Source organism: Pistacia vera, unplaced genomic scaffold, assembly GCF_008641045.1.
Source record: "Pistacia vera cultivar Batoury unplaced genomic scaffold, PisVer_v2 Contig585, whole genome shotgun sequence".
Lineage (NCBI taxonomy): Eukaryota > Viridiplantae > Streptophyta > Magnoliopsida > Sapindales > Anacardiaceae > Pistacia > Pistacia vera.
Genome location: NW_022196429.1, coordinates 1 through 58,905, shown reverse-complemented (window position 1 = coordinate 58,905; position 58,905 = coordinate 1). Strand labels below are relative to the sequence as shown.

General features: G+C 39.5%; 1 protein-coding gene and 2 pseudogenes across 1 annotated transcript; 1 reads left to right on the top strand and 2 right to left on the bottom strand.

Annotated features, from left to right (window-relative positions):
* Positions 1 to 2,823: 2,823 nt before the first annotated feature.
* Positions 2,824 to 3,450, bottom strand: LOC116109621 (annotated as a pseudogene).
* A 1,162-nt stretch (positions 3,451 to 4,612) lies between these two features.
* Positions 4,613 to 24,390, bottom strand: LOC116109620 (annotated as a pseudogene).
* Positions 24,391 to 29,339: 4,949 nt separating this feature from the next.
* On the top strand, positions 29,340 to 32,315 carry LOC116109619 (homeobox protein knotted-1-like 6). Its single transcript, XM_031395849.1, has 2 exons — positions 29,340 to 29,517; positions 32,110 to 32,315. Exons 1-2 carry the CDS (start codon positions 29,340 to 29,342, stop codon positions 32,313 to 32,315), a joined length of 384 nt encoding a protein of 127 aa, XP_031251709.1.
* Positions 32,316 to 58,905: the final 26,590 nt, after the last annotated feature.

Here is a 58,905-nt window from a genome sequence, read left to right as displayed (position 1 = left end):
GGTATTGAAGTGGTGTGTTTTTTAGCAGAGCCGTATGGTGTTTCTGGCCAACTTTCGATTGAGCCGAGTGGAGAAAACACGTTAAATGGAGATGATTATGACAACGCTCCTACGAGTGTTGTGCTTCCTCAAGGTGAAGAGCAAGCTCCGGCTGGGGGCATGAACATAGCTTTTCACGCAGGAAGGGTGTCAATGAACCCGAATGCAAAGTTGAGCCAAAGCGACTCCAGTGATGGCGATTCTAATAGTGAAAGTGGAACTAAAAGTGACTATAGGATTTAGTTAGCTGGACTGGGGGAGATTTCATCGACTAGTGGTGATCGCAAGGACAAGGGCGAGCTGAGCTGCCCTGGAGGTGGTATGTTGAATGACAATCCACCTTCGAGACTTGTTTCGGGTGAGATACCTAAGTCAATAGAAGTTAGAGTCTCGACTCAGCATAAGAGGGTAGATTGGTTGGTGCTAGGTTGGATAAGCATATATGAGCAATCTTTAATTGAAGGTTTTAGGTTCCCAATACTGAGATTGGTGTGGGAGGTGTTGAACCATTGCATGATTGCCCCGAGTTAATTAATGCCAAACGGGTGGAGATTATTGTTGTCTTTGGAGTTTTTATGCATTAAGTTGAAGATAGGGTTCGAAGTGGTGGACTTGCTTTTTACTTATTACATTAAAGAGCATGATAAAGAGAGGGACGATACCTGTTTATGCTCGACACAGCCATAAACACTTAGTGATGGGGCTAAAGACCTATGATAAGAAATGGAAGGATTTGTACTTCTTTGTAAAAGGAAAGCTTGTTTTTTAGGAGAGCAAAGCCAAGGAGATCCCCTTCTTCTGGTAGGCAACGAGTGAGTAACCTCAAAATCTTTAGCTTTAGATAGAGTACTGAATCTCATTGTTTCTTTTTTTGCAGACTTTTTGTATAATCACACATTGTTGGGGTTGCTTGCTGAAGAGAGGACTTGTTGGCTATTGGTGTCTTCATCCATAACAATTGTTGGCTATTGGCGTCTTCATCCATACAGTGGACCCAAGTTGAAGGGATCGCCACTTCTGCTGGGATAATAGCTTGCGAACCATAGGCCAAGGAAAAAGGAGCTTCTCTTGTGGATGTCTACACCATGGTGTGGTAGGACCATAACACCTCAAGGAGCTTATCTACCCAAGCTCCTTTTGCCTTTTGCAGTCTCTTCTTCAATGTTTGAAGGATGGTTTTGTTTTAAGACTCAACTTGTTCGTTTGCTTGGGGATATCATAGCATGGAGAAGCTAACTTGATCCCCCCAATTCTACTGAAGTCTTGGAAGCCAAAGTTGATAAATTGGGAGCCGTTGTCAGTAATAATTTCTTTTGGTAGGCCATACCGAAAAATCACATTCTTCCCCACGAAGCTTTTTACTTCACGATCCCTGATTTGGGTGAAGGCTTCCACTTCTATCCACTTAGTGAAGTAGTCAATAACCATGAGCATGTACACCTATTAGCCCGATGCAGTGGGTAGTTTGCCTACGATGTCCATTCCCTATTTCATGAAAGGCCAAGGCGTGAGGATGGAGCTGAGCCGTTTAGGAGGTAGATGTGACACTTTGGCGAAGCGTGGCAATTGTTGCAATTCTTGGCGTATTTAGCTGAGTCGGAGCACATGGTCGACCAATAGTAGCCAATAGTCAATGCTCAATTATGGTATCAGCTCCTAAAGCAAGAGATGATTGCCATTGGATGGGAGGAATTTAAAGAAGGGCTCTACTCGCGTTTTGGTCCTAATCAATTCCTTGATTTTTTTGGAGAGCTTACTAAGTTACAACAACAAGGTTCAGTACGAGAATTCCATATGCAATTTGAGAAATTATTAGTGAAAGCAGGTTCCTTGTCGCAAGGTAGATAGGTTAGTTGCTTCATAAGTGGTTTAAAGGATTCCATTTAAGCTGTTGTGATAGCAAATCGACCTTTGACATTGTCCTCAACCATTGGGTTAACCAGGCTTTATGAAGCTAGGAACGAAGCTCGTGATCTCATCTCATCCAAAGTTTCATCCACAAATTATGAAGCTCAAAGTGGTCCAGCAACAATGTCAATCAAGAGATTAACAATGGAAGAAATAGATGAAAGAAGGAAAAAGGGACTATGCTTCAAATGTAATGAAAAATTTGGTCCCAGACATCGTTGCAAAAAGTTGTTCATGATTCAAGCTTGTTTCAAGGACAGTGATGCAGACGAAGAGATGGAAATTACTGGTGGAAGTCCTGAATTTCCATGGCTACCTTAGTTGAATTAAACCCTTTAGGACAAGGTTGCTTTCAAGCGGAAGGGAATGTTGGAAAATGATAGAGTTACCGAAAAGTGCACACCGAATTTATGCACTGAATAACGTGGCAAAATCTTGACCGTTTATTAATATTAACTTATAATGAATAAATGGTCAGGATTTTGTCACGTCATTCGGTGCACAAATTCGGTACACACTCGTCGGTAACTGTAGTATTACTCGGGAATGTTATGTTGTTAAAAAATAAATATATTTTTAATTAAATTATCTGTTTTTTAATGAGTTATAGTTGAATAAGTCAAATAAGGATAATATTTGATTGTGGTAGAGTGATTATCTCATATTTTTTGGCATTAGTCTCCTGCTATTTTTATATTTTGTTAATTGTAATATAAGGGAGATGAAGTAATAAATAGGGTGTGCGGTTTTTTGGGCAAAAGGTGTTGCCTCGCGGTCTTGGTTTCCTATTAAACCAACAATTAATTTATTTTTCCAACTAGCTCTACTCTACACTATAGTACTTCTGAGAAGAAAAACCAGTTCGTACCATATTTGCTACACTTTTTTCTCTTCCACCTTAACAGACTTGTACATAAGATCTTCAGTAGGCACAATCGCTAAAGTAGATAAAAAATTTTCCTAGAAATATTAGGATTTGAGGTATGGGCCATCTGCGTTTTACTTTGTCCGAAATTTTACACGTGGGTGCAACCAAAATTGCTCCATCAAAACCTTGAGGATCAGTGAAATGGATCAAAAGACAAATAGCACCACCCATTGATTCTCCATATAAAAAATGAGGTAACACATTAAAGGAAGGACCTTGTTTAACAGAGTTAAAGAAAGACAAACAATCTTGAACAACAAGATCAACATGTGGTACGTAAGCCCTTATACCTTGGAGATCTGCCATGGCTTTCAATGTCAAGAACAAAACAAGCAAAACCCATCTGGGCAAGAAAGATTGTTGTGGCTTGAAAAGTCCAGCTCATGTCATTGCCGTATCCACGGACCATACAGAGGAGGCCGCGTGGAGGGGTGTTGGTGGGTATCCATGATCAGGTAAAGAGAGATAAGCCTCTTGGTGAAGTATGAGCTTGTTGATTTGATTCCTTGTTGATGGTAATATTCTTCCCCGGCAGTGCTGCCCCCGTAGTGGGAAAGCGCTTGGAAATCCTCCATTAATGGCGAGTGAGCGAGAGAATTGGGTTTTGCTCTCCGAGCGTTCGATGGAATGGGATTATGAACGTGATTGAGTTTCACTTTGGTAGAACACTTCAACCAAAAACTTATTATTTTTATTTTTTTTTTTTGTGTTTCAATTGAATTAGAATTGAAGATGGAAAAGAAAAGTTAAGCATATTTTATTAGGATTTTTTTTTCTTGGCAAGATTTGTTCGATGATAGTGGCAAGAGTTTGGATTTTCCTATTTCTTTTGTTTCAATAGATACTTTTAGGGTTTAATTTTGTTTTAGTTGCTTAATTGTTTGGTCACGCAATTATGCTGATCAATTATGCTGAGTTTTTAATTAGGGTAGGTTTTTGTTCTGGGTGGTTTTGGTTATTTTGGGTGCATTTTGTGCTTTTTAGGAATTAAAATTGGAGGAAGCGGTAAATTTGAAGAATTTAAATGTTTTGAGTTAAATAAAATATAATTGGATTTGAAATTAAATTATGAATATTAAAACAAATATATATTTTGATAGAATTGAATAAGATAATAGGATAGGATATGCTGAAAATAATGAAACAAATAGAGGTCTTGTCATCCAGCCACAAGTCAAGTGGTCTTGCCATCTCAATTATAGTTTATAGGAGATTATTGGATCTATTAGGTTTTGAAGTTTTTCTTTTAACATCCTCCAACATCTCAATATTTCTTTGCATCGAAAAGTCTTTATTAAGAAGTCTATCGCCTCATTTCTTCATGCATATTTTGTTTTCTTGTGAATTGTGGTTTAGATTTTGTTATAAAGATTTCATGATTTTCCTTATGTAAATTTAATGTATGAACACATATGATTACGAGTTTTAAATCTCTTATATAAATCAGGTTTTAATTTCTTATACGATTTTGCATAAAGCAACTATGTATTACCTTTCTAATGGGAGAATATAATATACTCTATAGCTAGTAATTCTTTGAGAAATATATGACAAAATCCACTAACTAACTTTTGTAAACATATATACATAGAAGGATATCATGTAAAATCCGAAAATTCTAATTTTAATTCATATAAATATATACACAAAATAATTGATATACTTTAATAAGTACAAGGTAGTCTTGGATAGTGCTGTCAAACTCCTCTGCTTCTTGATGTCCCACCCAACCGTAAATCATCTAGTACCTGCAAAACAGTAGAATAATGAAGTGAGCACTAATTGCTCAGTAAGTAAACCAAACTACACTACTGTTTTTCCTCCATTACTCATGTTCTGATTCTCTTTTTCTCACTTTTATCTTTGCTAATATTCTTCATTCTTTTTTTATATTCTGTGTTCTTTTATGATATTCTGCATTCTTTTCTAATATTCTGATTTGCTACTTACCAACGTGCAAAGATAATGAATAAAATTGTACATCATCGAGCACATAAGAAATACTGAATCATGCAAGTAGCATAACACATATGCACAATAATAAACTTTCCTGAGAAAATAAGTTTTTTTTTTTCTGTTTTCTGTCTCTTATGCTGTATCTCTTTCTTTTCTTCTCTGTTTCTCTTTCTCTTCTTTCTTCTATTCTGGTTTTTTTGATCAAACTAGGTTGAGGCATGGATTTGGAACCCTGGCCAAGTGAGTGTATACTGGGTACAGTCCTTATCTATGTGCACTACTGACGGACCGTACCAATGTTGTATCCCTCTGTTGAGGCCGCTCACTGATGGCGGCATGCATGTAGGTATGATTTGTTGGGTGCAATCCTCATCCATATACACTACTGATGGACTGTACAAATATTGTATCTCTCTGTTGATGCTGCTCACTAATGGCGGCGTGCATGTGGGTATCTCTGTCACTCACAGGTTCCCTATCGCAACAACCTTATAACATACCATACTATAGAAAGAGATACTATACACATCTCTAAATAAATTTCCAAGCTATGGAAATTCTACATTTGCATTCTTTAGTAAATGAGAAAATATACATACTTGCTTGTCAGCTAAAAAGAAATCTACAAGCTATTTTATTTTCTTTCTTTTTCTCATTCTTTGCTAACATATTCTTTAATATTCTCATTTACCAAAACAAGGCTATATATAAATCATAGGCACAATAAATGCATGAACAAGTCCATTCTTTGATGTTCTTTCCAAGTTCACATACAAAAACTTGAAAATTCATTATGGCATAATGGTATGTCATGACATATTCTACCATTCTCTACTATCTTAAGTGTCATATCAAAGTAAAACTTTAACATGCAATTCTTTTCTAACACTTTCATGTGCTATTCAAGAAGTAGTAAAGATTCAGGTGACTAGAATCAAGCACTAAGGGCCATTTCTCTCATGGAACTAACATGACTAAGTGATAATCTAAATTTTGGCATAACAATATGCACCCTTGAATACTAGCATTTGCACTTAGTTAAGCCCAACATAATCTTCCTACTTCAATTCTTGCCTTTCTCCAACCCTTTCTTCAATAGGGTTTAGCCAACTCATGCATGCATTTTCTCTTTGGATTTTCATCAAACACTTCATATGCACATGCAATTACCATGTTGGCTACACTTTCACATTTCTCTAAATCCACCAAAATTTGAGCAAAAACTCACTAATTATAGCATCAAACCTTGCCATTTTCAACACTTCAAAATTTCATCACTAATTCTTCCATAATTCCACCAATTCATCACATACTCATACACTACTTCCCATGGCTGGAAATTATAAATCATTAAACAGCAAAAACAGCCAACAATTCTCACATTCAATCATATAAAAACATGCAAGAATCATTCTACACAAGTCTTGCTCAAATCAAGGCTAAAATTAGGTTTACTTACCTTGAATGTGTGATATCACCTCCTTCTGCTAAAAGTCTCTTCCTCTTGGACCTAGATCATATAAAAACCATAAGAATTTAAAACTTTAAAGTTTAATTACACTCCTTGTGTCAGAATCTTACCTTTAGATGCTTTAGGATTGAAAATCTATAAAAATCCAAGCCAAATCCTATGAGTTCCCTTTGAAATTTAGTGAATAAAATTGAGAGAAAAAGAGGTGAGGGTGGCGTGTACAATGGTTAGAATGGCTAGGGTTTCTTCTAATGAAACCTTATATCTAATATTATATCTATGTATTCCCATTTTGCCCTTGCACTTTCTATGAAATTCCATCTATATCCTTTAGTCAATTACCAAAATACCCTCATCTCCATTATCTTCTTCACATTATTTTGCTTCCTTTCACTTCCCACTTTTTCATCTAGTTATGAGTGAAAAAACCATTTTACCCCTAATGAAGTTTTAAGGAATTTTTTTCACATTTGTCTAAGGTAACTTCAAAGAAATCTAACTAAGGGTATTAGGGTATAAATAAAATTGCGTATCTTGATGTGGGTGTTACAGAGAAACGACACTTTCCCACCTAAGGTTTGGTGAAATGAAACTTTCCCACCCCTTAAGTTTCAAAACGACATTTTCCCACTCACTATTATGTTTTGTTAAGAAAATTTGTTCTAAAGAAGGGCAAGAGGGTCAATTTACATGAAGCCTCATAAATCAAAATTTAAAAATTGGAATATGCTTCTTCTTTTTCTCTTTCCTTTCCTTCTCTTTCTTTTTCCTAATTTTTTCTTCTCTATCAACTCTTCCTTCTACGCTGGAGGCTACGACGCTGGCATAACCTGCTGGCAGCCAGCCATAAGCTGGGCTGGCTGCGATGCCACCCATTCAGCTCGCAGCCAACTAAATCGTGGTCGAAGGTAGTGTCACAGACACCCAGCTTGACCATGACACTGATGCCGACGCCATAGCCCCCTTTCTTTTTCCACACACACTTTTTCTTTTGGATCTTATTGTCCGTGGGTTTGTGATTTTAGGGTTTATTTTTTGTGGATTTTTAGTGGCTGGAGGATTTGAAGATTCCTTTTCTTGAAATGGGTGTTTTGCGTTTGTTGGATGTTGGATTTTAAGTTGTGTGGGTTTGTGAAAAGAGTTTGTATATGAATTTTAATTGTTAAATTTCAGTAGAGATAAAAAAATTTCAATGGGATTTGCTGGATGTTATGTTGTGTTTTTTGGGTTCCTAAGAAAAAACTCGTATATGAATTCAGTTGAATAATATCAATAGAGATTGGAAATTTTAATGAGTTTGTTGGAAGTTGCTAGATCTTGTTTTTGTGAGTTTGTAAAAAAAAAAAAAAAATGTATATAAATTTTAGTTAAATTCCATAAAATATTATTTTGTGTGATTTAATATATATTTTACAGTAATAGAAAATTGTATTTAATCAAATGTATGGCATATGCTTTAAGTGCATAGAAGGAATTCAAATTTAACCAATTCGATGGGCTCATGGTCATATCTAGCATTTCAGAGAGAGTTGTAGTGGGCAAAATACATTTGGTGGAGGAAGGAGAAGAAGAAGATTATGTTGGAATTTATTATTAAATTGAATGAAATGAGATGTGATGGTGTAAGTTGAGAATTTGAAAGATGAAAGGTTAGTAGATTATTGGAAGAGGTCTTAAGAACAGGAAAGTGAAAAGGTGAAAAAGTGAAAAGGTGAAAAATAATGGTGGAATTCAATGTTTTGTCCCACCTTAAGTAGGATAAAAAGGTGTTCTTCCTCTCATTCCAAAAACACCAAAATTTCAATCTCTCATTTTTTCTCTAGTTTTTAAGGTTTTCCTTTGTTGGAATTAAAGCTTAATTCAGTTCATTATAATAGAAGAGTGATGCTTCTCTTACTAGTCATCTATCGTTGTATCTTGGGAAACAGACGCTGCTCAAATCTTTATGCACCCAAGTGAAATAGACGACTCTGCTTTAAGGAAACTATGTGTTACACAGGCCTCGACATTCATCCTAAGGTTGTATTCTTTACCAGATCTTTTCCTGTCATTTTGAAGGATCTCCTATACGTGATCACGTTGTTAGTATTGTTAATTTTATTTTATTAACATTTAATTCTATTGTTTTTATATTCAGTAGATTTATTACTTGCAATTATTAATATTTTATAACAGATTATGTGGGCAGAATACATTTGGTGAAGGAAGGAGAAGAAGAAGATGATGAACAACAAGAAATTAAGATTGGAGAATGAAAGAGAGATGTTAGAGAAGCCATGGGGTTTGAGGGTTTTGGGTAATGGGTACTATGGTCTATCATCTATGCGAATACTAGAAAAATAAAAAAAATTTGATTATGCAAAATGTTGTTGTTGTTCCAAAGAGTGTGTGTGCTATGGATAGTAGAGAAGTGAAAGGAGAGATAGGAACCAATCAAAAAAAAAAAAAAAAACTAATCTAGCTTTGTCATGTTTATGCTTCTTCTCTCTCGTATAATCTTCTCAATGCTTATTTTGATGCTTGCCCAACAACCTTTTATTGCTGCTCAATTATAGGGTATTGTTATTGTTAATGAGAATGTAAATTTACAATTTGTCTCTCTAACTTTTTTTATTAAAAATAATGTTTTATTGGAATTTAACTAAAATTTATATACAATTTTCATAGTTAAAGAGAAGATATATTGGTAATTGACTCTGTTGCATGACATAAAATAATAATAAAATTATTAAATCAAATAGTAAAGGGTATTTTCATCTTTACAGTCAAATAGTAATGGATTTTCCTAAGGAATATAACGGTGGGTGAGAAAGTGTCCGTTTTGAAACTGATGGTGGGAAAGTGTCGTTTCGCCAAACCTTGGGTGGGAAATTGTCATTCTCCCTTTTTTAATTAATGTTTGTTTTTGCAATACAAATTGTACTGAAAATTTCAAATTAGTGAATAATTTTAGTATTTGTTGTCATTAATATGATGTGAATTTAAAAAAAAAAAAAATGGCACTTCAAAGAGATTTGAGGATTTTATTGTCGATTAACTAAATAAATATATTAATTATAAAAGTAAATATAATGTGTTAGCCACATTATAAATTGCATATAAAATGAAGAAGAATGTTACAATATCATGACTATTTTCTTTTTATCAAATTTATTTTTAAAGATTTCAACCCACTTAATTTTAAAATTTAGATATCGATAATATTATTGATTCGATATTATAGTATTCTTTTATAGTAGATTGCATTATTTCCTGTTCAAACTTATGGTATAAAATAAACCACCATTTACAGTATTTTAACAATAAGTATAGACTGCAGATCATTTAAGCAATTAATCAAAGCATTATGTGCTCTTTGATATGGACTGTGAGACTAAATTGTTTTATAGAATTTATATTTTAAATCCACGTTTAAATAAGGAAATCACATTTGACCCACAAAACGTTTTTTAAATATGGGAAAAAATAAATATTCCTTCTTTAAATATTTTTTTTCTACAATATTTTATCCCATAAATATTGCTTTTGAATCATGTGATTGATATTATTTATTATAAAATCGTGTATATTATGTGTATTATTAATGTTAATATTAATAATTTTGAATTAACTAGTGTTGTTTCTATAATATTATTTGGAATTAATTAGTGCTGTTTATGTAATAGCAGCCTAATCGCTATTATGATGTTTCATTTAATTTTAAAATTAATTGGGAAAAAAAGTAATATCAAAGCTCTTCTCAGCCCTCGTTTTTTTTTTTTTTTTAAATTCTATTTTAAAATTATTTATTTGGTGAGTTGTGAACTTTTCTTTTTAACATCCTCTTATATCTTAATATTTTTTTTTAATTCCATTTAATTTTCTTTTATTAATTTTGTACCAGTGAGAAGTTAATCAACTTGATCAATTTTTTTTTTTTTTTTCTTGATACAATTTGCCAACCAAATAATATTGTAAAACCCTGACCCTAGTTTTACACAACGCTTCATGCATATTTTGTTTTCCTGTGTAATGTGCATTAGTTTGTGTCATAAAGTTTTTCATATTATTCCTCATGCAAATTCAATGTATGAACTCATCCAATTAAAATTAAAAAATAAAAATTTATAATTTTATGTATTGAAGACAAGAAAGTCTGTCTTTAATATTAACCGCACATATGAATTCATGTATATATCACCAACTTCTTGTTTCCTAGTATTGATGACTATCCAATACATATTACTATATAATCAAATTTCTACTTAATTACAATACATAAAATAAGAGAATTATAACTATGTTCCTTTAATAATAATGTTAATCCTATATTGTAATATCAATTTTAGTATATTTCAAAAATAACTTTAACCGGATATTCAATTAATTAGATTTTGCAATTTTCTTATATTATCCTCCCATATCCCGTATATGTTTTGATAAAAAAAAAAAAAAAAAAATGTCTTTATCAATTTACAAGTCTAGCTATTGATGCATTTTTCCTTTCTATTTTTTTTTTTTTTTACACCTCATCTCTAAACGTAAGTAGTTAGTTACTAAAGTTTCCTACTGGATTCTTCATCTTTTTGTCCTGTATTTTTAAATATCAAACATACTTGTCTACTCTACCTAAAGCCTTGAAGTTTATACTGTTTATACTATTATAGTATACTTTGGAAGAGCTAGGCCGCCCTCATAAGGAAGAACACCTTTTTGTTTAATTGAAAAACTTCATTGTTATTTTATTTTTATTTTTTTTGAAAGGAAAAAAAAAAGTCTATGCTAGGCAAAGTGTAGGCTGATGAAGTGGAGCTCTTGGTGGTGTATTAAGAAGTCCAAGCACTATAGCCAATTTCTCACTGTGCCCACACAACATCAGCTCCTTATCCTGCTCCTCTATGTCTTGCAACTAAAAGTCAGAATGTGGAAAGTAACTTGACTTCTTCATCTCCATGTTTAATTTATTCAACTTCTCCGTGATCTGGGCCATTGGAGGATGTGATTCATCTCCGGCAAGAAGCATGTGCACTTTATTTTTGACCTCAATCCAACTACAGCAAGGGCTCTTCCTCAAACCCAAAGCTTTCATCATATCTCTCACCGCATCAACCTCAGTCCACATGCCTCTAGAAGCATATATATAGGATAGAAGGATGTAGTGCCCAGAATTTGTAGGTTCCAGTTCAAAGAGATGTTTAGCAGCCACCTATACTCACATTACCGTGAACACTGCAAGAACTAAGCAAAGCTCCCCAAACACAAGCGTTTGGCTCGAAAGGCATTCGCTCAATCATATCATATGCCTCTTCTAGCCTTCCAGCACGACCTAGAAGGGTTGCCATGCAACCATAATGCTCCATCCTTGCTTCAATCCCATGCTCTTTACACATGTTATCAAAAATTTTGCAGCCTTTATCAGCTAGGCCAGCTTGGCTACAGATAGATAATACACAAGTGAAGCTACTAGAACAAGGCTTTTGTCCACTTCTTTGCATCAAATGAAAAATCTCTATAGCTCCTTTAGCCTCTCCATGCATCGCATATACACCTATTATAGCGTTCCAACAAACCAAGTTTTTGGATGACATCATATCAAAACAAAGTCAAGACATTTGAATCCTTCCACACTTTGAATACATATCAATTAGGACCCTAGACACAGAAATAATATCAGATACTCCTCTTCTGATAGAAAAACAATGAGCTGCCTTCCCGAGCATCAATGCTGCAATACTTCCTCAGGCTGATAGCAAGCAAGGTATTGTAACATTGTTTGGCTGCTTCCCCGCTGTCTGCATCTCTCTAAAGAGTTCCAATGCCTCAATACCTTTCCCATTTTATGAGAAACCAGCAATCATTGACGTCCAAGACTTAACATCTAATTCCTTTCCTTGGCTCTAGAATTGCCTAAAGACCTCATATGCATTGTCAACAAGACCATTCCTACAGAGACCCGTAAGAAAAGCATTGCAAACACCTACATCTAAATATTCCATCTCATGAAACACTTTGGACATATTCCATGTACACGCACACTTTTCGTACATATCAATAAGTGAAGTACTGATCGACTTGTCCTCCGATAACCTGTCCTTAATCAGAAAACCATGAATCTGAATCCCAAGTTTTGGATTCTCCAAGTCGCCCACAGCGGAAAGAACACTAAAAACACTATGCACTTCGGGCGTAAATCCTTCAAAATGCATACTTTGAAACAAAAGAACCGTCTCTTCATAATGTCCGATTTGATTAAACCTTACAATCATACCATTCCAAGTAAACACATCGGGCTCCACCCTTAAACGACCCATCTTGTTAAAGAGTTTTTTTGCTGCATCCACGGACCCTTGTCGCGTAATAGCCTCTTTCTACTAGAATACTTAGAGAGTATACTATGAAAACATAAATACTCATTAAATGAAAATTGGTTGGGCCCAGTATTTTTCTTTACTAAACATATATTTCTTTACATAATACAAAATAATATATACAAACAGCTTTTATAATGGTGGACACTGGTGCCATTTCTCTCCGCCTCTCGATGTCCATCCGACTGCTTCTCACCTATTTCCCGTAAAACATGGAAAAACAACGGGCGCAAAATGCTCAGTAAGTAAATCCTCTACTCCTTTATCCCTGCAACTTATTCTTTGGTTCTTTCCTTACTCTATTATTTTTCTTCTTCATTCTCTCTTTGTTCTTTCTCTTTTCTTTCACTGTTTTTAGTTCTCACTGTTCTTTTCTTTCTTTCTCATTCTTACTAACCATGATAGAAATCATGGTAACATGCATGAATGGAATGCATATGCAGTAATGCATAAAAATGCATTTTCTTTATTCTTTTCTATTTTCTTATTCTGTTTCTTTTCTTTTCTTTCTATTCTTTCTTTCTTCTTCTTTTCTTGCGAACTCAAGCTTTTTTTTCTTTTCTTGCTTGCTCAAGCTTTCTCATTCTTATTCTTATTCTTTCTTTCTTTCTTTTCTTTTTCTTTGCTGATCGGACTTGGTTGATGCATGGATTCGGAACCTTGGCTGTGTGAGTGAGTACAATCCTCATCTATATGCACTCTTGCGGACGATACAAATTCTTTCTTTCTTCTTAGGCCACTCAATTAAGGTGGCGTGCACGTAGGAAATTCTTCTTGGTACAACCCTCATCTACATACACTTTTACAGGCCGTACAAATTCTTCTTCTTCTTATATTGCTCACTTAAGGCGGCGAGTATGTGGGAATTTCTTCTTCTTATCACCCACGGGTTCCCCATCGCAACAACCTATTCTTTTCTCTTCTTTAGCATTTCTCTTTCTTTAATTCTTTAGTGATTTTCTTTCTTTCTCTTTATTCTTAAGTTCTTTATTCTTTCGTTAAGTTCTTATGCATATTCAAATATATGCATGTGGATGGCTCATGCTTATGTTTCTTTCTTAAGTGCAATTATGCAATGCAAATATGCAATGTTGCACAAAATTAAGTTTCTCTACTTATGTACATGTTTCTCTTAGGCATTTAATCAAACATTAAGCATGCATACTTTAATTCTATTTAACTATAATTCTACTTCTTTCTTGGACCATCCATAATTGGAGTAAAACTCCCTTGATTCATCACAAATCCTGGCCAGGAAAATACACTTCAAATATTCTACTCAAATTCTTTCTAAATGCAACCAAACTTCACTTGGTCACCACAATTTCAACTCCACTTCTCATGGCTCAAATCTACTCATCAAAAACCATCTACTCATCAATAACCTCATTCTTAACAATCAAACTCAAACTCAAACTCATAAGCATATACATGCATATCAAATCATTGATTGCTTAAATCTTAACTTGGGTTGGATTTACTTACCTTATGCTTGAGTAATTCCACAAGAAACTCTCTATCTTTTGGTAAACTTTTTCTTTCTCCCAAACCCTAAGCATAAACATGATAAGAATTCAGCACTCACAAAACTTAAACTCATATCTAGAGCAATGATCCTTACCTCTTGATGCTTAAGATCAAATCCTTATCAAAATCCAACCAAAAGCCCTCAATTTCCTTTAGCAAATTGGATGAAGAGATGAGACAAATGAAGAGTGGAAGTGATATATGGGGTGTAGAGAATGGGAGGGTTTCTAAGGCTAAAGCCTTAGTAGCTCATATAAATAAGCAATCTTTCCCATTTTGCCCTTACACTTTCTTGGTAATACCATCTTTATCCTTTAATTCTTTACAAATACACCCTCATCTCCAAAGCATTCTCTATGAAATTTTCTTACATTACATTTCACTTCCCACTTTTCCTGCTAATTAGGGGTAGAATGGTCACTTCACCCCTATGGAAATTTCTCTAGAAACTTCACAAGAAAAATTAGTCGACTCTTTGCCCCAGCGAAGATTTTTCTTCGCCTTCGCGAAAAAATATAGAGCATATGTCACCGCGGCGAAGCTTATTCTTCACCCTAGTGAAGTCTGTAATTCACAACTTCACCAAGTCTTCACCAAATTTAGGGTAATCAATCCACAAAATCAACAAACCAATTTTAACTTAGGGTCAACAAACAACCTTTAAAGGCAAATGAACATGAATAAACTACGTACCTCAAAGTGGGCATTACATGTCGCGCATAACCCGCAAGCAGAGCACTAAAAGTTTTCACATCCGGTTAGGCTAATCTATCAAACACTTTGTGAGCGTCCCCAATCCTCTGACATTTAACGTACATATGAACCAAAGAAGTTTGAACAAACGAATCTAAATTAAACCCGTATATAGACACCATTGCATGAACTTGTTTTCCAATTTCCAATGACAACAATCCAGTACAAGCCTTAAGGATATTAGGCAACAAGTAAGTATTAGGTGCCACACCGTGAGAGAGCATTTGAGCAAATACACAGAGTGGTTGAGTAAAAAGATTTTGTTTCGAGTAGGCATAGATAAGAGTGGTGTAAGAAAAGGTTGTCGGCTTAAGAGAAGAAGAAAAGATTTGGTTTGCGCCATCGAAGTCTTGGTGGTTTGCATATTGAGACATGTAACAACTGCTGAAAACTAGTACAATGCATGCATAATAACAATATAAAATTGGGCCCCAAAATTTTCTTTTCATTATAATTCATATGTCTTTTATACACAAGAGGACTGTTTACAAAAATTCGTTTTAAAAGACAAAACAGGGGAAACAGTGTAGCTATTCTCTTCGCTTGCCGACGCCCCTCCGACTGCATCATTACCGAGATCCTGCATCCACAAAGGAAAATAACGGGGTGAGCACAAAATAATGCTCAGTAAGTAAAACCCTCTATCTGTCTGTCCCCGTATGTACAACTCTTAATTCTTTCCTTATACTATTTCTGATTCTATTTCTGTTTCTAATAACATCATGGCCTCATCTTACAGGAGGTACGGCCGGATGGCGTTCACACAGCACCATCTCACTCTCCATGGCTATCGGGTGGAATTCACACAGTACCAACCCGTTTCTTAGTGGACTAACCGAGTGAGGATCACAAAGCACCACTCGGTTTTTCCTAACTATCGGGTGAGATCACCTAGCACCTACCCGTTCTCCTGAATTTTGGGTAACGATCACCAAGCATTAACCAGTCTCTAGTCCCTATCGGGTGATGTCACAAAGCATCAACCCTCTTCTACTAAATGTCGAATGATGATCACAAAGCATCAACCTACTTATCTATTAACTAACCGGGTAGGGATCACAAGCATCCACTCGTTTCTACTACTTATCGGGTGACGATCACAAAGCATCGACCCACTCTAAGGGCTATTCGGGTGGTGATCACAAAGCATCAACCCGATTCCCATAACTGTCGGGTGATGATCACAAAGCATCAACCCATCACTTCTACTCTTCTAAACCACTCTATTCTAGCATTTTTTATTCTCTCTACCCTTAGATTAGTTGCATTCACCAAGCTCTCTACTCTATAGTAATTGTATACACAAAGTTTCCTACTCTTTCTTAGTCACTTTTCAATGCATATAAATGCATATGGATGGTTCATCTCCACTAATGCACTTATGAAATGCCAACATGCAATGTTGCAAGAATTAAGGTTCACTACTCAAACTCAAACCTCTATTAGGCATTTCATCAACACTTCAAGTGCATCATAAAACTCTACTATAGCAATGATTCTAAATCTTTCTCTAACCATCCAAAATGGGAGAAACCCCTTCACATAACCATAAACCCTGTCAAAGAAAGCACTTCCAAAAAGGGATCCATACACCCTTCAATTCCATCTCAAACTACTCTTTCCAACCCAACAACTCATTTCTCATATTTGCAAGGTATTAACATTCACAAAGCATAGAATCTCTATTTAAACTTCCATACATGGCATATCACATGTATATCACATACATACACATTTCTATCAAAACCCTAATCAAGAAAATTCTTAAATCTCAACTTGGGTTGGGATTTACTTACCTTGTTATGGAGAACTTCACCAACTCTTCCTTTCACTTGTTTTGCTTGACTTTTTCTCTACTCTTAACCAAAAGAACAAAAACCCTTAAACTTCAATATAAACTAAAACTCACAAATCCACACCTTAAGTAGGAATCCTTACCTTAGGAAGCCTTAGGTTGATTTTCTACCCCAAATCACTTCAAAAACCCCTTGAACTCTTTAATCAAAAGAAAGAAAAGTTAGAGGAGCAAGGATGGAGAGTTGCGTTTTTGAGAAGAAGAATGAGGTTTTTGTTTACTCTTAATTCCTTTTTATGAACTTTACCAAAGCATTCCCTTTTGCCCTTACTCTTCTTTGGGAATTCCATCTATATCCTTTGATTCATTACAAACTCACCCCCATATCAACATAATCTTCATGAAAAATCCTTACAATTAACTCCCCACTTTTCCTGAATTAGGGGTAAAATGGTCAAATTGCCCTTAGGGAAGAAATATCTAAAACTCAACAACATTTAACGGTCTGTCGCCGTGGGCGAAGAAACTTCTGTCGCCGCGACGAAACTGTCCAGGAGTTTCCCCGTGGTTTCAACACATCTTCGCTGCGGCGAAGATTCTTCTTCGCCCCAGCGAAGCTTGGTACACTAAACTTCTTCTATTTTCAACACATTTCAGACAAGCATTCGACACACACCTCAATCAAACAATATTACCAAAAACCAACTCAAATAAGAGCGAAAAGAAACAACAACACGTACCTCAAGTGGGGCGTTACAATTCTTCCCCCCTTAAAAGAATTTCGTCCTTGAAATTCATGCAATAAACTCTGGGAAACGATTCTGCATGTCCCGCTCTACTTCCCAGTGGCCTCTTCTACTTTGTGATTCCTCCAAAGGACCTTCACTAGCGGAACACTCTTGTTCCGAAGCTCTTTAACCCTTCGATCTGAATCTGAACTGGCGTTCTTCATATACTAGATTATCTGCTACTTCAATGTCCTCTACGCCAAGATGTGGAGGGATCACTTACATATTCCGTAGCATCGAGACATGGAAGACATCATGCACCCTGTCCATGCGAGGTGGTAGTTGCCAATCTGTAGGCCACTTTTCCTACTCGTTGCAAGACCTCAAAAGGACCTACATACCTCGGTGCTAACTTTCCTTTGTTCCGAAGCGCATTACTCGCTTGTAAGGGGAAACTTCAGAAACACTTTATCGCCCACTTGGAATTCTACCTCTTTCCTCTTCAAGTCACATAACTCTTCTGTCGATCTTGGGCTTGTTTCATTCTATTTCTGATTAACTTCACATCTTCTACCAGTTTCTGAGTCATCTCTGGCCCAAGCGCGGTACTCTACTCAACTCATCTTTTTCGCCTACTTCATCCCAATGAAGCAGACCTACCGTCTACCATACAAAGCCTCGTAAGGCGCCATTCTAATTATAGACTGATAACTTGTTGTAGGCAAATTCCACTAAGGGTAACATCTCATCTAGGATACTCTGTAATCCATGCAACAGGCCCTCAACATATCCTCGAGCACCTGATTCGTTCTCTCGGTTTGGCCATCGTCTGAGGATGATAGCATACTGAATGCTAAACGTACCCAAACTCCTCTGAAGCTTGTCCAGAAGGCTGAAACAAATCTGAATCTCTATCTGATACTATAGTCTTGGGCCACCTGCAATCTGACTATCTCCTTGAGGAAACTGAGCCAATTGATCTGTAGTGGTACTTTCCTTTACTGGAAGGAAATTGGCTGACTTGGTTAACCTATCCACATCCCCCATATACATTACATCCTTTCTGCACTTTGGGAGACCCGTGATAAAATCCATTGAAATGCTCTCCCATTTCCACTCTGGAATACTCAGTGGTTGAAGCAACCCTGATGGCCGTTGATGTTCTGCTTTCACCTGCTGACAAGTTAGACTTTAGCCACAAACTCGGTGACATCTTTCTTCATACCTGACCACCAATAGCCTTTCTTACATCCTGATACATCTTGGTTGCTCCCGGATGAGCGGTGTACGGTGTGTCATAGCCTCCATAAGAATTTTCTGTTTCAACTCCTCATTTGGAGGAATGCACAACCGATTTCTGAAATAGAGGACACCATCTCTCACAAAGAACTCTGATGTCTTGCCCTCGCACTTGCTGAACTGTTTTTTGCCACCACTCTCAGCCGTTTGCTTTCTCTAATTTCCTCTAGTAAAGAAGACTGTACCTCTAGCTGGCAATTCTTCCTGGAGCCACTTCAATCTGCTCCTTAGACATTCTTTTATAACTCTTTCTGCCTGGTAAGCCGAAAACATGGGCTTTTCTACTCAAGGCATTGGCTACTACATTGGCTTTCCCCGGTTGGTACTTGATCTCACAATCATAATCCTTGACCAGCTCTAACCACCTTCTCTGCCTCATATTTAACTCCTTTGAGTGAAGAATACTTTAAACTCTTATGATCGGTGTAGATATTACTCTTCACACCATAAAGGTAGTGCCTCCATATCTTTAAGGCAAAGACCACGGCTGCTAATTTCAAGTCATGCGTAGGGTATCGGGTCTCGTACTCTTTCAATTGGCGAGAAGCATAAGCTTAACCCTACCTAACTGCTCAGCATGGCGCTAAGTCCCTGCAAAGAGGCGTCTATATAAATGTCATAATCTACACCCTCTTGCGGTAACACTAGTACAGGGGCTGATGTTAACCTCTCTTCAACTCTAAAAGCTTTCTTCCCATGGTGTTGACCAGACAAAAGGAGTTTTCTGTTTAGTAAGGGCTGTCAACGGTTTAGCCAACCGGGCGAATCCCGCTACAAATCGCCGGTAGTAACCTGCTAAGCCTAAGAAACTCCTGATTTCTTTCACTGTTCTCGGCTTCTGCCATTCCAGGATTGCCTGCACTTTACTCGGATCTACCGATCCCTTCCTTCGCCACGGTATGACCCAGGAATATCATTTGGTTAAGCCAAAACTCACACTTAGAGAATTTACACACACTTCTTTTCTCTCACCGCTGCATACTAATCTCAAGTGCTTCTCATTTCTTCTCTTGACTTTGAGTAAATCAAATGTCGTCGATGAAGACAACAATGAACTGATCCAAATACTCATAGAATACCCTGTTCATCAGGTCCATAAACCTGCTGGGGCATTAGTCAAACCAAAAGGCATTACTACAAATTCATAATGCCCATATATTGTACGAAAGGCAGTCTTAGCCACAACTTGCTCAACCACTCTTACTTGATGATACCCGGACCTCAAATCATTTTGGAGAACACTGCGCTCCTTCAACTGATCAAAAAGGTCACTATCCGGGGTAGCGGGTACTTTTCTTCACTGTAACTTTTATCAACTCCCTATAATCAATACACATCCTTAGTGATCCATCCTTCTTTTTCACAACAGGATTGGAGCTCCCCAAGGAGAATGACTTGGTGCGGATGAAGCCTTTATCTAAAAGCTCTTGGAGTTGCTTCTTTAATTCTTGGAGCTCAGTTGGGGCCATTCGATAAGGGGCTTTAATATTGGTGCTGTCCCTAGTGCTACTTCGATACTAAATTCTACCTCCCTCTCTGGAGGCAAACCCGTAACTCTTCCGGAAACACATCTAGAAAGTCTCGAACTACTGGCACCCTTTGAATCTCTAACTGTGGAACATCACCACTCTTGCACTATGGGCATATACCCCGAACACCCCTTTCTCAACATCTTCCTGGCTTTCACATTACTAATCAACATGCCAACTGATGGCCTTCTCCAAACTAAACTTATCTCCACTATCGAGGTTAAACCTCGCCTTCTTTTTCCGACAGTCAATCTCTACCCCATACTCCCATGAAGTCCATGCCCAGAATCACATCAAAGTCGGGCCTATCAAAAACTATTAGTCAACTGTTAATTCTCTACCCTGATCACTAAGGACTCTCTACAAAATCTCTTGAGTCAAACACTAACCCCATCGGGTAGCTCTATCTTAATGGGTTGCATCGTTCTAGTAGGTTTCAAACATAATCTTTCAAGCATCCCTAAGATATGACGAATGAGTACGCCTGATTCAATAAGCATATAGAGGAATTGAATGAAATAACAACTGACCAGTAACGCTGATGGGCTGGCCTATGCTTCCCCTTGTGCCACAATAAAAACTCTGGCATTTGCAGTACCCTCCTGAACTTTGAGTCGTTGGTGGAAGAGGAGCTTTACAATCTCTCATCATGTGCCCTGGCTGTCGGCACCTATAACACACTCTCTGGTCCCTCAGACATTCTCCGGGGTGATTCTTCCCGCATTTAGGGCAAGGAGGAAACCCTTCCTCCGAGGTCGCTTATTCTTCCACTCTTTTCTATTCTGTCTATACTGAAACTTCTTTTTCTGATTCTTCATTTCTTTACCTCTTACACCCTCATGCTTCTCTCTCTGGGACGGAGGGAAGCTCCTTTAGTCCTCCTGTCGAGGATCCGGGGAAGATTTTATTCTCAAAAATCTCTGCCTTCATCGCCCGCCTCAAAGCCTCACTATAATTTCGAGGAGGGTTGGACTTGTCATTATATCTCGGGCTATCCCGGCTTCATCCATGCACAAACTTATCCCTTCTCAAGGCCGGATTGCTAACTATTCCTGGTGCAAACCTTGCAAGAGCGTTGAATTTCACCGAGTACTCTTCACGGCGCTAGTCCCTTGCTGTAAACTGATAAATTCTTGGACCTTCTCATGAACTTGGTCCTCTGTTCTGTACTCGGCCCAAACTTTGCCTGAACTCTTCCCACATCATTACTGTCACATCATGAGTTTCTTCCATTAATTCCCACCAAATTCGGGCATCACCCCGAAACAAGAACCTCGCATACCGGATCTTCTCCCGGTCTGACATGGGAAATAAACCTGTGGCTCGTTCTACTGACCCAAGCCACTCTTCTGCTATTACTGGGTCTGTAGTACCCTAAACTCTGAGGGTTGATGCTGACTAGAAAGACCGTATCGGTTCCACTCTATTCTGTACTGGGGGAGGTGCCGTTGTCCTCTTTCTTCGACATTGTAACTGCGGTACCTGTACAGGGGGTACAACTCTCCCCTGAGTTTTCTGCCATAACTTGCTGAATAATTCCCCGGATTCTGCTTCATCCAAGGGAGGGCGTAGACTCTGTGTGGTTAGAAGGTTCTCCTTCATTCACCACACCCTTACCGCGATTTCGATAACTACGCCTCATCTACAAAAAAATCCACCTAATAAACCAAGGAACAATTACTATAAGGAAAGAATTACTCACACAGTCGGTTATAGGACTTTTGGCATGAGAATAGTACACTGTTCAATCCCAAAATCTTTGCTCTGATACCAAAATGTAACAACTGCTGAAAACTGTACAATGCATGCATAATAACAATAAAAATTGGGCCCCAAATTTTCTTTTCATTATAATTACATATGTCTTTTATACACAAGAGGACTGTTTACAAAAATTCGTTTTAAAAGACAAAACAGGGGAAACAGTGTAGCTATTCTCTTCGCTTGCCGACGCCCCTCCGACTGCATCATCACCGAGATCCTGCATCCACAAAGGAATAACGGGGTGAGCACAAAATAATGCTCAGTAAGTAAACCCTCTATCTGTCTGTCCCCGTATGTACAACTCTTAATTCTTTCCTTATACTATTTCTGATTCTATTTCTGTTTCTAATAACATCATGGCCTCATCTTACCGGAGGTACGGCCGGATGGGGTTCACACGCACCATCTCACTCTCCATGGCTATCGGGTGGAATTCACACAGTACCAACCCGTTTTTAGTGACTACCGAGTGAGGATCACAAAGCCCCAACTCGGTTTTTCCTAACTATCGGTGGAGATCACCTAGCACCTACCCTTTCCTCATGAATTTTGGGTAACGATCACCAAGCATTAACCCGTCTCTAGTCACTATCGGCTGATGGTCCCAAAGCATTAACCCTCTTCTACTAAATGTCGGATGATGATCACAAAGCATCAACCTACTTATCTATTAACTACCGGGTAGGATCACAAAGCATCCACTCGTTTCTACTACTTATCGGGTGACATCACAAAGCATCGACCCATCTCTAGGCTATTCGGGTGGTGTATCACCAAGCATCAACCTGATTCCCATAACTGTCGGGTGATGATCATAAAGCATCACCCATCACTTCTACTCTTCAAACCACTCTATTCAAGCATTTTTTATTCTCTCTACCCTTAGAGTAGTTGCATTCACCAAGCTCTCTACTCATAATATTGTATACACAAGTTTCCTACTCTTCTTCTTGGTCACTTTTCAATGCATATAATAATCATATGGATGGTTCACTCCACTAATGCACTATGAAATGCCAACAGGCAATGTTGCAAGAATTAAGGTTCACTACTCAAACTCAAACCTCTATTAGGCATTTCATCAAACAATTCAAATGCTCATAACCTCTACTATAGCAATGATTCTAAATCTTTCTCTAACCATCCAAATGGGGAGAAACCCCTTCACATAACCATAAAACCTGTCAAGAAAGCACTTCCAAAAAGGGGATCCATACACCCCTTCAATTCCATCTCAAACTACCTTTCCAACCCAACCTCATTCTCATATTTGCAAGGTTTAACATCACAAGCATAGAAATCTCTATTAAACTTCCATACATGGCATATCACATGTAATATCACATACTACATCATTTCTATCAAACCCTAATCAAGAAAATTCTTAAATCTCAACTTGGGTTGGGATTTACTTACCTTGTATGGAGAGACTTCACCAACTCTTCCTTTCATTTGTTTTGCTTGACTTTTTTCTCTACTTTAACCAAAAACACAAACCCTTAAACTTCAATATAAACTAAAACTCACAAATCACACAACTTAAGTAGGAATCCTTACCTTAGGAACCTTAGGTTGATTTTCTACCCCAAATCACTTCAAAAACCCCTTAGAACTCTTTAATCAAAAGAAAAAATTTGAGAGGAGCAAGGATGGAGAGTTGCGTTTTTGAGAAGAAGAATAGGGTTTGCTTACTCTTAATTCCTTTTTATGAACTTTATACCAAACATTCCCATTTTGCCCTTACTCTTCTTTGGAATTCCATCTATATCCTTTGATTCATTACAAACTCACCCCCATATCAACATAATCTTCATAAAATTCCTTACAATTAACTCCCCACTTTCCTACTAATTAGGGGTAGAATGGTCAAATTGCCCTTAGGGAAGAAAATATCTAAAACTCAACAACATTTAAACGGTCTGTCGCCGCGTCGGAACCTTTTCGTCGCCGCGGCGAAACTGTCCAGAGAGTTTCCCCGTGGTTTCAACACATCTTCGCTGCGGCGAAGATTCTTCTTCGCCCCGGCGAAGCTTGGTACACTAAACTTCTTCTATTTTCAACCAATTTCAGGGCAAGCATTCGACACAACACTCAATCAAACAATATTACCAAAAACCAACTCAAATAAGAGCGAAAGAAGAAACAACAATTACGTACCTCAAGTGGGGCGTTACAAGACAGAAGCTTTGTTGCAAGATCCGTGTCATTAGAGACTCCAATTTTGAGAATGTGAGAATGCGTTTGGTGTGTCTATGATAAAGATGATTTGAGTGAGTTAAGGGTATGGAAGATTAAGCGTTGAATGTTTTCAAAGAGAGGAAGAGCTTGTTTCATCAAGTTCATCATTTTTTACAGCCTTATTTTTCTAACGCATCTCTGATTTGTTCATGCAATAGTAAGTTAAGTTTGCCTCAAAAGGCAAGAGAATACGAAAAAAAGGGTAGCGTACAATTAAGTTAAATAAATAAAAGCTAAAAATAACAAGGATGTGATTTATTTATTTTTAACTATAAATAGATACATAAAACCTTGTTTCTTGCCATCCATTCTAGCGAAGAGAAGTTGAGGAACATAGAGCGAAAAATATGTGCAAATTAAATCATGTAACTCTAATATTATAATCAACTTTGGTATTGTGTTTTGTTCTGAAAAATTCATCTAAATGGAGCGCTCAAGCTTAGTCACTGCCGCCAACAAAGTACGATGGTTTTGTGTACAAGAGTCAGCCAATTGGATCGAACACCACCATGGTCATAGCATTCTTCGACTCGGTATGTCACGATAACAAAGATGCGTGGCCATCTCTCAAACAAGCCCTTGAACACTACAGTCTGCATGTTTCCCTCGTCGTTCATCTCTTGCCTTTGCTCTTAGTATTTCCTTTCTTTTTTTTTCTTTTTTTTTTTTTTGTAAAATCTTTCAATTTCTTATGTTTAATTTATTTAACTTCTTCATGATTTGGGCCATCTGAGGATGTGATTCATCTCTAGCAAGAAGCATGTGCACTTTGTTTTTTACCTCAACCCAACTACAACCACGACTCTTCCTTAAACTCATAGCTTTCATCATATCTGTCATTGCATCAACCTCAATCCACATGTTTTTGGAAGCATATATATTGGATAGAAGGATGTAGTTCCCACAATTTGTAGGTTGTAGTTCAAAGAGATGTTTAGCAGCAGCCTCATCTATACTCACATTACCGTGAACTTTACAAGAACTAAGCAAAGCTCCCCAAACACAAGCGTTTGGCTTGAAAGACATTCGCTCAATCATATTATATGCCTCTTCTAGCCTTCCAACACGACCTAGAAGGGTCACCATGTAGGCATAATGCTTCATCCTTGCTTCAATACCATGCTCTTTACACATGCTATCAAAAAATTTGCAGCCTTCATCAGCTAGGCCAGCCTGGCTGTAGGTAGATAATACACAAATAAAGCTATTAGAACAAGGCTTTTGTCCACTTCTTTGCATCAATTGAAAAATCTATATAGCTCCTTTAGCCTTTCCATGTATAGAGATTTTACTCTGTGTTGGTGTGGTACCAAGAGATTTGGCATGAGGCATGGATAACTTATTGAATTACAATGATAGATATTAAATAAACAAAGGCGGGTTTGTCTCAAATAAGCCTAATAGAAAAAGTTTTTGTGCATTCTCAATTATCATTTTTTTTTTTTTTTTTTTTTTTTTTTTTTTTTTTTTTTTGCCATTAAAGTTTAAAGCTTGGCCACAAATGTAATTGTTAATTCTAAAGGCCTAAACTTTTTGCCAAAATTATTTCCATTGCAGTCATGGAAGAACTGATAATATTATTTTTCAAACAGAAATCGAATTTATTAAGTTTTATGATTTTCATTTTTAATATCCTCCAATATCTTAATATATCTTCATAACAAATGATTGATGTGAAATTTTGTACCAAGCAGAGATACCTAGTCAACCTCAGAAGGGGCCAGACAAGATTTGCATGTGGTTACTGATAACCAACAAGGTTGATAAAAATGACATAAAAAAGTAAAGAACAAAAGAGATTTTTATAGTGGTTCGGCGACATAAAGACCAAGCCTACATCTATTGTTATGTTATTGCTTAGATATGTTATAGGGCAAAGAGAAGTTACAAAGGAAATGTGCATGAGCTAAATGGAAGACCTTTAGCCCTCGCAACCTTCTCCCTTAAAATGCTTTCTTACACAGACGAGTGTGTTTTTCTCTTGAACTTTATTAGATTGGAATTCTCTCTTGAAATGGAGGCTATGGACTCCTTTTATACTTGGTCCTTCTGGCAGTAGTTGAGACTAGGTATTACGGGATTGCTTGCATGCATAATCCCTTTAATCAGGATCTGAGTTAGTAATCTCCATGCTTATGATAGACCAGGCTCTGCTAATAACAACCTAACCCATGCTTATGACAGTAATTACCTTGTGAGAGAAGGTAAGCACTGATGGGACGACACGTGGGATGATCTTGGTTGACAGGCTTTGATACACCTTAAGGACGCATAGCACAAATCTAACCACTAGGAAATTAGGCACAACATTAAACCCCCAGTTTTTTGAGGGCAGTGTTATGCTTCAAAAACTCTTTTGTAGTGACCTGCGTGTCAGATGGGTTGCGAGCTTCAGCGTCTAATGGTTTTGGAAAGCTACATCTATCTTATCGGATCTGTTTTTTCTATGTGATGTGTCACCTTTGACACTTTTTCCCTTGCCTTGTTTGGTCACATCAAAGGCCTTTTCACTTAACTCTTTGGTAGTGCAATGAATGATTGCACATCTATTTACCTTCCCCATGAGTACGAATGCGTTGGAAATGACAGCGGTTGGAAGGAATGAGGAGACGCCTATACCTTTTTTGTAGGTACAATGAAACGATGATAATGATGATGGCCAATTGTTGGCCTTCCTCTCCATCTATAAATATGGTCGTTTCATTTAGGGCTATTATCTTTGTCGCTTTTGCTTCTTTATTTTTAGAAAGATACTTGCTTCTCCCTACTTCATAACCTTTGTTGAGACACCGGAGATTATTAGTGTGACACCCACATCAAGATACATAATTTTATTTATGCTCTAATACCTTTAGTTGAATCTTGTTAGAGTTATTTGGACAAGTGTTAAAGAAATTCTTTAAAATGTTATTAGGGGTAAAATAGTCATTCCACTCATAATTGATGAAAGAGTGGGGAATGAAAAGAAGTAGAATAACATAGAGAAGATAATAGAAATGAGGGCATTATTGTAACTAACTAAGGGACATAGATGAAATTTTTAGAAAGTGCAAGGGTAAAATGGGAAACTATATATATTATTATGTAGTAATAAGAGTTCAAGAGTTGAAACCCTAGCCACTCCACCCATTGTTCATGCCACCTTCACCCCAAATTCTCTCAAATTTCTTCACTAAATCTCCAAAGAAATTCTTAGGATTTTGGCTAGATTTTGATAGATTTTCAATCCTAAGCATTCAAAGGTAAGATTCTTGCACCAAAATGTGAGATTAAATTTTAAAGTTTTGAATTCTTATGGTTTTATATGCTTAGGGTTAAGAGGAAGGGGAATTCTACCAAAGAGAGATTATAGTGTTGGAATTGCTCAAATTCAAGGTAAGTAAATCCAACTTTAATTTTGATTGAATAAATACTTGTGTAGAGAAATTTTGTATATGTTGTATGTGTGTTTGGATGATGAGAATTATGGATTTAAATTGAGGTTGTTTGATATGTGAATCTTATGGCCATGAGAAGTGATATATTCGTACATGTGAGTTGATGCAATATGAAAGAATGGATGTGGAGGGTGGAAGGTGAAATTCGGCTAGGGTGGTTGTTGGCCTTAGGGAGTTTTTGCTCCAATTTTGGTGGCTTGAGAAATAAGTGAAACTGTAACCAATTTAAGGTTTGTATGAGCATGTAAGGTATTTGATGAAATTTCAAAGAAAGTGCATATATATGATTATGTTAGATTATTACTTTGTTATTGAAATGTTGTTGGTAGAGAATACTAATTCCATAATGATATCTTTATATGCCATAATGCATTCTTACGTTTGAGCATTTGCATTTAGAAAGAATAGCAAAGAATGAGCATATTTACATGCACATATACATGTATGAGAACATTAAAGAATAAAGAGAAAGAAAGAAAAGAAATTAATTGTAGAATCATTATCTAAAGAACATAATTAAAGAATACCTCAAATCTAAAATTTTACTTAAAGAAATATAAAAAGATAAGAGAAGAGAAGGTTGTTGCGATCGGGAACCCATAAGTGACAGAGAAGAAGAATATCCCCACATGCACGCTGCCTTTAGTGAGCAGCCTAAGAATAAGAAAGAATAATTTGTACAGTCCGTAAGAAGTGCATGTGGATGAGGACTGTACCCAAGAAAGAATTTGAGAATACACTCACACGGTCAAGGTTCCGAATCCATGCCTCAACCGAGTCCGATCGGCAAAGAAATAATAGAAAAGAAAAAAAAAAGAATAGAAAAGAAAAGAAAGAAAGGATAGAAAAGAAAAGGAAGAAAGAATAGAAAACAGGAAAGAATAGAAAATAAGAGAAACAGAAAAGAAAGAAGAGAAAGCAAAAAGAGAGAATTGAAATAGAAAAGAAAATGCATTGCATAGAAATTTTTGTATGCATTTGTGCATATGCATCATGCCATTTCTACTACCCTGAGTTTGTTTCCCTATTTGTGCTTACATATCGATAAGTGAGAAACTAGAATCTTTGAAAGAGCATAGAAGAATTGAGAAGTTTGGTATAAGGAAAGAAAATCTAGGATCTGAGCAATGGAAAAACAATAGAAGTATTGTTAGTGCTCACTCTGTTGATTTCACTGTTTTTGCAGGTAATAGATGAGATGCAGTTCGGGAGGAATGTCAAGTAATGGAGGAGAATGAATTACTTTGTACTTTTTTTTTGTGAGTTTATTACTTGGTGTAAAGATTTGTATATAAAGTTAAATTATTTTGAGCCCACTATTACATTACATGTTATTGAGTTTTACTTATATTTTTCCAATGAACTACTAGCTATACAGAATATTACAATTAGGCAAGGTTGGTATACCTTTTTTCCCTGGTTTTATCATTGTTATTATTCTTTTACGTTTCGCTATCTGACTGAAGTTTCATTTTCATGCAAATGTCATCTTCTAACAGGTTCCATACCTACGATGGAGGAGAAGGAGATGGCGACAGAATCCCTCCTTGGTGGCTTGCGGACTGTGGCAATAAGCCTACGTCTTGGCTAAACTGTTTCGACCAGGCTAGGCCCTAGAAGATGGTTCTTGTTATTAGGTGGCTTCATAATTGCCAAGAGGTGGGCACTCCAGGTGGTGTCGTTGATTGGGGAATAGCCCTGATGGTCGACCTCTTTGAGGATAAAAAGGCTAGGAGGAGTAGAAGAAGCCCTCGAATGTTTGTTAAAGGGCTCGCCTTCCTTAGTTACAAAGGGCTCTGTAAGCAATGAGAAAGCCCCCAGATCATCTTTGGGCTTCGCTGGGCACCCTTTTTGACTACGTTCTTGGGTCTGTCTAGGAAGAGTATAAATAGCAGAGTCAGGTCACTTTGTTAACCCAAGTGGTTGCGGATTAGAGCAAGGTTTGTTCCTTTCCTTGGGCTTGTTGCATTTATTGGTTCAGATGTTTACGTCACTAACGGGTACTTGTGGTTTTCCCCTTACAGCTTTTCTTCCTAATGACTGTAGACGTAAAAATCTACCTGTACGGAAAAAGGGGTCTGATCCCGGGAGGTTGAGGCCACTAGCGATCTGCTGTACCTGCACACGTAGAGAAACACACGCGTGAAGCGAACGGGAAACACTAGGGTGGTGTTTGCCGTAGGCACTCCGACGCTCAAGTCAGCAAGGCTGAAAGGCTAATATAGTGAGGGCTAGGGAATAAGAGATTACCAGAAGTCTAGTCGAGGACTGTGACTACGGCGAATAAGTGAAACTCTCGAGTAAAGAGTCTCGGGTGTGAAGGTGTAATGTCGATGTCCTTTGTGAGAGGGCTGGCCTCTGCTTATATAGTGGTCGTCTGGTCTCCCAATCCTGGTGGGAGCAGGAGTCCTAATGTGACTCCGATGTAAACCCTAGAAGAATTAGGGTCGTGGTGAGTTGTCTTACCAGTGTCCAAATAGGAAGGTAACCCTGTTTAAGAGAATTCGCTAAGTGGGAAAGTGATCAGGAATAGGAAGGCGTCCTTGAATAAGAGGTTGATTAGGAGTAGGAAAGTACTATGAAAGGGCTATGGGCTCTGGATTCGTCCGTGGACCTAGGAAATGGACTAGGTTTGAGAGGCTCGTGCCTGCGTGATTTGAGCCGGTTTATACCTCATGTCAAAATAGAACTAACTTGGCTTGGGCCTTTGTAGGACTGGGCCTGGTCTGTCTTCGCTAATGGTCATATTTCCCTATTTGGGCCAAGGACGATTTTTAGCCCTAACAGTTTGTCCCCCACTCTCTGAGTTGAGAGTATCTCAAGTCAGAGAGTAGGTTGCGCTCAAGGCGAGCTCGTTCTTTCCTCATGGACGAGCGATCATTGGAGAGAGCTGACCGCCGCAAGTGATTTGATTGGATCTTGGTCGGTATCCATTCCTGAACAAGAACACGCCACCACACGGTGTGCCTGATCGGTTCGACGAGCCGAAGAGCAGAAAGCTAGGTAAGGTCGCTCAGTACGTCAGCGCGATTATCAAGGAAACCGCGCAAGGGGCAATTATTCGTCCTGCCGGATCGGGCGAAGTTCAGGAAGTTCACCGAGGAGCTCCATTCGTTCGGGCTGTTGGGACGACCAGGTAGGTGGGGTAACCGAACATGTTGACCACTCGTTCGTCTCGGACGGACAAATGGACGAGGCTTGATGGCTTTCTGAAGAGTTTAACCCGGGCTACCCCAAGCTCATGCGTCGATCGATCGGGCCTTCCGGGATGGCTGAGTGCGAGATGCCTGGGAAGGCTCCTAACCTGAGAAGCTTAGTCGGTGGGACGGATCGAATGGCCTAGTATACTGTTGGGGCGAATATTGGACGCGTGTCGAACATACTTCTGGATGTTCAAGCTGATTCGGCCAAGAGGGTCGGGCGACCGAGATGCGGAATCCGTACAGGTCCACGGTTTCCCAGGTGGTCAAGATCGCTGCCACGTGTATACCCCAAAAATACATCCACCACCTTTCATATTGTCAAATAACAGATAACGCCCAAATATATTTTCCAAGCCCACCTAATAAGTAAAACAACAATGCTACAGACACCAGCGATTTTACACCGAAATTTTGTACCGACTTACATGTATACTGACTCAGACCAATCAACGCATTTTACCTTATTAAATTTTTTCTAATGAACGGCCGTCTATAACATATGGACGACCGTTCATTAACACGGACTCTCGTCCATATTATATGGACGGGAGTCCATTTACTAGGGACGGGCGTCCTCATTTAAAGGATGTCAGTCCATTGGCAAATGAAATAAAAAAATATAAAAATTTTAAAAAAATCTGGAATAGATGCTCGTCCACAATGAATGAACGCCCGTCCATTGTGTAAGGACGGCCGTCTGTATGTAATGGACGCTCGTCCAAAAGGGATGGACGCTCGTCCATCCCTTATGGACGGGCGTCCATCTAATTGTTTTGTTTTCACAGACCCATCTCCTCTCTTTTCTTCATCTTCATTGTCAGTGGTGCAGTCCATTTCATTGCCTCAAATAATGACTATGGTGTCAAAGATTTTGATATGGAAAAGTATCAACTCTCTAAGCATTTCCGTTTTCCTTGGCTTCATTTTTTGGGCTTTGTGCTTCATTTTCTGGGCAATATATGAAGCACTTGCAGGCTGAAGCTTTCAATTGAATTTTTTAAATGTTTGTTTTTTTCAGAACTGTTTCTGCTGATTGGCAGGTTTGGGAAAACTACATGGATAAGTATTTGAGTGGAAAAATAAGCATCTTTCATGCATGATTCTTTAACGTGGACAATGCAGAAGTAAATGAATATGTTTAGGATGTTTGGCATTTTCTTATTTATTAATATCTATCTTGTTGGTAGATGAAGGTGTTGGATCATCTGATGAAGATTATAGTGGGGGTGAGAGTGAGGCTCCTGAATGTTCCCGGATGCCACCCGTGGACTGTGAGCTTAAGGACAAACTCTTCCGTAAATATGGTGGTTATGTTAGCACCTTGAAGCATGAGTTTTCTAAGAAGAAGAAAAAAGGGAAAACTACCGAAAGAAGCCAGGCAAATCTTGTTTGATTGGTGGAGTGTCCACAACAAATGGCTCTATCTGACGGTATAATTTTTCCACAGTATTATTAGATTAACTAAGCAGTTGGGCATGGAGCAGCAACTGGAGTCTAAGAAAGCGAGGAAGAGAAGAGGTGTTTAGAATGGTTTTTTTTTTTTAAAGTATGGACGGAATGGACGCCCGTCCAAACGTAAGGGACGGGCGTCCATATTAACTAGACGCCAGTCCATAAAATTTGGATGGGCGTCCATTGTTTTTTTTTTTTTTAAACAAAACAATTTTTTATGGACGGTCGTCCATTCCACTATGAACGACCGTCCAGAATGTATGGATGGTCGTCCGAAATCGTTGGACGGCCGTCCATTTATGTCAGTATTCAATCGCCCAACGTGGAGACCTTCACGTGTTTCGGTGTAATTTTTCGGTGGATATATCATTTTTTTAAGTAAAATGTCTAAACCCTCTCATTATGCGTCTGCATTTTTAAAGAAAACCCAAGTTAGCTCGGCCTAAACCCAGGATCTATACATTCTACTCAGAGCTAATAGATAAACAAAAAATTTCTCCCGACTCCCACAACCCAAAATCTTGATTGGAATTCACTGCAAAATTCACTCTTACTCTTGAATTATTCATTGAATGAGCCTCGGATTCAAAACACCATTCTCCCCTTCATAATGTACAGTATGGGAAATCTTGATGTCCATATGAGAAGTACTTTCACTTGTAACAGCAAAAGCAACCAGAATTATTGGATGCCAACAATAAAATTACTTAAGGTTCAATAGACTAAGATAAAAGCTTAATGCAAATATGCATTTTGGAATTTGCCGTTTAATGATTTCTAATAAATGTTCATGTTGCCATTTTCCAATAAATTGATAGTAATGCACCATAAAAACGATGTGTTCAGAATGTGAGCTTAAAGTGCTACGTGAATGCAAAAAAAAGAAGCAATGTTAGTTCTGTTGAAAATGTAAGCCTACTTAGTGTAACAAATCCCACATTGAAAGCGTATTGGGGAGGTCTTGGGCTTATAAATGGGGGGAGTCCCTCCACCTAATAGGTTAGCATTTTGGGTGTGAAACTTCTAGTCCGTGACAAGTGGTATCAGAGCAGACCCAATCCGTCTTTCGATGTCCCGTCAAGCGCCCACGTAGGGGCGTCCACGTGTGATTGTGGGTCCACACGAGAGTGAAGTGGATGGGTAGGTAGGGGGCCCCACCTGTGACGAGGGCGTCACAGGATTGGGTGGGGGAGAATGTAACAAATCCCACATTGAAAGCGTATTGGGGAGGTCTTGGGCTTATAAATGGGGGGAGTCCCTCCACCTAATAGGTTAGTCTTTTGGGTGTGAAACTCCCNTGAATTAAATTAAGTGGTAAATATGCCTGTTGCGTAGTGCCCTTTTTATGGCATGGTCATGACTCATGCATGTTAGGTCCCTCACATTTTGGAATTACAAAAATACCTTATAAAAACTAATTAGAAATATTCTCAGGATAAGTATCTCCTGAAAATGATGAAATGTGTGTTGTCACTCCATTAAATTTATATTATCCTAAGATAGATTACGTCGGTACGATTAAATTTATCTTCTTTTCAATATAAATTAAAAATCTAATTTGTAAAATTAATAAACGAAACAGAAAACAAAAATGTGATAAATGTCAAAATGATTATAATCGAGTCAAAGATAAACACACTGTCGACCCCAACATTAATAATCACTGAAAAATGTACAAGGATAATGATATAAATTTTATTTATTGACCAAATCTACAAAGAAAACAAAAAAACCGAAATTGACCCATTAAGCAAGTTCCACAACGTGTCATTGACACAAAATTAACGTTACGTGTCCCCATGTGCAAACTAATATGTTAAGAAATAAAAATTTGAGTAATAACACTAAGGACATCGACAAAATTACACCGAAATTTTGTATCGGCCTACGTATAATGCGCGTCTGAATTTTTTTATAATTTTTTTATAGTGAATGGCCGTCCATCAAATTTGGACGGCCGTTCACTCACATGGATGCCCATCCACTCACATGGATGCCCATCCACATTATATGGGCGGGCGTCCATATACAAGGGACGGGCGTCCCCATTTAAAGGATGCCCGTCCATAAATAAAATACAATAAAAAAATTTACAAAACATTATGGACGGCCATTCATAGGTTGTGGACAGTCGTCCCTTAATTTTGGACGGGCGTCCGCAAATACGGGACGTCCATCCGAACTTAATTTGTTTTAAAAAATAAAATAAAAAATTTGGACATTAATTTGGATCCTTACATTTGGACGGGCACCCATTCCAATGGACGCCCATCCATACTTTTAATTAAAAAAAAAAAGACCGTCAATCAGTTGTCTGGGCACTTGGATTTCCTGTTTGCATCAGCATGGAAGAAAAAGAGAGGAGGAATGAAGACGAAGAAGAAGAAGGATCTAGATATACATGCACTAGTAGACACCAAGTCATTTTTTTTAATCAGCTTCCAGAAAAATAAATGAAAAAAGGAAGGGAAAAAGATTTATGGACAACAGTATAGATAATTACCTTTCCAGTGTTAGAATCCACCAACATACCCTCTGGGTTGTCTCCAACAATTATTAGAAGTTTACCATCAGGACTTAGCGAAGTATGCTGCAAAAACATAAAATAAAAAAAAAATAAAAAATTCAATTGAAAGCTTCAGCCTGCAAATGCTTCATATATTGCCCAGAAAATGAAGCACAAAACCCTCCATGTCAACAAAGGCAGCACATACTATACGGATAGATGGACTGTTGAATGTAACTAACTTACATTCACTCGCCAAGGAAAACGAAAATGCTTAGAGAGTTGATACTTTTCCATATCAAAATCTCTGATACCACAGTCATTATTTGAGACAGTGAAATGGACTGCACCACTGGCAATGAAGATGAAGAAAAAGAGAGACACCGCAGTCATTATTTGAGGCAGTGAAATGGACTGCACCACTGGCAATGAAGATGAAGAAAAAGAGAGACCACAGTCATTATTTGAGGCAGTGAAATGGACTGCACAATTGGCAATGAAGACGAAGAAAAAGAAAGGAGATGGGGAATGAAGACGAAGATGTTTTGCAACAGAAGAACGAGTTTTTGTTTAAATCTTTTTTTTTTTATTAAAAGTATGGACGGGCATCCATTGGAATGGACGCCCGTCCAAATGTAAGGGACGAATGGACGCCCATCCAAATTAAGGGACGCCCGTCCATAATTTATGGACCCGCATCTAAATTTTTTATTTTATTTTTTAAAACAAATTAAGTTTGGACGGGCGTCCGTGGATGCCCGTCTAAAATTAAGGGACGGCCGTCCACAACCTATGAACGACCGTCCATAATATTTTACAAATTTTTTTATTATATTTTATTTATGTACGGGCGTCCTTTAAATGGGGACGCCCGTCCCTTGTATATGGACGCCCGTCCATATAATATGGACGGGCGTCCATGTGAGTCAATAGCCATCCAAATTTGATGGACGGCCATTCACTATAAAAAAATTCAGACGCGCATTACACGTAGGCTGGTATAGAATTTCGGTGTAATTTTTTCGGTGTCCGTAGTGTTATTGAAATTTGAGATGGAGGCCATATTCTTCTTAATTGTGTATCTTTATATATATTAGTGAATAAAAAAAGTAGTGTATATTTTGTTTTATTGAAAAATGAAGTGAATGAAGAAAGACAAAATCTTGAAGTCCTAGTAGTTTGTTATTATAAAGTGGGATTTGAAAATTAATAAAAAAGTAATGTCTATTAGAGTTATGTTTATTTTATTATTTGGAGTAGTATTTTTGAAAAAGTAAAGTTGGGTTGTTATTACGAGGTAGAATTTAAAAATTAACAAAAACACTCATAGATTTGTTAATTTAGCTAAACACTCCCAACAATAAAAAGTTTATAAATTGATAAAAACACCAAAACCCACCCACATTTGCCAAATTTCGACCACTACTTTGGAAGGTGGTCAAAATCTAGCATAATGGCACACCATCTAGACGGTCGTGTGCTGATATGACCAGATCTACAGCCAAATCTGCTTGCCAATGACGGCTAACAATGTGGTCATCGTTGACAACCAGATGTGGCCAAAGACCATAGATCTAGTCGAAAAATACTAGATCTACGGCCATATCTGGTTGCCAACGACGGCCAATGATATGACTATCGTCAACGGCCAGATATTTGGTCGTAGATCTGATATTTTTCAACCAGATCCAAGGTGGATCTAGCTAGAAAAAGCCAAATCGGTACACTACTTGTCAGATCCAGCCAATAGTACGTTAATATAATAGATTCTAGTCAACATTTCAATAGTGGTGGTTAGAGTCTGGCAAATGTGGATGTATAGGGGTGTTTTTGTTAATTTATAAAAAAAAAAATTTGTTGAGGGTGTTTAGTTAAAGTAATAAATTTATGGGGGTTTAAAAATAATCTAATATAATAAGATTGGATTTTAAAAATAGGAAACAAATATGCGATAGTGCAACAAAGTAAAACCAACAGGCCCTAGAGTTGGAGTGGTTAATGTGCTTTACATCTAGGCGCTCCCTCCAAAATGTCAGCGACAGAACTTTTTCTGAATTATTTTATTTAGCTTTATTTTGTGATGGTTATAGGTTGACCGAGCGAGTTGTTTGCATGCTGCAAGGAGCGATTTTAGTTGTGGATCGATGCTTGTTTAGGTCCGTTTGCACAGGCAAAGTTTGTTCTTGCCAAAGCCTTGAAGTATGGGCCGCGCTCCATTATTCTGTTGAACAAAATTGACAATCAGAATAGCTTATTTACTGTTTTATAATTATTCTTTATTTTTTTATCAATTTTATTCCCTTTGTTTCAATCGTACTGTCTGTGGCCAATATTTGCATGTGGCTTTTTCTTTGGTTTAGATATATGGATTAAAATTTCTGTTTATTAGTCCCTATGTCCATGGTTGTGAATCTTTTTTTTTTTTTTTACTTTATTCATCTTGGTGCACTCTTTGGGACTATGTTTTCCTTGCTATATTTTGCTATTTTTATATAAATAGAGTAAATTTTATAAGTTATCTACCATAGCTTTGATTTGGTTCCTCTTTCCTTTACTATTCTCCTTTTCTTGTTGCTTATTAAGTGTTTTTTTCTTTTTCATACCCTTCTCTTGTACTTGTGAACAATGACTAAAATACTTGATGGTGCCTTTCAGGTTACAATGATGGAAAAGGACTTTTATCTTGGGCGGATATTGACTGGACGCGTTTCTTCTGGAATCGTTTATGTCGGTGGAGCACATGGACCATGTTGCACAGATTCTGGGACGGAGGAAAATAAAGAAGGAAAGGTTTTTGTGTAACATAGCACTAGGTAAATATTCATTGAGTATCCTATAGAGAGAATCCATAGAATTACTAGTTTAAAAAGGGTGTTCATCTAAAATGTTTATATATCCTTAATCCAGTTATAACATACTATTACACAAAAATTATTTCTCACACGTATAAAACCGCATTAAAATTCTTCACTATGACGGTGTGTGTAATCCTTTCGCTAGCTTGACGTCTCCCGACCACTACAATCTAATACTTGCAAAATAAAGAAAGCACCAGGGTGAGCTATAAATGCCCAGTCCGCTGTTCCTGTTTTCGCTGTACTGTTTCTAAATTTTTGCTTGCTTTCTCTCCTTATTCTCAGACGTACTACTTAGCAGTCTTTTATTTTCCTCAAATCTTTCTAAATCCTTCTAGGGTTGTGCTATTCTTTATCATTTTATTTTTCTTCTCTGCTAGATTATAACTTTCTGTTTCTTTCTCAACTCAACAAATCACTAAGTTTTCTTGCTATTTGTCATATTTCTAATTTTTGTTCTTTTCTAGCATGTATCTAATTTCTGTTCTTTTCTTGTATATCTCTAATTTCTTTTCTATTCTCGTAGACTTCTATTTTATTTTCTTCTCTATTCTCATCGGCTTCTATTTTCTTTTCTTGGCTTTCTCATGGGCTTCTATTTTCTTTTCTTGACTAGTCAGACACGCAATAATAAATAAACTGTTTAATCTATGCATAAATGAATAAGATGCAATGCACATAAAATGTCTGATGCATATGCAAATGATCATGTTTGTATTCTTTCTGAAAATTCTTTTCTGATTCTTTTTCTTTCTTTCTGAAATTCTTTATGTTTTCTATTTTTTATTCTATGTTTCTTTCTTTCTGAAATTCTTTCTGTTTTCTATTCTGGTTTGCTGATCGGAATAGGCTGAGGCATGGATTTGGAACCCTAGCCATGTGAGCATATTCTAAAATTCTTTCTGGATACAATCCTCATCCACGTGCACTTCTAATGGACTGTACAATTCTGTTTTCTATTCTGAGGCCGCTCACTGATGGCGACATGCATGTGGGAAACTTCTGCATCTCTGTTGCCACTAGCTGACGCAGCGAATACTCATAGGTTCCCCATCGCAACAACCCTCTGAAAACATGCTCTGTAAATCTGCAAAATAACTAGCTAGACATTTTCCATTAATTATAAAATTTCTGAAATATATGCTATGCTATATCATGTATTTATATGTTGTCTATGCATGATCCCAAAATACGTGTTTGACTCTGGTATGTACTCTATTAATTCTAAGGCTTTTATTTCTATACTTTTCTGGAAAGCCCAAAGTTCAATAATTTCACGCTTAACTTAAACATTTTCTATTTTATTCTTTATTTCTGAATTCTATGCATCGTGTGTACATACGCGATTCTATAATTTCTACATAATTCTGTAATTCTTCAATTCTATCATGCTAGGTAAAATGTACACATACACAGGTACATTAGCTCTCACAAATTCTACTCTTCTATAATTTTATTAGTGAGATATTAAAACGGCACAATTCAACTAGGGAATTGAATTCTACATTTTGGGCAATCTAATTTCTTCTATAAAAATCTATGCCACAACTTAGGTATTAAGTCTACTAACTTGCCCAATTATGCTACTAGATTTTTTCAAACTTATATATCACATAACCATGTCATTAAACAACTTTATAATATTTTTCTAATGTAACAAACATGCCTTGCCCAACTTTCTAAATACAAAAATCTTTGTGCCATAAATTTGCATTCTCTTACATGACCATCAACTTCAATTGTTATACATGCCATTCTTTCTTCTTTTCTTTTTGTTACATTCTATAGATTGTCATATTAATCATTGTAAATTCAATCTAACATATGGCACAATATATATACTTTGGCTAAATTCTAATTTCTTTCTGACATTTTTAACTAAACTTTTGGCCAATACAACCTATTCTCAAGATCTTTTAGCACAATTCTATAGCTTATAATATATAATAAGGCATGAAAACTATACTCATACCAATCAATTTCTAAAATGGTCATGTATTTAATACATAAACCAAACTTCTATTTCTTTTGATATCTATACTTGAGAAAACTTTTTTATTCTTTATACAATAAAATCACTTATTACAAACAAGAAACAACAATGTACTCATTTGGCCAAGCCATTAATTGGATGATCTTTTTAAATTCAAGTACACAAACTTGAGAATTCATTATGGCATATTGATATGTCATGATATAATCTACCATTCTCTACTATCAACAATGCCATATCAAAGTAACAATTTAACATGTAAATCCCTTCTAACACTTTCCCAAAGTCATAAGTTTCATAATTTCTAATTTAATAACTAAATAAAATGCGCTATTGAAGAAATACTAAAGGTTCAAGTAACTTGAACCATGCACTAAAAGCCATTTATCTCATTGAACTAACATGACCAAGTGATATTCTAAATTTTGGCATAACAAATGCACACTTGAATACTAAAATTTACGCTTGGTTAAACCTAATATAACCTTTCAACTCCAATTCTTTCCTTTCTCTAACAATTTCTTCAATAAGATTTAACAAACACATGCATGGATTTCTCTTTGAATTTTCATCAAACAATTCACATATACATGCAAATACTTAGTTGGCCACACTTCCACATCTCTCCAAATCGACCAAAATTGGAGCAAAAACTCACTAAATTTATCTTAAAATCTAGCCAGATTCAACACTTCAAAATTTCATCAACAATTCTTCCATATTTCATCCATAATTCTACCAAATCACCACATACACATGAACTACTTCTCATGGCTAGAATTTTACACATCATTCAACATTAAAACAACCAAGAATTCTCACTATACAATCACATACAAACATACAAGAATCAATCTACATAATTATTGCTCAAATCAAAACTAAAATTGGATTTACTTACCTTGAATTTGTGCAACACTAATTATATAACCTCCCTTTGCTAAAATTCTCTTCCTCTTGGACCTAAATCATATAGAACCATAAGAATTTAAAACTTTAAAGTTTAATCACACATCTTTGTGCTAGAATCTTACCTTTGGATGCTTTATGATTGAAAATCTACAAAAATTTAAGCCAAATCCTATGACTTCTCTTTGACATTTGGTGAAGAAGTTTGAGAGAAATTGGATGAGGGGTGGCGTGTACCCGGGATGGGAATGCTAGGGTTTAGTTTATTGAAACCTTATAACTAAATAGATATATATTTATATTCCCATTTTGCCCTTGTACTTTTATGATAATTCCAATTATACCATACATGCATTTACCGATATACCTTCACTTTCAATGGATTTAACATATGTTCTTGGTCATTTTCACTCCCCACTTTTTCATCTAGTTGTGTGAGTGGAAAGACCATTTTACCCTTATTATTTAATTTTTTTCTATTACTTCACAAACACGTATTTATCTCGGCATCACATCACGTGTATTGTCCATAACTTTCTACCACTCTATTCTCATGGCTAGTACACTTAATACATTATATTTATTATACTCACTTTTCACATGAACACGTGATTATGTGTGAAATGACCATTTTACCCCTATTGAAACTTTTATGGAATTCCTCTATAAAACTAGTTAAATATATTCACTATGACTATAAAATAATCCCTACCATATTTCTGAATGTAGGTATTACGTTTTGTGTTAACTGAATTAGTAGATCCCAATGCTTATTCAGTTTTCCGTTTGGTATTGGGTCATAACTAAACACTTGAGTTTCTCTTTTGCCATGAAAATGAGGAATTCATACCAATGTTATGAATTTTGGCCTTGTGTTTCTCAATGATATCACTCAGATTGATGACTTAATATTGTAGGTTCTAAAGCTAATGAAAAAGAAAGGTATAAGCATGGTTCCAACTAATATAGTGCAGGAACAGGTGTAAATGACTCAACATTGTTTGATAGCCAAGTGTAACGAATCCCAAATCAAAAGCGTATTAGGGAAGTTTTGGGCTTATAAAGGGGAGAGTCCGTCCAACTAACACGTTAGCCTTTTGGGTAGACTTGGGCATTTGGGACTGATCCCAAAAACCTAGCCCAAAGGACTGGTCCTAGGACCGATCCTTGTAGGGCCTGGTCCTAGGAGGGCCTGGTCCCAAACCGGACCAAGCCTATGGAAGGAGGGACCAGTCCCTTGATCGGACCCTCCTCCAAGGCCTGGGTCTGGTACCAGTCCCAGGCCTAGGCCCAAACCTATTTAAAAAAAAATTAAAACAGTCCTTTATAAAATATCCAAAAAACCCCCTAATAATTTTGAAATTGACAAAAATATTAATGGTTAAATTGATTTTTTTTTTTTGGTGGGGGGGGTTAGTATTAGTATCAGAGATTCCTTGATTGAATTAAGGGTTAGATAAATCTAGAAGGTTTTAATCTAGAAGAACTATAGAATTGATTCTAGGTTGTGCTTGGTCAGCCTGGAGGGTGCGTTTGGTCAGCCTGTAACCGTTGGTCAGCCTTGTTAGGTGGTCCCGGAGGTGGTCCCGTGATCTAGGATTGAAGAAATTACTACACCTAGGCCTTCATCAGTAAGTTCAACAAATAATTTAGTAGGACTAAATTATTCCCCTCCTGTCCCGAAACCTGCATATGAAAATACATCAAGTCCACCTAGTTCACCAACACAATTAGAAGTATTAGGAAATTATAGTCAAATTAACACAATAACTAAACCCTTTGAAATTAACAAAGAATTATTAAAACAAGAATTCCTGCAAAACTATAATAAAGAAAAAAGAAAAAATTTCTTTACAACATTTAAACCAAAAGAACAAAATATCCTTGGATTTGAATGGTACAATACATAAGAAAAATTGAAACAAAATATTTCTTTCTTTAATTGGTTAGAAAATAGAAAATATTATCAAAACTTAACTGAAAAAAAAAAAAAAAACTATTTTTGTCACCACTAATATAACAAAAAATTGGCAAACATCAACAAAGAAAACTATTACATATGTACATCCACCTTTAGAAGAAATTAAAATAGAACATCAACAAACAGAAATATTAGCATCACCCTTTAAAAAAATTAATAAAATAGATGATGATAAAAAACAACCAACTTTAAGAGATATTAAAAATATTCAACATCAAAACAATTACTCTAATCAAATTCTCCACACTATTAGTCAACAAATGACTATGATAGAAGATAATACTATACACATAATTACAAAATTTTCCAAAGTCCCCGGGAAGGAGATAGTAGAAATAGGAAATTCAACAAGAAATTCAACACCCCTTTATTCACAAAAATATGTAAAACCATTTTTTGATCCCTTTGACATTCCAAAAGAAGAAATTGTTAAATTTAATAATCACAACACTATTTTAGAAACTATTAGTAAAAAACTTAGTGAATTATCATCCTCTAAATCAAACATTAACGGTCTTACAGAATCCGACCCGATAGAAGAATTAAATCAAAATTTTCAAAACTCATCTATTAATAAAATGAGAAATAATATGAAATATCATATAACTCAAAACTATTACCCAAGACCTTCCTTACCAGATATGTAATTTGAAGATGTAACACAAATGGCAAGATCTTCCTATAATGGAACTGGAATAGATGAATGAAATATAGATGGATTAGCTGAACACCAAATATTAAATGTTTTACAAGAAATGACTATGTTAGCATTAGCTTAAAAATCTCATGACAACACTGATCATCAAATAGAAAAAATATTAGTCTTAGGATTTATGGGAATGTTAAAAAATTGGTGGGATAATGATTTACTAGAATCACATAAATATCACATATTACACGCAACAAAAAAGACTAGGAAAGTCAAAATAGAGGGTACTAGTCAAATAGAGTATGAACAAGAAGAAGGTTTCTTCTTTTGTATACATACATGTGTTTCTTGCATTGTTGTTTTGAACATGTGATAAAGGCAGTGCTGAGTCATTGTCCTATTTGATTTTGGAATATTGCAAAATGGTCATCTTTATCTTGATCACTTGGTGACCTGGTATTGTCCGAATCTGCTTTTTGAGATGTGGAAGATCCAATGGCCATAATAATTTTGTCCATTTCTTCAGTAGTTTGGCATTAAACCAACTCAGCCAGAAGCTTTGGTTTTTGCGTCAGAAATGTTGATTGTTGTTGAGGTTGACATAGATGAGGGTGTTGAGATATCCATATTTGCACTGCTGGTGGGCTAGCATTTTGGATGGAAAAGCTAGGCCACCATTTAATAAAGAATTTTCTTCGTAATTCTCTGAATTTTGGAGGAGGAGGTGTAGTGATAAAAAATTGCCAACTCATTATCCAAGCAATTAAGAAATTGCTGAAAAATGCTAGCAAAGGTTCTTCATTGTTATTGAATTTTTTTGCAAACAATTGATATCCTTCCCAAACTGAAGGTGGGAGAATTTTTTCATTTAAACCGAAAAAATTGAACCATTGTTGAAACCATTTTGGACAAGTTTTATCAAATATAAAAAACCAAGAGTGTGTTGTATGTGATGAACAGAAAGTACAAAACAAGTTTTTTGATAATCTTTATATGAAAATTCTTGGGGAATAAAGGTTTGAGAAAACGGGCGACATTATAAATAATCTCTTACACTTCATATTTTTTTCACGCCAACTCTCAATCTCTCATTCTCTAAATCTCCCTACTCCAATCCAATTCTTATTCATATTTTCTTCAATTCAATTTATATTTATATGTATAATTTATTCATATTATTTATTTATATTTTATATTATTTAATTTTTTTTTATATTTTTCAATAATCTCTTATTCATATTATTATTTAATTTTTTTTTTCATTTTAATTATTTATTATTTTATCATAAATTCATAATGGAAGGGCCAAATGAGTTCTACGCTCCATCAACCGAAGAAATGGAAGGGTTCAATCAATTTTCACCCTTTCTAGAAGCAGCAACTACAATTCAACAACAACAACCGGGACGGGGTGCAACCAAACACAAGCGAGCTGCGACTCCACGGCCCAACACCCCTGGCCGTCAAAGAGGGTCGTGTCCAATGTATGACGACACTTCACCAAATTAAAACGGGCAACGGCAAACCAGGAGAGGGAAGAATCGTGCGGGGTATGTAATTTCAGTGGAACCGTTATCGACGCTGAGAAGGAGACTTCAACGATGCGACGCCATTTGGAGAAGAAGCACCCTCAAATAATGCAGCTATCCCATTCATCTTTAACCGGACCAAGTAGACAAATTCAAACTCAACTTAATTTTAATCCACAATCCTCAACTTTGTCAACATGGCAATTGTAGACGTAAAAATCTACCTGTACGGAAAGGGGGGTCTGATCCCGCGAGGTTGAGGCCACTAGCGATCTGCTACACCTGCACACATAGAGAAACACACGCGTGAAGCGAACGGGAAACACCAGGGTGGTGTTTGCCGTAGGCACTCCGACGCTCAAGTCAGCAAGGCCGAGAGGCTAATATAGTGAGGGCTAGAGAATGAGAGATTACCGGAAGTCTAGTCGGGGACTGTGACTACGGTGAATAAACGAGACTCTCAAGTAAAGAGCCTTGGGTGTGAAGGTGTAATGTCGATGTCCTTTGTGAGAGGGCTGGCCTCTGCTTATATAGTGGTCGTCTGGTCTCCCAATCCTGGTGGGAGCAGGAGTCCTAATGTGACTCCGATGTAAACCCTAGAAGAATTAGGGTCGTGGTGAGTTGTCTTACCAGTGTCCAAATAGGAAGGTAACCCTGTTTAGGAGAATTCGCTAAGTGGGAAAGTGATCAGGAATAGGAAGGCGTCCTTGAATAGGAGGTTGATTAGGAGTAGGAAAGTACTATGAAAGGGCTGTGGGCTCTGGATTCGTCCGTGGACCTAGGAAATGGACTAGGTTTGAGAGGCTCGTGCCCGCGTGATTTGGGCCGGTTTATACCTCATGTCAAAATAGAACTAACCTGGCTTGGGCCTTTGCAGGACTGGGCCTGGTCCGTCTTCGCTAATTGTCCTATTTCCCTATTTGGGCCAAGGACGATTTTTGGCCCTAACAGTTTGTCCCCCACTCTCTAAGTTGAGAGTATCTCAAGTCAGAGAGTAGGTTGCGCTCAAGGCGAGCTCGTTCTTTCCTCATGGACGAGCGATCATTGGAGAGAGCTGACCGCCTCAAGTGATTTGATTGGATCTTGGTCGGTATCCATTCCTGAACAAGAGCACGCCACCACGCGGTGTGCTGATCGGTTCGACGGCCGAAGAGCAGAAAGCTAGGTAAGGTCGCTCGGTACGTCAGTGCGATTATCAAGGAAACCGCGCAAGGGGCAATTACTCTTCCTGCCGGATCAGGCGAAGTTCAGGAAGTTCACCGAAGAGCTCCATTCGGTCGGGCTGTTGGGACGACCAGGTAGGTGGGGTGACCGAACATGTTGACCACTCGTTCGCCTCGGACGGACGAATGGACGAGGCTTGATGGCTTCCTGAAGAGTTTAACCCGGGCTACCCCAAGCTCATGCGTCAATCGACCGGGCCTTCCGGGATGGCTGAGTGCGAGATGCCTGGGAAGGCTCCTGACCTGAGAAGCTTAGTCGTGGGACGGATCGAATGGCCTAGTATACTGTTGGGGCAAATATTGGACGCGTGTCGAACATACTTTTGGATGTTCAAGCTGAGTCGGCCATGAGGGTCGGGCGACCGAGTTGCAGAATCCGTACAGGTCCACGGTTTCCCAGGTGGTCAGGATCGCTGCCACGTGTATGGTAGCGATCGATTCATCGTTTCGAGAGCGGGAAAACGAAGAGACTCCTGACAACTGACCAATCACAGCCTGCCACGTGTCTGCATTTTTCTTTACAAAATTGGGGAGCAGACTGTTCATCTTCCATTCACGTTTGGTTTTGCGTTTTCATCCAAAAAATTTCTCCCCCTTTTTTTCTGCGTTTCTGTCCTAGGTTTTTGAGCGAAGGTGGTTTTTTCTCTAATCATCCAAGGTAATTTCTTCTTTTCAGGTCGTTTTGTTGTTCTGTATGTAGATTTTCACTTTTGTTGAAATTTTTGGGAGGTAGGATAAAGATGTTTTGAGTTTTTGAACGGGTTTTAAACTGGATTTTCGAGTGTTTTGGTGTTAGGATTTTGGAGAATAGGTGTAGGTTTGAATTTTCTGGTGGGTATTGCGGAAGAATCTGGTAGTTTCGAATATTTTCTGGGTTTTTTGGATTGGGCCTGGAAGACGAAGTCGTCTTAGGCGTTGTTTGGGTCGGTCGGTACGTCTGACCGAGTGGTGAGTGGTCGTGTGGTGTGGATTAGGCGATCGGTCATGCGGGGTGAGCCGGGGTTTTCAGGTTCGTGGGAGTGAGCGAGGTTAGCAGGTGACTTGGTTGGACTTGGAGGTGAGTCGGTCGCCTGGGGCGAGCGAACTACTGTACTGAAGGTTTTAGAGTCGGTCAGTCAGAGGGGTCGACCAAGGGTAGGTTGACCTAGTTATCAGACAGGTCGGGTAGTAGCGTCTCCTCATTCGGTCAGTTAGGCGGGGCGACTAAGATTGAAGATTGATTTTCGCGTGTCGGTCGGTGTTGAAGGGCGACTGGTAGCTGGGTTAACATTTTGAGTTGATCAGTTCTCCAAATAACGGGTCGGTCGGTTATAACGGGTCGGTCGGTTCGGACGGGCGAGTCATCCGCTATGTCTGACGATATGTCCTCGGAGTTGGGTCGAGACGGGGTTGATGTTGGGGACGAGTATGAGCGTGCCCCGACTATGGTGATGATGCCTGAGGGGAGCGTTCTGGTCGGCGTGCCGACCGCAGTTAGTGTTACTGCTCCAGGGTCGAGTGGAGCTGGGCCGAGTGGCTCAGGTCGGTATGGCAGGAGTGGGGAAGACCCCGGAGGGGCTGACAGTCCCTCTTCATCTGGTAGTAGCTCTGAGGAAGGGCCGAGCCAGCAGGGCAGTGGGATTCTGACCAGGGATTATCCGCCCGTGCTGAGGGATAGTGACGTGTGGCGTATCCGTACACTGTATCATATCCCTGGTTCTATTAAAGTCCGGACCCCGCGGTCGTACGAGCGGGTTGATTGGGAGGCTGAAGGTTGGGTCTGCGTGTACAAGAAATGGTTTCATGATGGGCTGAGGTTGCCTGTGCCTCGCCTCGTCTGGGAGGTGCTGAATCACTTCATCATCGCCCCTTCCCAACTTATGCCGAACGCCTGGAGGTTGTTGATGGCCTTGGAGGATCTGTGTGTTTGGCATCAAATTGTGTTCGGGTTGCACGAGCTGCTGTACTCGTACTTCCTGAAAGAGAACGATAAGGAGAAGGGTCGATATTTGCTAAACTTGAGGCACGACCGGTCTCATCTGGTGACCGACCTACGGTCTAGTGATAAAAACTGGAAAGACCGGTACTTTTTCTTGAAAGGTCAGGCCGTTTTCGGAGATAGGGGCATGGGCGAGATCCCGATCAGGTGGCGAGCCATTGGTAAGAACTTCGTTGTTTCTTTCGTACTTTTGATTACTAAATCTTGATTATGTTTTTTGTTTGTAGAGCTCGATTTCAATCGCGCTGGGCAGAGCGGGGACGGCTTGGACGTAGCTACCCAGAGGGTGTTAGCCATCCCATTGGAGCAGAGGGATTGGCGAGTGGTGCTGGCAGAGTCTAATCTGAGGAGCAGTATTCTTTGGGGCCGAGTAGAGGCTATTCAAGAGGTACTCCTCCCTTCCCCTCGCTGAAGCAGACTGGGATGTGCTTCTAGTCGATACTGCAACCATATCATTTTGGTGAATCCGGGCTGAACCCACTAACAGTTGGAGTTTGCACTGGCAGAGTCCCTGATGAAGAAATTAACTGTTCCAAGCGCGAGCGAATCCATCGCCAGGCGTCGAGAGAAGAGGAAGAGGGAGTCGTTGGTAAGAGCGATGTGAGGGTTGAAGATGTATGGCAACGCCGCCCATCGGCAGCCACCGATTCAGCAGCCTTCGGCGGAGTCGGGTCGTCCCAGGCTGCCGTTGTGGATGAGGAGGCCGGGACTATTACCATTACGATTCCAGCTACTCTCGTCGACTTACTTAGACGCGACATCTATAGTAAGCTGGCCGACTCTTGTTCCCAGCGGACGAGGTGCGTCTGAACCAGATGGGTGCGGTTGCTGCCGCTGATTGGGTGTTATCCCGCGCCGTTCAAGTATGGTAGTACTTGTTTATTTTTCTTGTTTGATCCTGTTCTCATTGTTCAGTTTTGTTGTGCAAGTACTCACTAGCAGTCTCCATCTAAGGAGGTCTGTCGTGGCGCAGGAGAAGCGAGTACAGGATGTATCCAAGGCCAACGCTATTTACGGCAAAAGGGCAGCATCCCGGAAGGCTGAACAGAAGAGTCAGCAGCGCCTCCGGGATAGTGAGGTTGAGGTCGAGACTACGCGCGAGTTAGCCGAGAGGACCGCGGAGGTCGAGTCCCTCAGGGAGCAGTGCATCTCCATTGCTGATGACGCCATCATTAAAGCCAGGCGAGCTTATGCTTGGTTAAAGAAGGGCGAACCTCTCATTGGGATCCGATGAAGACATTCTGCTTATGCAAGAGTTATTGGAAGGAAACTGGTCATCCGGTGGGACGGGCGAGGAGCAGGCGCCTGAGCTTAGTCACCGGGTGTTGGGACGTGAGCGACCTGGCTCTGGGCCGGCACTAGTGGTGCTTGCGTGGCGACTGATTTGATGGAGATAGACTTGTGCCGAGGATGTTTAGTGTTCTCCACCCTCTTTTTTTTTTGTATTTTGGGGCCTGCGATGCCCTTTTGTCCGGTTTCTGTGCCGTTTGTTTATTCTGAACTTGGCGTATGGCCCATATATTACTTTTGATTGTTGTGTTTTCTCGTGTTGTCTCCTTGGATGAATGGACTATTCTTTTGTTTCTTTTCCTTATTCTGGTGCGGTTACTTTAGCGTGGCCTGATGGCCAGGCATGTGGCCTTATGTCGGGCTGAGTTGGTGCTTTGCTTACACGTATAGGACTCGTTCGTGTGCTCGGTTGACCGGTGTGTAGTCCCCTGATGAGTGGCGGTGCATCTTGAGTTCATTTTTGGGTTGGATGGGCCGGTCCCAAGGTGCCAAGTCTTGGATCGGGCAAGGCCGATCTAAGGTGTTCTCGAGAGTCAGGCGGTGGATTCGAGCATGAGAAATTCATCGTCCAGGTCGACTTGAGGGTGTCCGTACGTGTACCGGCATGGCCGATTTGAAGGTGTCTGTAAGTTCGTCGTAGGGCCGACTTGAAGGTGTTCGTACGTACATCGGGCATGGCCGATTTGAAGGTGTTCGTACGTACATCGGGCATGGCCGATTTGAAGGTTGTTGTGCGTATATCGGCAGGGCCGATTTGAATTTGTCTGTATGTTCATTGGTCATGGCCGATTTGAAGGTGTCCGTATGTATATCGGGCAGGGCTGATTTGAAGGTGTTCATACGTATATCGGGCAGGCCGATTTGAAGGTGTTCGTACGTATATCGGGCATGGCCGATTTGAAGTGTTCGTACGTACATCAGGCATGGCCGATTTGAAGGTATTCGTACGTGCATCGGGCATGGCCGATTTGAAGGTTCGTACGTGCACTGGCATGGCCGATTTGAAGGTATTCGTACGTGCATCGGCATGCCGATTTGAAGGTGTTCGTACGTCATCGGCTGGCCGATTTGAAGGTGTAAAACTTGATTTGAAGATGAGAATTACTGAATAATACTTCATTAAATATCTGCCATGAGCCGACTGTCTGAGGGAGTGGATAGGCCCACTCATCCTTTTTATTACAATGAAAACAAATTTCCCAACAGACGGGGGTTCACTTACGAATAGTAACTTTTGAGGTGACGGCATTCCAACTGTTGTTGATGTCTTTGCCCTCGGGGTCTGGAGTTTGTAGCGCCTTTTCCTGCTTCTTTGATTACTTGTAGGGGCCTTCCCAGGTGTTCCGAGTTGCCAGGTTAATCCTTGGTGTTTTGAAACCTTACGAAGACCCAATCGCCATCTTGAAAGTGCGGATCCTCACGCTGCGGTTATAATGTCGGGCGGCCTGTTGTTGGTAGATTGCATTGCGGATGCTCGCTTGTTCCCGTAGCTCGTCCACATTGTCTAGGTTCTGGCAAAGGTTTGGCTATTTGATTTCTCGTCCGCCCACTGGACCTGGTGGACGGAACTGATATTTCGGCTGGAATGACGCTTTTGAACCATATGTCAGGAGAAAGGTTTCCCCAATTGATGATCGAGCCTGGTTCGGTATGACCAGAGGACTCCAGGTGCGCTTCCGCCCATGCGCCCTTACTTTCTGTAATCGCTTCTTCATTGTCTGCATGATGTTTTTGTTTGACGACTCGGCCTGGCCGTTAGACTGGGGGTTGCGGGGTTGTAGAGCTTAACTTTATTCCCCACATGTCACAGAAATCCCTAAAGCCTGACTAATGAACTGGGACCATTATCGGTGACATCTCTTTTGGTATTCTGAACCGTAGATCACGTTCTTCCAGATAAAGCTTTGACTTCTCGCCTCTGACTTGGGCGAAGGCTTCGGCTTCGATCCACTTGTGAAGTAGTCTGTCACTCCAGCATGAAGACTCTTTGCCCCGGTGCAGTAGGTAGCTTTCCCACGATGTCCATTCCCCACTTCATGAATGGCCACGGTGTCAGAATGGAATGGAGTCGTTCTGGTGGGATGTGAGACTTGAGAAACTCTGACAGCTGTCGCATCTCTTTGTGTAAGCGATCGAGTCGGTGCGGATAGTCGGCCAGTAGTAACCCCGGTGATCACCCGGTGAGCAAGACTATGCCCCCCTGCATGGTTGCCGCATTCGCCTTCATGGAGTTCGGCTAGAACCCTTTGGGCCTCTTCTAGGCTTATGCATTTGAGGTAGGGCCTGAGAACGACTTTCTGAGAGTTGACCCTCATGTAGGGTGAATCTGGCGGCTTTTGCTTTCAATCGGCGTGCTTCGTTCTTGCCAGTCGGGAGCTCGCGTCTTCCAGGTACTTCACTATCGGGGTCATCCAACATCGGCTTGCTCAATGCCCATGGCTTTCTATAGGAGACTTGTTGGGTGGCGTGTTCTTTCCAGTTAGCTGGCCACTGCATGAATAGGAGGGGGATGGATGACTGAGAGGAACATGGGAGGTGCTGAGCCAAGGTTGACGAGGGCGTCGGCATGGTTGTTCTTAGCTCTGGGGATCTGTACTATCGAGACATCTCTAATTCGGCCTGCAACTCTTTGACCATGCTTAGATAGGATGTCATTTTTGAGTCAAGTGCTTGGTACGTACCTTGTAGTTGATTGACCACGATTGGGAGTCTGACTTCACTTATATTCTCTTGGCGCCAATTTCTCTGGCCAAGTTAAGTCCAGCTAGATGGCTTCATATTCGGCCTCGTTATTCGTGCATCTGAACCCACAGCGACTGCTTGCTGGATGATGTCTCCCTCGGTGCGATCATACTATTCCGAGTCCGCTTCCATTGACATTACTCGATCCATCTACTAGGAGAGTCCACTTGAAGGGGTGCGCCGTTCATGCATAGTAATCTTTTTCGGCCTGGGGTTTTCGCTTGGTGTGAATCGGCAATGAAATCTGCTAGTGCCTGGGACTTGACGGCGGTGCGTGGTTGGTAATACGTTACTCGCTGAGTTCTACTGTCCATTGCATAAGTCGGCCTGATAACTCTGGTTTGTGCAATATTTTCTTGGCGGAATGAGGTGATCACAACTATAGGGGCACTGAAATACGGTCTGCTTCCTGATCATGGATGAGGCAAGGGCAAGCTTTTCCAGTTGGTTGTATCGAGTTTCTGCGTCGAGGAGTGACTTGCTAATGTGGTAGACCGTGACTGCTTTGTTTCTTCTTCTCGAACTAGCACTGCTGATATGGCCGTCTCTGAGACCGCTGGTAAGTGTAGAGCTTCTCTCCGTCCATGGGTTTGGACAGCAGCGGGGTAGTCAATACCTCTTCAGCTGTTGTAGGGCTCTTCCGCATGAGGGGTCCAATCAAACTTATTGGATTTTTTGAGGGCGTGGAAGAAGAGGTGGCACTTGTCAGGACCTGGAGATGAGCGCTCAGGGCGGCCCTCGTCCTGCAAGACGCTGGACATCTCTGATGCAAGTCGGGTATGGTATGCTGAGGACCGCTCTTATCTGGTCGGGTTTGCTTCTATTCCTGCTGAGTAACCATATAGCCTAAGAATTTACCTGATGAGACCCGAATGAGCACTTATCTGGTTCTTTTCATGTTTTACTTCGGAGAATGGCGAATGCCTGGCTAAGGTGGTCGAGGTGTTGTTCGGCAATCAGGGATTTGACGAGCATGTCGTCGATGTACACTTCCATGGTCTTCCCTAAGTGGTCAAGAACATTTTTTGACCAGGCGTTGGTAGGTGGCTCGCCGCGTTTTTCAGTCCAAACGGCATTACTTTGTAACAATAGGTTCCCCTCTCTGTGATGAAAGCTGACTTCTCCTGGTCATCCCGCATGCATCAGAATCTGATTGTATCCCGAGAAGGCGTCCATGAAACTGAGGAGTTCGTGCCCGCGGTCGCGTCTACCATCATGTCGATATGTGGGAGGGGAAAGAATCCTTGGGCAGAGCTTTGTTCAAGTCATTGAAGTCGATGCAGACTCTCCACTTCTCGTTCTTTTTCTTTACGACTACGACGTTTGCCAGCCATTCAGGGTAGTGGACCTCTCTGATCATGTTGTTGTTTAGGAGTTTTTCGATCTCTTCATTGATGATCTGGTTCCGTTCAGGTGCGAATTTCCTCCTCTTCTGCTTGACTGGCGGTTGATCCGAATCTGCCTTGAGCTAGTGGACCATTGCGCTGTATTGATTCCGGTCATGTCGCATGGGACCAGGCGAAACAGTCTTCGTTCCGTTTTAGAAACCTATCACTTCTCTCTTGTCTCGGGGTCGAGGCGAGAGCCTATGTGTGTTTTTTCTCTCTGGGTCATCCGGATGTATCTGCACTTCATCCAGCTCCTCCATGGTCGGTTGGTCGGGCTCTGCTCGAGGGGTTGGACGAGACTGTAATTGCTATGAGAGTTTCCCGGCCTTTGAAGGCGTTTTTGTAGCAGTCCCTGAAGCTTTAGGGCACCATTGATCTCCCGCACTCCCCACTTGGTCGAAAATCTATTATCTGGTGGAAGGTAGATGGGACTGCCCGCATGTCGTGGATCCAGAGGCGGCCTAAAATGACGTTGTAAGGGGATGGGCAGTCGATCACCAGGAAGACTGTCGTGTTGGTTCACTCCGCCGGCATAGATAGGAAGGATGTCTCCCCGATAGTGTATTTCTGCTCCGAACTGAATCCAACTAGTGTCGGTCGCCTGTTGATATTTGCTCTTCTTCCAGTCCCATTGCTCTGACGACCGCTTCGAGGAATAGAAATTTGCTGACGAACCCCCATCTACACACTCTTTTCACTAGGATGTTGGCTATTTCGGAGAGGACTAAAGCGTCGTGGTGAGGAGTGACTAGGGTGATTGGTTCGTCATCCTCAAACTGAATTACCTGATGGAGTATACCTCGAGACCGGGTGGATGGACTGGACTTCATGATGCTTAGTTTTAGCATGCCGTTTCGCTGATGAGTAATTTATCCCACTGATTTCTGATCCTCCGGAGATTAGCGAGCAGAATCCCTTCGGTGTGGGTTCTCGCGGGGGGGGGGGGGTGCGACTGTTGTTTGGAGCTTTTCTGGCTAATGGTGTTCTTCCCTTGTCAGTGAGTAGATCACGGAGATGTCCTCTCTTCAGAAGTGCGGCAACCTCGAGCCGCAAGTCGATGCAGTCTGCGGTGTTGTGCCCATGATCGTTGTGGACCTCGCACCACTTGGTTGTGTCTCTCCTTGCCTCGGGATTGAGCTTACCAGGCCATTTGACAGCAGATCCCATTCCTTTCATTGATCTACGACCTGGGTTGGTTCGATGCTGAGACTGTATTCTGGTATTTTGAACTGGTTCAATCCCAAATTCCTGTTATTACTTCTCAAGGGTTGGCGATCGTATGGTCTTCTGGCTCTGCCTATATTCCGTGCGGGGGGTTGTAGCGGTGTTCTACCGTCGGCTCTGGCTTCCTGTCGTTCCGCCTTGGTTCGTATCTAGAATGGGCGGCTCGGTTCATCTCCTCTCCTCCTACCTTATCTGGATCACGGCTGGGCCAGAGCGTCTTCCATGGTAGTGCCCCCAGCTTTGTAAGCTCTTTGTTAGTTCTCCATCTGGAGGAGGCCTTTTCTGAAAGCGTCCACAGCAGTCTCGGGGTTACAGGAAGGAATAGAGTCTCTCTTTGTTGAATCTGCTAACGTACTCTCTTAATGGTTCCCCCCTTCGTTGGTATACTCGGTACAAGTCGGCCGACAACTTCTCTAGCTTCTTGCTACTGGCGAACTGTTCCACAAAGGTGTCAGTAAGCTGAGCAATGAATCGATGCGACCCGTTCGGGAGGTTCGTGTACCACTGGAGCGCCGGGCCGGACAAACTAAACCGAAACTTTTGCACATGCAGGCTTCTCTAAGCGGTCGAGGTATGGAAACAGTGACATCCGCTGCTTGTACGAGGCTATGTGGTGTCCGGTCATGGTACCGTCATATGTGTTCATGTTGGGGATATGAATTTCGGGGCATGTAGCCAGGCGATCTCGTCCCGCAAAAGGTGAATCGGCGTAACAATTCGTTCTGCCTTCTTGTTGGGATCGGCATTCCTGGGATACGCCTCATTACTGCCTCAACGTCGGCCAGTCTCTTGGCCAGTAACTGTTCCACAGGGAGGGAGATACTATCGGGTCATCCCGTCTTACCGGTTCTGGTACGCTCATGGGGTCATCCTTCGGGGTAGACTGATAGATTAGTCCTTCGTGCGCTCCTTGGTAGCGTGTCTTCGTTCATTCCTTCTGTTAGATGACTCCCATTGTCACTGTTCTGTTGTTCTTCCCTACATGACGGTCAGGGGAGTTGTCTGTTAGTCGTTATGTCTTTCGGGATAGACGGGCTCAGAGCTGAGTTGGTTTGTTTGGCCGTTCACCCGCGAGGGTGAGCAGGCAGGAGGGGGTTTGTGTTTGGGTGACTGTAGGAGAAGTGGTATGGTGGAGATGGTTGATCCTTTGGGTTTTCTATGTTGTATCTTTTGATCATGAGCTGGGATGGGTCGACTGACCGCGCCCTGTTGTATCTTTATCTCCGTTAGTTAGAACGGAGTAGTCGAGTGCCAATGCGTTAAGCGGATCGGGCCCTTTACCAAATCCGAGGGTTGATGCTCTGTTGTGGAGAGGGGTTGCATGGATGACAATGGTGCGGAATCGATTGGGGGGTGCTTGGTTGGCAGAAACTCGAGTTCATAGAATCGACTTACTTTCTCTTTAGCGACTGGTTCTCGACCCTGATGGATGTTTTTTTCGGCTTCCAGTGCGCCACCTTGTCTAAGTTTTGTTGCATGAGGGCGGTCAAAGCCTCCAGTCTGGCCTCGAGGCTAGTTACGTCGTCTGATTGTCAGCCATGGAATATTCCTCCACGTAGCAACGTTCGTCACGCCGAAGATTGCTAGAGGCCCCACGGTGGCGCCAACCTGTAGACGTAAAATCTATCTGTACGGAAAGGGGTCTGATCCCGCGAGGTTGAGGCCACTAGCGTCTGCTGCACCTGCACACGTAGAGAAACACACGCGTGAAGCGAACGGAAACACCAGGGTGGTGTTTGCCGTAGGCACTCCGACGCTCAAGTCAGCAAGGCCGAGAGGCTAATATGTGAGGGCTAGGGAATGAGAGATTATCGGAAGTCAGTCGGGACTGTGACTACGGTAATATAAACGAGACTCTCAAGTAAAGAGCCTTGGGTGTAGTGTAATGTCGATGTCCTTTGTGAGAGGGCTGGCCTCTCCTTATATAGTGGTCGTCTGGTCTCCCAATCCTGGTGGGAGCAGGAGTCCTAATGTGACTCCGATGTAAACCCTAGAAAGAATTAGGTCGTGTGGTTGTCTTACCATTGTCCAAATAGGAAGGTAACCCTGTTAGGAGAATTCGCTAAGTGGAAAGTGATCGGAATAGGAAGGCGTCCTTGATAGAGGCTGACTAGGAGTAGGAAGTACTATAAAGGACTGGGGCTCTGGATTCGTCCGTGGACCTAGAAATGGACTGGTTTGAGAGGCTCGTGCCCGCGTGATTTGGGCGGTTATACCTCAGTCACAATAAACTAACCTGGCTTGGGCCTTTGCAGGACTGGGCCTGGTCCGTCTTCGCTAATTGTCCTATTTCCCTATTTGGGCCAAGGACGATTTTTGGCCCTAACAGCAATACAATGCATTCCAAGCATGAGAGGAAATAGCAAAATACATAGTTGCTCGGACTCTCCTCTTTCTTTATCTGAAAATCCTTTTTTTATTCACTTGATTAAAACTGTATTTTGTCCAGCATATACCCCTATTAGTAGAAGTACAAATAGAAGAGACATAATAAAACTGTATAACCAAATAAATATTCAACTTAAAAATGAATTTCAAAATTTTAGGAATATATTTATTGCACTTACTTAAGATATATGGGCTTGTAGATCAAAAACATATTTTTTTAACTGTCACAATACATTATTTAGATCATGGTTGGGTTTACAACAAAAATTGATAGGTTTTAGACCATTATATACTGCACATAATACTGAAACTATTTATTTTACAATACTTGAAGTTTAGCAAGAATATGTATTAACTAATAGAGTTGTAGCGCTAACGCTAGATAATGTAGATGCTAACACAACGGTTATCTCTTTATTTGAAAAGAGATTGGATCCGCTTGGTAAGGGAGAAAAATTTCACCAGGTGCTTGCAACACATCATCAATTTGATTGTTAAAGCAGGTTTCAAAGCTATAAGTTCGAAGATTGAATGGGTGCGCATGACTATCGGATGCATCGTCTACGGTAGCAACAAAAGATGGCAAGAGTATGTCAAATATTGTAAGTAAGAGGATCCACTGATCCGACCTTTGAAGTTATGTATGGACATGCCTATCCGTTGGAACTCTACCTACTTGATGTTGGAAAAAGCTTTGCCAAACACAACACAAATTACAGATTTCGTCAACCAAAAGAATCCGCAAGAAGTTGTCAGTTATGATGATTGGACGGTTTGCGAACTTTTTTATGAATCCACCAATACATTAAGTGGTATTTATTATCCTACTACTAATTTAGCGTTATATATTTTGCTTCAAATTTATAAAACTTTTGCTAAATATAGATATAATGACATCTTAATGGAAATTGTTTCAAAGATGGAAAAAAAAAAAAGAGAAATATTAGTTAGATATTCAATTCTTATATGGATTAGGGCTTGTTGTAGATCCTATATTTAAATTACTCGGAGTTAATTGTATAGTTACTGAGATAGGCCAGCATTTAGGACATGATTATACGTATTATTTGATTAACTTTAAGCAAAAATTGGAAAGCTTTTTTTCTTTATATCAGAGTAGGTACAATGGAACTGGAATGTCCAGCAGAGACGACCAACAATATCCTGATGAAGACAACTATCAAGAATCGAGCATGTGGACGTATATGGAACATGGCGGTGGAAGTAGCAGCTCTAGTGCGTACATACATGGACCAAATGAGCTGAATCGCTTCCTACAAATGGACATGTCCTACATGATGAAGAAGGAAAAACGTGAGATGGATGTGCTTCAAAGGTGGAAACAATATCAAAGTCGATTCCCCATTGTAGCCAAAATGGCACGTGACATTTTATCTGTGCCGATTTCTACAATTGCATCGGAGTCAGCATTCTCAACAAGTGGTCGGATTGTTGAAGACAGAAGATGTTCTTTAACCAATGATATGATTGAAGTGATAATATGTTTACGGAATTGGACTCATGCAGAGAGAATACTACAACAGCACCATAAAGATCCTAAACTATTCGAACTCTTCAGGAACACAGATTTGAACGATGTAAACATTGTTGACGATGAATAATTTAATAAAAATAAATTTATTTAATTGTTCATTTTTGAAGTGTGAGTGTATGATTGTATGGATATAACATTTATGTTAAAATTAATTAATTAAATTATCTTTTTAAAGTTTAAATTTAAATGCTCATATTTATAAATTATAATTAACCATTAATTAATTAATTATTTTTTAAAATTAATTAAAAATTTATTAATCTCTCGGAGTGGAAATAAATTTTCCAAGCCCCTAAAAATTACATAAACCCTTTCAACACA

Bases quoted from the DNA above. Each gene is read 5' to 3' on its own strand.
- LOC116109619 (XM_031395849.1), top strand. From the start codon at position 29,340: ATGGTTCTTGTTATTAGGTGGCTTCATAATTGCCAAGAGGTGGGCACT. The intron at 29,518-32,109 runs GTAAGCAATGAG...TCTTGTTGGTAG, and splicing joins CCTTAGTTACAAAGGGCTCT to ATGAAGGTGTTGGATCATCT.